Here is a 72089-nt window from a genome sequence, read left to right on the forward strand (position 1 = left end):
ATTGTATAATATACCTATCTACCTAAAAATAAAAATGTTTATTTTAGATTCCTCCTCTTTTAGATCCTTACTCTTGCACTTTAACCCCAGCACAAAATAGGTATGTCTATAAACTCAACATGCTTATTAATAATTTAAGTTTTGGCCATAGGGATTATATTCACATAATAGACACGAATAATTTTATAAAAAAATTTTCACTGACAAAGGATACAATGTACTTGCCCCTTAGTTATAAGAAACAAATAGCTACCTTGGTAGCTTGTAATATACAAGACACAGCTATTTTTAGCTTGAGTTCTTTTGAAAACGGTACATGTTGTACTAATAATATAGACCTAATTAGTAATACTACTAATTCCAGTTTTTTTACGTTGGATACAAACTATTATAATAGTTTGGATACAAATAGTTGCATGGACACTACTGTAAACAGTAATAAGATTTTAAACTAAGTAGTGCGACAACAGATAAGCTATGTAAAATCAATCTTGTACACCAAAATATTCAGGGCTTATCTGGCAAGGAACATGAGATAGAACTATTTATTAAAAAATTTGATATTGACATCTTATGCCTCACTGAGCATTGGCTCAATAGTTATCAATTAATAGTAAATTTAAAACATTATCAATTGTCAAGTGCGTTCTCTAGAAAGAAAGCTATACGCGGAGGGTCTTTAATATTAACCCGCAACAATATCAATTATAAAGAACGGAAAGACATTGTTAATCTTTCATTGGAACGCACTATTGAGCTGTCCTGTGTTGAGCTGGAGCGCTATATTGTCGTCTGCGTGTACCGACCCCCCGCAGGTGACTTTGTTCTGTTTGAGGACGTTATGGAAGAGGCCTTGAGGCGGATATGTAGGTCATCAAAAAAGATATTAGTTTGTGGAGACTTCAATATTGATATTTTGCTTCACACTTCTTTTACTGACAGATTACTCAATTTATTTAAAAGCTTTAATTTACAGAAAATTTTCAATGAACCAACACGGATAACTGCAAATTCAGCCACTTGTATAGATAACATTTTCTGTGACTGTAAGATTGTCGCAAAATCCATCATGACGAATCTAAGATCCGATCACTGTGGACAAATGATATCTGTTCCCAGTGATAATCAAGACATAACAAAGTTAATAAAGTATAGGCCAGTAACCACTAAAAAGGTAAAGCAGTTCAAACTAAAGGTTTTAACTGCTTTACCTAAACTTGACTTTACTCAGGGTGGTCCGGATGAACACTATAATGCTTTTTTTGATCTCATAAACTCTCAATTTAATTCTACCTTTAAAATTGTAGAAAAAAAACTGTTTAAAAATCTTAAATTTAGTGACTGGGCTACTGTTGGCATCTATAAAAGTAGAAATAAGTTGTTCGACTTGTATGCAGAAAAACAATATAACTATACTCCCACATTTGTTGAATATGTAAAAAATTATTCAAAATTATTCAAAAAGGTTTGCATACAAGCAAAGTCACTGTGCATAAAGCAAAAAATTATTAATTCTGATAGTAAAATTAAAGCAGCTTGGGATATCATCACGGATGAAACTGGGAAACAAAAAGTGCATAACAATAAATTGGAGCTAAAAATTAATAACCGTATTATTGACTCCAATATTGAAATTGCAAATACATTTGAGAATTTTTTCCAGAACATTCCAGTCATCACTACTAGTTCCCTTAGCTCTTCACCAACAGAAGCCTATGATCTTCTCAGGGCCAATGTCACTGAATGCGGTGTGTTGTTTAGGTTTGAATACGTTACTCCATATGACATTGTTAAAGTGTTCAAATCTTTACAAAGCAAAAAAACCGGAGATCTGTGGGGAATATCAGTAAAAATAATTAACAATATTATTGATATTATTGCGCCATATCTAGCCTTAATTTTTAATGAGTCTGTGGATACAGGCGCTTTTCCAGATCTCATGAAATGTAGTAAATTGATACCTCTTTTTAAATCGGGTAGCAAAAGTGACCCAAACAATTACAGGCCAATTTCAATTTTGCCAACACTGAGCAAGATATTTGAGAAAATCATGCTCAACCAACTGCTTCAGCATTTCAATTTAAATAAGCTACTCCATTCTGAACAGTATGGCTTCACTAAAGGTCGATCAACAACCGACGCGGCCGCAATGCTGTTAAAGCATATATTCAATGCGTGGGAGGGGTCACAGAATGCCATTGGTATTTTCTGTGATTTATCCAAGGCATTTGATTGCGTTGAGCACGAGACTCTTTTAGTTAAATTGAGCCACTATGGAATCAAAGACACTGCGCTTGGTCTCATTGCGTCCTATCTTAGTGATCGTATTCAAACAGTATGTGTGAATGATGTGAAGTCATCCGGATCAGCCTCACTAATGGGTGTTCCTCAAGGCTCTATTCTAGGTCCTTTCATGTTCTTAGTATACATAAACGATTTACCATATGTAGTCCAAAATATTTGCGATATCGTACTATTTGCTGACGATACGTCTTTGATTTTTAAAGTCGATAGAAATAAGGACAATTTTGACGATATAAATGGTGCCATATCTCAGGTAACTCACTGGTTTACTGTAAATAATCTACTTTTAAATGCAAAAAAAACTAAGTGTATTGAATTCGCACTGCCCAATACCAAGAACACAAGTAACATTAATTTAATGATAAATAATGATATTTTGAAAATAGAAGAGACTACTACTTTTTTGGGGATAACCTTAGATGCGAAGCTGCAATGGGGCACCCATATATCAACTCTTGCTGGCAAACTAAGCTCTGCTGCTTACGCGGTTAGAAAGATTCGACAATTAACTGACGTGGAGACCGCAAAGATAGTATATTTTGCTTATTTTCATAGTATTATGTCTTATGGAATCTTAATATGGGGTAGAGCGGCAGATATTGGGAGAATTTTTGTATTACAAAAAAGGGCAATACGCGCAATTTATAACTTAAAACCACGCGATTCACTTCGAGAAAAATTTAAGGAAATAGGTATCCTTACCGTAGCCTCTCAATATATTTACAACAACATAATTTTTGTAAGACAAAATATTCTTAGTTACAAGAGGGTTGGTGATCTACACAACAGGCTGACTAGACACCGTAACAGGCTTGCGACTCCTACGCTCCGTCTCAGGAAGGTCCAAAAGTCATTTGTGGGAATGGGTATAATCTTCTATAACAAAATTCCTCAGTCAATTTTGGACTTGCCTTTACACAGGTTCAAAAAATCTATTAAAAATATGCTCTTGAGAAAAGCATATTATACTATCGAAGATTATGTAAATGATAAAAAAGCGTGGATTTGAACTTCGATTCGCTCCAGCAATGCGCAGGACTTCAATTGCTTTTATACATGGCATAATATTGTATATCAAATCTTTGAAAAGAGCAACCGCCGAGTTTCTTGCTGGTTCTTCTCGGTAGGAAAGGCATTCCGAACCAGTGGTAGATGCTTTTGACGATTCGAAAGAACTTGTAAAAGTCTAATTGAATAAAAACATTTTGAATTTGAATTTGAATAAGTAATTATGTTGACGGAATTCTTAACGAATCGGATCAGATAGCATTCGTTATATTATTATGACCGTATTAAAAGTACAAATTATCCGATCAATCTTGATTTTGATTATAATTATTATTAAGTAGGCACAGGTGTGATGATAAAAGTATGCAATCTACATAACTGGTTATTTTACTTTTACGCGTGTCTACATACCTACATATTTTAATGCATGTTACAATTTTAAACACTTATTGAAGAAGTCATCACATTTACTTTATAAGCTCATAGCTTTTGTTTTGTACCTACGCTAACGTTTTTAACCCCCGACCCAAAAAGAGGGGTGTTATAAGTTTGACGTGTGTATCTGTGTATCTGTGTGTCTGTGTATCTGTGTATCTGTGTATCTGTGTAACTGTCTGTGGCATCGTAGCGCCTAAACGAATGAACCGATTTTAATTTAGTTTTTTTGTTTTAAAGGTGCTTGATCGAGAGTGTTCTTAGCTATAATCCAAAAAAATTGGTTCAGCCGTTTAAAAGTTATCAGCTATTTTCTAGTTTTCTTGTAGAAAAGAAGGTTAGATAACCCTTAGGTTCATAATATTCAAGTGTCAATTGACAAATGTCAAGTTGTCAAGATGGACGTTGCCTAGATATACATAATTATTTATTTGAAAATGATTTGTCGGGGGTGTTGAAAATTTTTAATTTACACTTTAACGTAAAATAAAAATGTGAGGGAGTCTTATAACTTACTATTCATCCACTTCTACTACATATATATAATTTTCTATTTTTAAAACTGGTGTAGGTAACTAAGATGACAAATGATAATTGATATCATGATGGAGGTGGACAGAAGCCGTGAAAACTCCTCCATGCGTATTGCGTAACTATGGGTCTCATAATATTACGAGTATAACAAAGCTCAGAGACTCAGCAGTTTAGAGAGCTATGCTTGGAGTTTCACTACGTGATCAAATCTGAATCGAGAAGACCAGAAAGAGAACCAGAGTAATCGACATAGCTCAGCGTGTGGCGAAGCTGAAGTGGCAATGCGCAGGGCACATAATTCGAAAAACCGATAGACCTTGGGGTCCCAAGAATGACGACCTTGCACTGAAAAGCAGAGCGTTGAAAGACATCCTTTTAGGTGGGCAAACAACATCAAACGAGTCGCAGGGAGCCGCTGGATTCAGGCGGCGCAAGACCGTGGCGTATGAAAGTCCCTAAAGATACCTATTTCCAGCAGTGGACGTCTATCAGTTGACGACAAAGGTGATGATGATGATGATTACTATAATATTAAGTCTCCATAGACAGGCATAGTTATTATTAAGATCCAAATATGACCATGTAGGTACTTTCTATGAATCTACAATGTAGCCAACTGTAGACAGTTCCCATAAGTCAAACTGATAAAGCAGACGTATCAAATACACTTAGAAACTGAACAATTAACTATAAATTACAGAGATACTTCTAATTAGGCACTTATTTCGTGGCAGTGACCAGGTTTTGAGAGTTTGAGGCACTGCAAGATGTACGGTCCACTGCGTTTTAATAAAGGCACGTAACCACTGCGTCCGACCCGATCATTCTTAAAAATTCATCGCTCGTTGTCTTTTTGTTTACACGTATGAACTCAAAAGGTGATGTGTTTCTATGTACTTATCGAACTGAAGTTTTGGAATTCAGTTCGATAAGTATGATCAGGCTGATTGAGAGTAAATTTTTAACTAACCACCATTGAAGCATGCATCAGAATATATCTTAGCTTATATTATGAACAAGAATACACTTTTTCCTTGAAAATATGCAAATTATTAGCTATGATAAAAGTTATTTCTTGTAATATTCTAATTGTGTAGTAACATCATGTCACGCTCGTAAACACAATATTCCTAACATTTGAGGAAATCAAATTTTATTAATTTGCTTATTAATTCAGTAATGTACTAGTATTATTTTGTTAGCAGGTACTTATTTATTTAAGATGCATGTATGATAAGATTTAATTTTATAAACTACCCCTTCAATTTAAGCCCTAAAGCTTTAAGCTTCCAATCCCTAATTTTAAGTAGTTGTTCACTTTATTCTCCCTAATTTTAATTCTCAATTCCACGTAAAGCTTCCGTATATGCCATTTTCTCCACGAAGGTTCAACGAGTAATCGTGCCAGCTAAAAAAGATTTAATCGCTTATAGTGTGCTCGTGGCTTAGACCACTAATTAACGCGTCGCCATAAGAACACCTTAACGAACGGCACCTTACAATCTCACAAATAATAGCAATAAAGACTAATTTATTATTTTACTGCAGCTTTTTACAATGAGAGCTGTTGCAAAGTTTCTGATTGTTGGTGGCCCTTTTAATTCAAGTTTTTCATACAAATTAATTCAGTTGTAATTTTTAGGGTTCCGTTCCTCAAAAGAAAAAAGGGAACCCCTTTCACTTCATAGTCCGTCTGTCGTGTCTGTCAAGACCGGTAAAGGGAATCAAATCCTATAGAGTAAGTACATTTTCGTTGACCGAGAATCATGAACGTCAGGTAGCAATGAGAGTTGAACAGCTCACCTAAGCTTAGCTTACCAGCGAAATCTTATTAGAACAAATATAGGTATCTATTATATAATAAAACATTAAATTCTCCCGAACTAAAACTAAATCTAACGAACAAAAGTAGTCAAAAGCTAACTAAACTAAGCAGATACTAAGAATAAGGCACTAAATTACTAAGTAGATACAAAAACTGGCACATTCTATACTTAAAATAGATAGAAAAAACTTAAAAACATCACCCAAATTTCTACACATTACGGCCATAATAGTTGATGTTAATCAGAAGCACAGATAAGATCGTAAGTATTAATGGCAGATATTTCATACACGCTCCGTAGCTTATGCACCTAAAAAAGTCTTCAAAATTTCGGCATCAGATACAAACAAAACTGTATCTTAAATCCTAATTATAGACTAGACCGAGTTATGCTTTTTATCATCATAACTTTTAACTGTCCGAATTATGTGAAACTGTTAATAGAAACTCCAAATTTTGGTAGCTACCAAAAAAACGCATAGAATGTTATAATTTTTAGGGTACCGTATTTCCTGGAAAAAAAGATATTCTTATAGGACCACTTCGGTGTCTATCGGGCGGGAGTGAAAATCGAACTCTCTGGATTCGGCCGAAGTCTAAACCACTAGGCTATCCTCGATTTAGGGCCAGTAGGCAACCATTACCTATAATACCTATAATACCTGTATCATTACCTATAATACCTATTTTCTCAAAGAAAAAGTCGCCCCGTCACGGAGTCGCAGTGGGCCGTTTTTGCGGGTTGCGTTGCGTGAGGGTAACCTGCGACGGGCTACACTTTCGTTATTATCACAACCACTACCTAATATGGAACCTATGCGTTTCGATTCAGCGACTCGTTTTTCTACTAGCCAGAGAGCAGGTGGGAAACTACAGAGGAGTAAGTACTTCGTCACAGAAAAAAAAAACATTATATATCTTATTATATACAACAGTTACGTGGGGTAATACAATTTTATTATGCAGATACCATTAATGCATATGTAATAAAAATTAAATAGTTGAGTGTACACCCAACTCTTTAATTTATTTACATTAGAATTCATCCGCGTGGATTTAGGTTTTGAAAAACAAGTGAGAACTTTTTGATTTTCCTGACCCAAAAAAGCTTATAAGTTAATTATTATAAAATTCTAGCAAACATTTTGCGTGCATTAAGAAAACACAATACAGAATCAACTCTATTGCATTGCATCCTATTCCTTCTTTTATGTATAAGTACTACTGGCTAGATTTTAATTTAGACTAGGGGATGCCCGCGGCTTCGCCCGCTTGGATTTCGATTTTTTTAGATCCCATGGGAACTCTTTGATTTTCCGGGATAAAAAGTAGCCTATGTCCTTCCCCAGAATATATTCCAAGTCTGTACCAAATTTCATTAAAATCGGTTCAGCGGTTGGGCCGTGAAAACGTAGCAGACAGACGGACAGACAGACAGACAGACAGACAGACAGACAGACAGACAGACACACTTTCGCATTTATAATATTAGTATGGATTTAGAATGCACTATATTGTAGCTATATAGAGAGGCATATTCGCCAAGCGAATAATCTCTTAAAATAAAGATTTAAAAAAAACCTGCCACTGTGTGTGTGTTTTATTTCATTTCATTTTCCAGCTAAGATATATCTTTGCGCTTCTGTTGTCATTTGTTCAGCAGGTGTATCCCTTTCACTCTACTGTAAATTGAAAATGATATGTTTATGTATTAAATTGTATTCCACAATAACATAATGTTTAATTTAGTCGTATATTTCTGGGGAAAAAATAGTTTTATTTATTTTGCTACGCTTTTACTCTGGCTATCAGGGAAGGGTCTTTTATAAAGTAGGTATAATATCTACAAAATGTTTCGCCAGCTCTTCTACTAGTACGTTGGTCTCAGGCATTGTTTGCTTTGTACTGCACATGAAACATGAAATGTTAAGGTGAGTGCACAACAATTAAAAGCATCGCATCGCGGAAAATTACCGCCCATTTCGTAAAACTGAACTCTGATTTAGCACTAAAACATGTTTAGTGAAACAGATAGCTATGGATGTGTAAAAAATACATAATGGCAGATGTTTAGTTTTTATTTGCGCAAACGCACATTTTGTGAAACTTTTTAAAGCTTCGATATTAATTCTATAGTTTTTAAGATTTATATATTTATCCGTACAATAAATTGTACTTTTTTATGGGATCAATTTAAATTTAAGAATTTTTGTATTTGATTAATCGTAAATAGAAGTCAAGCAGAGTATAAATAAATACAGATTTATAACTCTTTTTTATTTATTTAAGTACCTATACCTACTGTTCACAAACTGCTATACCCCTTCCAGGTTAACCCTCTTCCATGTTAGACTGCTTCATGACTTACCAGCAGGTCAGATTGTAGCCAAGGGTCAACTTGTACCGGAAAAAAAAAGCCTACTGGCTAAGACATCCGCCTCCTATTCGAAAGATCGGGGGTTCCATCCCCGCCACGCACCTCTAACTTTCGTAGTTAAGGGCTTTTTAATTAATTGAATATCACTTGTTTTAACGATTAAGGAAAACATCGTGAGGTAACCTGCATGCCTCAAGTTTTCTATATACTAAGATAAAGGGTCTGCCAATCCGTACCTGCTTGGTCAGGTGGCGCACCATGATCTAAGCTCTTCTCATTCTGATAGGAGATCCGTCCTCAGTAGTGGACCAGTGACGGGTTGATAATTATGATGGTGATACTCTATACCGTACAACCATTGGATTCAAAACAAGAATGGATAAAATCTAATGACTTTTAGTCAAAGTCAAAGTCATATTTTATTCAAATTGGGTACTATGGTACACTTTCTGATTGTCAAACAATGATACGTACTGGTGATAATAATTAATCAGGGGGCACGGCAGTGCCCCCGCCAAGACGAGCCAAACGGCGGCCGGGGCGCTACGTACCTTTTTCTCGAAGTGTTTCGCCGTATTTTCGACCCGTCATAACTTCGGTCTGGATGACGCTAGAAAGCTGAAATTTTCAGTATAAGGTGTCCTCAGCAAATTTACCAAATATACCAAGTATCAAATATCTAGCTTTTATGGTTACAGATTTATTGATACCTAAAATACGCCGATTTCGTCCCTCACTGATGATCATCAAAACCTCTACTCAAAACCTCGAAGGTACTTCCCGAAGTCCTAGAAGACTGAAATTTGGTATGTAGACTAGAAATTGACTACAAACTACAGGAAAATTAAGAAATTGGAAATGCCCCCCCTCTACGCCTCTTATGGGTGAAGCCAATCTGTAAATTCTGTCGCTAGAATGCTGATATTTTCAGGATAAGATGTCCTGGGCAGATTTATTAAACGCATTGAGTATCAATTGTCTAGCTTTTATAGTTTCAGATTTATTGACAGTCAAAACTTCTAGTCTGTAATTCTAGGGTACTTCCCGAAGTCCTAGAAGACTGAAATTTGGTACGTACACTAGAAATTGCATACAAACTACAGGAAAATTAAGAAATTCAAAATTTTCCCCCTCTTCTCCCACGTATGGGGGAAGCAAATTATTTGTAAAGTCTATCGCTAGAATGCTGATATTTTCAGGATAATATGTCCTTAACAGACTTATCAAACGTACCAAGTATCAATTGTCTACCTGTTATGGTTTTAGATTTATTGCCATTCAAAACCCCTCTAGTCAAAAGTTCTAAAGTACTTCCCTAAGTCCTAGAAGACTGAAATTTGGTATGTAGGCTAGGGATTTCATTCAAACAACAGGAAAATAAACTTTTCCTAGTCTGTACATTTAAAAAATGTGTTTCCTAAAGTCCTAAAAGACTGAAATTTGATATATCTGCTTTAAAATTGAGTTGCAAGATTCCACCCAAACAAACATAGTTACATACATTGGAAGTGGAATAAAAGCTTTTAAAAAAAGAGGTAACGATAGAGAGCGGGCCATGAAAATGATGTAGGTACCTACAAAAAATAGATCCAAAAAAAAAATCTAGGGCACCTGCCAAAAAGAAATGAAATCCCACCAAAACATTTCATGTAAAATGTGGCCAAGACTCACAAGTTCATAATGCTTTCACTGTTAAAAAGTTATGAGATCTCTAGTAGAGCCAAGCCCCTAGCTAGCTTAGAATTGCGCTGCCCATGGGACCTATCCCAAGTCCAAAGTATATATCTCTTAAATGCTCTTGAGTATATCACATTTATAACAATAAAGAACAAATAACTCTACTTACAAGCTCTGATTTTACAAACCCTAAATCTTGGTTAAAAAAGTACGGCTTGGCCGTTTAATGTTCGTGAAACTATTACATGACATAACATATTATATTAAGGTCAAAGGAATAGTTTGTTCGACAATTACTAATTTTTATTATACTTCATGATTGTCGCACAAGCTATTCCGGGCTTAAATGTCATATCAGATAAAAGTACCACGAACATTAAACGGCCAAGCCGTCCTTTTTTAACCAAGATTTAGGGTTTGTAAAATCAGAGCTTGTAAGTAGAGTTATTTGTTCTTTATTGTTATAAATGTGATATACTCAAGAGCATTTAAGAGATATATACTTTGGACTTGGGATAGGTCCCATGGGCAGCGCAATTCTAAGCTAGCTAGGGGCTTGGCTCTACTAGAGATCTCATAACTTTTTAACAGTGAAAGCATTATGAACTTGTGAGTCTTGGCCACATTTTACATGAAATGTTTTGGTGGGTTATATTTACTCTTAAAACTAAAGCTGCGAGAGTTTCATACTCGCCCAAGTCTGAGAAAAAATTAATGTTTCATAATAATATAATTTAAGCTTTTACTTTGGCACTTCAAGAAGCGGGTTTATTAAAAGACAAATTAATAATCATGGACATTTTCCAGTAAAATCTAAACACGCCTTTAAGATGCACTTGATAGCGAATACCTTGACGATTGATCGATCAACCGTGAGACGTTTAGCAAAAATAAACGAAGAATTTAATAGAAACAACATATTTTCTAACACTTAACTAATATTATAGAAGTTGATGTTTTTTGCACTGAAACCAGCGATTGGTAAGGAATTTCAGACTTATTATAAGTAAGTATATTGTTCCAACCTTTAATAATCCCTGCTATTAAAACTGTATGTTCGTTTTTCCTTGTTTGTGCGTACGGACACGCAAAAACAATTGGACTGATTAGAGGGATAGTTTTCCTGTTACAAAGCCCATTAAAATTATTATAAAGTAACGTATTAAAAACTGCTTTAACTAAAACTAAGCATCCATCATCATCACCGTAATAATAATATATCAAACCATCGCCGCCTCACTACTGAACACTGGTCTCCTATCCTATCAAAATGAGAACGGTTTGACCTTAAGGCTTAGCCCGTCACGCTGGTCAATTGCGGATTGGCAGACTTCACACACCTTTGAGAACATTACGAAGAACTCTCAGGCATGCAGGTTTCCTCACGATGTTTTCCTTCACTTATAAGTGAAATCGTTCATGTAAAAATCTCATCAATCCATTTTGTTTCGTTGCGGCGTGACTGAAGGATAAACCAACAAACAAGCACTCTTTCACATTTATAATATGGGTAGGGTAGTGAAGTATGAGGAGTTCAAACCAATTCATTTGTGAATTTAAAAATTGATTTTTTTCAGATTTGAACTCCTGCACTTCAGAAGCAGAGAAGAATTATGACCCCTGCGCAATAGGGTCGCTAAGAATGAAATTAGTGGCTCTGTGGTTGCCACTACAGTGTAACGAATATGTAACCGCTCAAATATGTCCGCCGATTGTGTCCAAATCCATCGCTTCATTGTGCCACATTAGTCGAGACTTGACTTGGTGACAGGTCTTATACTGCTCACAGACGATCCAACTTGGCTGCCACCAACTGCCAACATATATTATCTGCTGCTTAGGGCGAATTGGGCCAACTAGGGTGGGTATTAGTAGTGTGTGTTATCAGTATAATTTGGTAGTATAGTTCCGTGGCGTTACTCGGATTAGGCTGCTGGCTGAAAATCAGCGATGTATGCTGTTGTGTATGTCTTTAACGAGTATGTCCTACCTGTGATGGCGTATTGCGCTGGAACGTGGGCATTGACAGTTGGCTTTGTCCACAAGTTTAAAAGTGTTATGGAGCGTGCTATGTTGGATGTCCCTCTGAGGGAGAAAATTCGTAGAAGAACCAAATAAACAAACCAGTAGTTCGTGTTCTGGGGAGGAGACCACGAGTGAACCAGCAAGTGCAGAGTGAGACGATCTCGCACCCCCTAACGACCTTAAGAAGTTGACAGGAAGTGGGTGGATGAGAAAGGTGAAGGACTATGTGTGGTGGCGCGCTGTCGGAAAAGCCCATGTTCAAATAGGCTGATTGATTAGCGTCTGAATGCGGAGCTTTACTTCCACGCAGTATTTTCTTTTGGAAATATATCAACTGAGTAGCCAGTTTTATGCTCCTCTGTAAGCTGTAATGAGCATAAAAGTTTGTTGCCAATCTACGTTGGGTTTGGCGGTCGGATAGTGTGTAGAGGCAGCACGTGGAAGGCTCGCTGTGACGTCAGCAGGATGGGAGGTCGTTCACATCGAAGCAGATTGATGGGCGCGACGTGCCTCAGTCTCCTACTTGGCAACGCGCAGCGACGCTCTGTCGCCTCCGACTTTCAATACAACCCATTGTCTCTTTAACTCGACCATATATTGTATTGAATGCTGTGGCTGTTTCTAATACTTTAGGAGATACTAACAAAATGGTTTATTTCAAATTACTTAGGTTAACAGTAACACAAAGAGGTTGGAGCCTTCTTTGAGGAGTAGGAGAACTACTCCTGTGTCAGAAGGTTTCGCTTTTCCATAACCATATTATCAGCATCCTGAGCATGCATATATATATGTGTGGGTGTTTTTGTTCGTGTGCGTATGTGTGTGTCTTACAAAGTATGAGCGTCACTCGGAATGATGTTAAGGATTTTAATGATACCCCTCAGGTACATCCGAATCTGTTCGGATGTAGAGATATTTTTGGGCTGTTGTCTAAAAATTACCTAGAACACAGCATAGCTTGCTAAGATATTGCCACTTCTAGATTTTAATACAGTCTGTGCCCTTTGGAGCTAGTAACCTGCAGTGTTTAGCCATAACCTAACTGCTAACTGCATGAATTTTTGACTAATACGTCCTTTTACCTATACCTCAATTTATTTGCTTTATCGCAACTAACCAAATATTTATATCCAATACTGAATACTACAATTACTTGTACAGCTAGCACGTGTTAATTGACTATAATTACAAGTTCTTATGCACCACGAGATTGGCGTTTAATGGCCGATTAGCCTTTAATTACACTTCGCATAATTGTCGCCGACACTTGCGTTCGTCTTGGCGCGGCTTTCTAAACATGTTCGTGAATTCATGATATCTCATATCTTGGGACAGCTTGGAAGATTTATTTCGCAGTTTACAAAGCTCGCAAAAGGTTAAATTACTATGATATTGGCTATTCAATTTAATATCAACGATTAATTTATCAAACAGTGCGGGGAGTCGCTGGATTCTAAGGATTTGAATGATAAAACCTGAGGGAAATCAGGGATAAAAATTAGCCTACGTCCGCCTTCAATATGCTAACTATCTTTGTACCTTTGTCTAAATCTATTTAACGTATATAAGCCGTGAAAACGTATTAAAACATCATACTTTCCGATTCATAATATTAGTATGAATTTAGAATAGAATAGAATAGATTTTTATTCAAATAGACTTTTACAAGTGCTTTTGAATCGTCAAATAATTTGTCACTGGTTCGGAATGCCGTTCCTACCGAGAAGAACCAGCAAGAAACTCGGCGGTTGCTCCTTTCAATTCTTCAATTTACAATAACATTCCATACTATACACATACATATTTATTTTTGGACGGTATAGAACCCCCGACCTCCTGAAAAGCAGCAGCAAAATTAGTTTAAAAATGTGCGTACCGATCTTATAACAATATGTTCATTTTCATGGAAAAATACCACACTATGTAAAACTATGTTGTAATACAGTAATCATCAGATTGAAGGAGCTCTCGATTCTTCATGGAGAGGTGAAATGTAAGATGTCTTGACTCGGGTGACCCTGATGTTCATCTCACTTACTTCCGAGATACACCTACATGTCAGTGAACTCACTACACTGAAGAACCTCCAAGCGATTATAGCCTCCAAATACTTGTATATAAAGCTGTTTATTGAGCAACGATAATGTGTTTAAAACATAACTTTTGTGGTGGATGGTAAATTATAATTTTTTAGGACGCTTTGAGCTGTCATTTTTTATTAAAATTACTGTGAAGTGAATACTTTATTTAATGGTGACTGATATGATGTGTTTAGAGAGTATCACAATGCTAATTTATTATGTTAATTAAACATAATAATTGTTTAATTTTATGGAAACGATTTTGTGAGGGCCATGCTTACCTACGCATAAAATCTTTCAAGTGCGAGTCCAACTCACACATGAAGGGTTCCGTACAATAAATAACACGTTTTAATTTTTTAAATTTTATGGCGACCATTTTGAATTTTTATTACTCGGTGTTATAGCGGCAATAGAAATACACATTCTGTGGAAATTTCAACTCTCTACTCATTACGGTTCACGAGATACAGCCTGCTGTCAGACAGACGGACGGACGGACAGCGGGGGTTGCCATTAGCCGTTGGCATCCTTCATGTATGGAACCCTAAAAATGAAAAGTTTCTATTTTATGTACTGTAGAAAGTCCACATACATATTTTAAACGACATGGTTTCACAAATTTTAATGAATCTTTATTTGATCGCATATGCGATAACCAAATTAAGGCTTTTCTTTAAAAATACTTACTGACTTTTTTCTACTCATATCGGTTCATCATTATTCATCAAAATTTGAGTTTTTTATTCAGTAATTAACAAGATTTTTCATAGCTGTAATCTAAATCCAAATACAATAAAATTAGAAAAGCTAATTAACTGACTGACTGATCAGAAATTTGGCATGCAGATAGTCATTATGACTAGACATCAGAGAAGAAAGCAATTTTGAAAATTCAGAGGTAAAATAGGGGTTTGAAAGTGTGAGTCTACGCGTAAAAAGTCGCGGGTTTAAGCTAGTTTTGCATAAAACAAAACTACGTTTAATAATCGCCGGTAACACTATACCTAAGGTAAGAAGATAAATACCTAAGTGCGAAACATGCTAATAAACAAATAACTGTAATCACATAACGCAATTAAAATCAATTCAACAAAACAATGAACATTCATTCAATATGCGCATAATCGACTTTGTACTGAATACATTACGTTTTACTTAACAATAATTTTTGTTGTGTTTATAGAAAAGCAGCAATGAATATGATCCTGCATCAAGTTTGCTAGTGTTATAATCTTGCAAGGGTACGCCCGCAATGATTATTATCATATAAATGGCAATTATTGTATAGATTTGAGACTCGTGTTTGAAATTCTATTATCATGCGATCGTTAAGAAATCTCTATAATATTTATGGAATTAAATGTTTGTTTATATCGAGATATTAAATAATCAACAGACCTTTATCTAATTTTAACTATTAGTATTTTCAAAGAGTCCAGAAAATTATGAAATATTTTAACACGTAATATGCTAAACTTTTTAACACTTCATAATATGTTGGAGTCCCAAAGTGCTAGAATGATGGCCCCGTGACCAAGATCGTGGTGTTTCGAAGCCCCTACAAGAGACCTATTAATATCCTATGACGTCTATCGGTTGACAATAATTATGACGATGATGAATATGCTAAACATGTCACTAAGACTTCACCATCATCATGATCGCCGGCTCACTATCGAGCACGCGCCGAGTGAGGGAACTCTCGAGGGAGGGAATTGGCAGACTTCACACACCTTAGAGAACACTATGGAGAACTCTCAGGCATGCAGGTTTCCTCACGATGTTTTTCTTCACCGTCAAAGCAAGTGATATTCGAAAAGTTAGAGTGCGTGCCCGGGATCGAACCCCCAACCCCTCCAAATAGAAGGCTGCAGTCTTAACTACTAGACTATCATCGCTTCAGCTATAAGAACCTTTGTGGAATTAAGATACACAATACTTATATTAGATATTTCACTTTGAGCGTAGCCGGACCAAATGCTCCTGTAAAAGAGTTCAACGGGATACTTAACAGATTTTAGGTCCTTTATCGTTTCAGTTATAAGTTGTGGTGTAATAGTTTGTTGTGGGCTCTTCTCAAACCTGGCGCGTTTGGAACCCTCGTAGCTTTAATTTTGTGTTTTTTATCACCATTAGGTACACATATTATCTGACAAATCCAATGATTGACATCAAAAAGTGTAGGTAGGTACTATGGTAGGTATATGTACTTACCTATTTTGAATTGAATAAATGATTAGACTTTGATACGACTGCATTCGTTAATCAAGTCTGATGATAACTGTAGTGGTGACGTAAACTGTATTGGTGGTAAGTGTGGGCTTACGAGGTCTCAGATTCCATTCCTAGCGGAGGAAATTTGTAAATTCACATTTTCTAGATTATCTCTTGTTATTTTCTAATGGGACGTTTTTAATCAACAAATCATAATGGTTCGTCATACATGTTTTGTAGTAAGAAACCCAAACTCAGGTAACTATAGAATAAAATTATTAAAATCTTCCTACACATTTTTAAAGCAAATGGAAGCGAGCTGGTGGTAAAATTTAACTAGATATTTAGTTTTAAAAAACGAGAGTTTTTTCTCGTTCGCAGATTCTTTTCCTACCGATAAAAAATGCCGATTTATTTATAGATCATAATTTTAATTTTCGTGGTGTGGAATATTTATACTACTATGAGGCCACATAATGAAAATATGTTTGAACTATACATACTAGGTAACTACTTGTTAATAAAATTAGGCGTTAGGGCTCAGTTGATGTGGTTCCTTGCGAAAGTTACGCAACGGTTCGCAGCGGGCCGCATTCCCGAAGCTCGCGAACACAGCGTCAAGGCGACCCACTAACTACTCCATAAACTATCTTGTAAACATCGACATCTGGTCTCTTCTCACTGACTAGCTCGCTTAACAAACAGCCTGTTTATTTTGATAACCTTCTGTACGCTGGAGTCTTTCTATATCGCTCCTTGCAAAAATTACGCAACGGTTCGCAGTCGGCCGCATATTCGAGCACAGCACTAAGGCTATCGACATCTAGTCTCTTCGCGTTGACTAACTCACTAAAAAAACAGCCTCTTTATTTTCATAGACTTATGTTGGCTGGAATCTTTCTTGCAACGATTACGCAACGGTTCGCAGTGGGCCGCATTAGCTCGCAAACATAGCGTCAAAGCAACCACTCTATAAACTATCTCATAAACATTGACATTTGGTCTCTTCGCACTGACTAGCTCACTGAATAAACATCATAAATAAACATTTCACGGACTCATACGAAGCGATTTGCTTCCTCGTTTCCTATATGCTCTGTTAGATATGGAATGTTCTTCCAGATTCCCACTAGCTGTAATATTGGGACCTTCACAAGAAGAGTTAATATGCATCTTCTAGGCAAGCGCGCTCCATCTTAGGCTGCATCATCACTTGCCAGCAGATTTGATTCCAGCCAAGTGCTAGTCTATGAATAAATTAAAAATCTTTTACCAAATACAATGATCTGACAACTCGACACAACTAAGGGCCCTGATTGACTTGAATGAGAAAATGTAAGTATTACTTTTAGATGCTGATTTATGTGAAACGTCCTCCGATCCGATCGGATCAGCTACCAACAGTGGTCGCTAATGGAAATCCCTGACTCCTAAATAACCACAACAAACATCTAGTTTATTTGATCGCTCGATACATTCATTCTAACACGCTGTATATAAACTCATAAAGTACAGGATGATTTGTATGTATCTCTTACTAATATACAGTATAGACATGGAACTGAGAAAAATCAACCCATAGAAAAACAGTCTTACTTTCCAGGCTTCCGTACCCGAAGTTCGCCAACGGGATCCTATTACTAAACCTACGCTGTCAGCCCTGTCCGTCTGTATGTATCTCATGAACCATTACAGGCAGAGTTTTCTACTACCGCTATAATAACAAATAATAAAAAATCAAAATGGCCGCCATGAAAGTAAAAAAAAAAAGGTTTAGTTCTTGTACGATGAATGCTGATACAGAACCCTTGTATTCATGATTATTTGGTTAAGTGAGTCTGGAAGATAATATGTGTGGTGTTGTGTGCTCGTGGTGTGGATTGCTTGCTTTTCCTGTTTCTTTAGCAGTGGGAGGGTGGGCTAGTTTATAAATTTAAAAAAATGTATATTATCATGGGATTCCGCTAAGTAATGCCTGCTTCTATCCAAAATTTAAAACACACTGTACATTAACGTAGCACAGAATTGACACCTTGTTTTATGATCCTAACGTTGCCTCGTTGGCTGATCGCATTGAAATGTCTCAACTTGTGGATTATATTGTCTGATTGCTTATAGAACTGCCTGATTGACGGCGCACTGATAAGAATTATGTTTTGATATTCGAATAATCATAAACCAACCAAATGGTACCTACACTTTTGAAGTAAAAACCTACTATGGTAAACTCTATCGACGCTAAAATTAAATAACCTACTTCAAAATAGAGCTGGAAATTAACTTTCACAAATTGATGTATTTTTTTTAATTAAAAAATACAAATTTTAAATTAAATTATTGATTAAAAAAAACTATACTTTCATAACTAAATCAGAGTAGTGGATAATGGAACACAAAGTTTTTAGACAGCATTGTTTAAGGCCAGCAGCAAAATTGCACCTTAACAGGTTGTGTTAAGGAACAAAGCTAATAAGGTAACTGACGCGACCTTGAAGTTTTTACTCGCCCAAAAATCGCGCAACGCGCCTAAAAAAGTTTTCAATTCCAAAACAAAATATAGGCTTCGATAGCGAACTCAACGACGAGCACAGCGATGAGCATATCAAAAATAACAATTATTTGTTATACATATAATATTAAGTAGTAGTTTAATAAACAATTTAATTTTTGTAATAATTGTTTAGTAGATAGTTTATAGATAAGATAGCTTAGAGTACACTGTCGCATTAAGACTCTCTGTAAGGACAACAGCTACTCGTGTGTACGGTCGGCTCAGAATTCGAGTAGTAATTCTGCGAAACTATTGCATCCATCGATGATTGCATCAAAAGCCTGTCGCACTTAATATTTATGAACTTTTTCTATAAACACGCCACACACACACACCTAACGCTTGTGCATGACCGTGCCACACGAATATGATCATTAAAGTGCTACACGACTTACAGCCTTTGACTGTACATCCGTCACCTACTGTAGTTCTTATCAACCAATCCAATTTTAGTTATTGCATATCCTACGACGTGCGTATGAGACTTGGGAGACGGTGATTTATTGTCATCTTACATCCGACTCGATTGTCATGATTCGAGCTGAGATTACATCCAAGACACATAGCTACAATCCGCGGAAGCAATGCCACTATGCCATTATGGCTCAGCGATTTCAATACAGCTTCTCTAATAAAAGATCACAGATTCTATTCGATATTGGCCGAAGAAAATTTTTTTTTTCGTTTTTTTTAAAGGCAACTTTAAAGATCACTTTAGTGATAAACTGCCTTTGCACCCTAGGACAATATTGATTTCCTTCTTTTTTTTATTTTTAAACATGTACGTGTACCTACCTACTGTGTTTCAGTAAAGTGTCGCAATAACTATTTTCGTATTTATTTATTTGTTTATTGCCTTAATCTAAATATTCACTTGACTTCACGTAACCGTCTGACAGCTGACCTGCATGAAGAAGCTGCAGTGGTGGAGAAAACCCAGGCACCTCCTGCTACTGTCCTCTTACAACGTTTGCATGACCAGATGCCTACACAGCAAATTTACTGTATTAACATAATTCTTACAACTATTTACATTATATTCTTAGCGCCCTTAAGTCTTGGCGACTTGTCTGGGCGCTGCACATTCCTCTAAATATTAATTATATGAAATACGGGTGAGACTACACAGAACACTCACAATATTATGTCGGTATAAAATATGTATATTATGCAAGGTAGGGTATAGGGGGGTAGGGGTAAGTAGGAAAATTACGGTCTATTTTGATACTGTGGAGTCAATAAACTAAGTAAATAAGTAGATAATTATTGACTGTGACTTTGACATCAACAAAAAATTTACAAGCTCGGTGTACTTCAAGTTACTAGTCGTTTAATATTGATTATACCTATAGATTATATTATTAATATGGATTATCTAGTTCACTTTCAGATACCTAGTGTAGTTGTCACAATATAATTTAATATAACATATAACATAGTATTTTTATATCCCTATCAATCTTACTCAGCTATTGACATGTCGGCAGCTGCTGTGCGTATTAGACGCTCGTTAGATCTTAATCTACGCCTCGCATGACGCCACTTCTGCAGTCGCCACCAGGCCTTATATGGCGTTCCTGGTACTACTCTGCAAGCAAACACTCATTTTGCATTCATATTTTTATATTTACAGCAATAAAACGCGAAATCAGAATATTTATATAGCAATACTAGCGACCACCCGCGTATTCGAACGGTGAAAATGTTAATTCTCTCTCTCTATCCCGTGGGAATTTTGAAAAATACGGCCTTATTCTTAAAGAGAAACTCTGTGCAAAATATTAAGTTTTTTCTTAAGGTTTGGGCTGAATGTTAATGAGTCGGAGTTTCTCTCCATGATTATATCAAACATGAGAAAATCCTGAGAAGAACCACGGTAACCAATATAACTCCATGGGTTATGAAGCCGAAGCGTCAATGGGCCTCCGCTCGTGACGCTTCATATTCACCCATAGTTCGAACAATCGATAAATATTGGGGAACCAAGGAATGGCGACCTCACACCTCGTAAATTTTGAGCATTTTGAACGTTTAAATATCACTTACTTTAAGGGTGAAGTAAAACAAGGTGAGGAAAGCTTCATGCCTGAGAGTTTTTCATGACATCATGAAGCCTCACACACTTTTGAGAACATTCTCAGAGGTGTTTGAAATCTACCAATCCGTACTTTATCAACGTTATAAACTGTAGCCAACCCTGTAAACTTTTCCTTTGAGAAGACACCTCAGACTCAGCAGCTAGCCGGCGATGGGTTGATGATGATAATGAAATAAGACGGGTCTACAAGACTGTGTTTACCAACAAAGCAAGCATTGATTAACAAATTACTTACCTAACACGAAATAAGGGCAATAGACACAACAATAAGTGCAAGTATGCAGGCTAAGCAAGACTCGCGGCACAAGTAGGTATAAGGTACACCTTTCTAAGGACGGCCTTGAGCAATCATCGCGGATTAACGCGACTCGCGACCGCAGATTATATCTCCACTACGGATATATAAACCTGTTTGTTATAGATGGGATAACGGACTAAAAGTGCAAAATGTGTGGGTTTTTATTTAGATTTAGATGGACTATTTCACAGAGCCTACTAAGAGAGAAAGACACTATGTGCCTCATAAGAAACTCTGCTTCGAATTTCTTTCCGTCATCAAATAAGGGATGACGAGATCCGTAGGAGCATCAGACTAACCGACATAGCTCAACGGGTTGCGAACCTGAAGTGGCAGTGGGCAGAGGTATCAATGTTTCGAGGGCCTAAGGTCGCAAGGGTCCAGCAGTTGCCTACAACTTCTTTGATGTCATCGATCCAGCTTATGGGAGATCTGCCAACGCAACGCTTAATGGCATTCTGCTGGAATGGCTCCTCGCACTGGAAAGCGTAACTTCCACCAGAAAACGTAACCTTCCTTGAATCGAAACTTGAGCATAATTTCAACCAGTGAACATTGGATTCCCAAGGTGCCGAAGTTTTACATATTCACTTAGAAATGTTTTATATTGCCGCTCTATCATTTAAATCTCTTACATTTCGACTCTCAGCCTACTCGCGCCTACTTGTCCTCGCCGACCAAAACAACAGGTGTGGCGCGCACTAAAACACTAAATATATTAATTTACTATTTAGTAAATAACCTAAATAAATAACAGGCTTTCAATGTTCTATAAACCTTGATAGCCTAGTGGTTACGCCACTCCGATCTCCTATTCGGAAGGTCGAGGTTCAATCCCGGGCACGTATCAATAGTACGCGACAGGTCGAGATGGCAACCGAGGTGGGGACGCCCAGCACACCCGCATAGTCCCCGCTCTATCCCGGTGCGGGATGACGTACGGGTATGTGGGTGTCCCTCTCGCTTCATACCCTGGTCGCGATTTTAAGCAATTACCGGAGTTATGTGCGTTTTTTAGCAATTCTGGTTTAAGACATTTATTGTTCCATAAAGGAATTTCCACTTAAATGGAACTTACAGGCTATGTTACAAAGTACAAAATTACATCTTAGAGCGATCGCACAATAGATACGTCATGTTAGTTAATATATCACTTGCTTTAATGTTGAAGGAAATCATCTTGAGGAAACCCACATACCCTAGAGTCCCCCATAATGTTCACAAAGGTATATGAAGTCTGCCAGTTCCATCGATGGCCAGTTCGCACTTGGCTAGCGTGCTAGACCATGACCAATCCCTTCTTATTCTGAGAGAAGACCCGTGCTCTGTAGTGAGCCGGCGATGGGTTGATCATGATGATGATGTAGTAGGTAGTAGTTATTCGTGTTTAATAGAAAAAAGTTGCCTGCACTTACCCTTTCACAAATTATCGCATTCTAGCGTCATCGCTCTTTGTACGCCTTTCAAATAATAAATCAAAATTTGACAGATTGAGCTGTCAATGTTTTAACATCTCCGATGCACTACTTGTACCACATGTACATCCAAAAAGCAATTTGACCTTTCCCCTCGAAAAAGATGTTATACTCAACGTTTTTGTACTGCCAAAATATCGGACCACTAGGTCGAAATAGTAAAGTGCAAGCGTCATGGCATCATGCATCAATTCTTGTTGCTTTGTTCGCAAATTTTTGTTGCACCATAGCAACGGATTAATTTTTTAAGCTTTTTTATGGTATACAGATACACATCTCGACCATAAAGCTTTATTCGGACTCTATATTTTAAAACTTGCTTGCTTCTAATGTACCTAAATAAAGAACTTACCCACTCACAAGTTTTTCGAGCTTGTGTTTTACTCACTAATTATAAAAACAAAAATCAAAATTATAATTTGTTTATTTCACGAGAGACAAGTAGTGTATCTTATGCTACGTAAATAAAAACTTTTTATCTCTACGTCTGGTCTCTGACTCTACCATCGGTTCAAAATTCAGATTCCACTGAGAAGAGCCAGCAAGAAACTATAAAAAGTTACAATATGTAACAAGCACTACATCATCTTGTGCGCAACTGAAAGCTCATTTGGTTGCTTCCACGTAACTGTGTTACTAAGAAATGCATCAATTGTATTGTATTATTATGAATAGCCCTGATTTGAAAAGTGTTTTTTACACAATGTTTAAATTAGTGTAATAACAAATCTGAAAAATATTTCGGAATCACATTATAAAAGCAAATACCTACACCAAAATTCTTTTCTCGTCACCCGACGAGAGCGCTACGTCTCCTCGTAGGCATGTAACTTATCGACCCGCAGCCAAAGTGCGGTGAATGAAATATCACATTAAATTATCTACTTAGCCCGCGGCAAGGTAGTGTTTAATGGAGGAATATCAATACGCACTCAATAATTAATAATTTCAATTACGTCAGTTATAAGTCATTAAAAAGGCAATAAAAATATTTGGATTTAATCACTAGTGTGGTTTAGGCGATCGCAAATTGCAACAGTGACCCTCATTCGTAACTGGATGGGAAACAGCACTTTGAAGGTCCAAAAAGCTTGATTTCAATGTCATATTATTTATTTATCGTTCTTATGTAAGTTTACTACTATATAGGCTAAGGCCGTCCGCCGCTGTCCGACCGCCGACGATTAGAGAGAAAGTACTTAGTCGAAACGAGTTGGCGAGCTACGAAAATCGAATGTGTTGTTGGGATGTTTTGTCGCTGGGCTATGAGCGATTGCGACTTAGCTAATTCCTCCAGTGCTGTAGGTATGTTCACGAGCATAATCAGGAAGGAATAAGAAAGAGGGGGTCAGAAAAAAACAAATATTTACAGATAATAAATAACTTCTTCTTCAATATTTGGTGTCAATATTTTATGTTACCACCCACTTTCCCTAATCTTCATTAGACATATTCACAAGTAGGTGATTCCATAATTTTGCTGACACAAATTGTGCATGTTTGTTGCTCCTTCGTGCCAAAGCCAAATTTTGCCCTACTGGACGAATTTGGCTGAAATTCAGAATGGACATAATTTATAGCCTGACTTAAAATATAGGCTACTTTTTATCCTGGAAAATTAAAGAATTCCCACGGGATCCTATACCCATGCGGACAAAGTTGCGGTATTATCTAGTATAATATAGAGTAAGTGTAATATTTTGTTGGGCATCAGTGTGCCACGCGGTGGGTTGGCGGTGGGCTGATGGTGGTGATCAGACCTGATCGATCACTATTGTGACAGGCGGGATTCTACGCATTGTTGGGGTTACGGAGGGTTACATATCTCGTGAAAGTGGAGCTACGAAACTAGTATATACCTACAAAATTTTAATTTACTAATAAGTAAGTATAGTAAGTACAAGTAACATTTGGCAATTTAGTCAAATTGACAATAATTTACCAGCACCAATGTTTACTGCAGAAAAACGCAATTTAAATGATAAAGTTTAGTGCTCGCGATTTTCCGGGATAAAAGTAGCCTATTGCACTCTCCAGATCTTTAACTGTCTTCATGCAAAAAATCACGTCGATCCGTTGCTCTATTGTGGCCGGATTTTCACGCTGTGTGAAAATTTCGATTCCTAACCTATTACGGTTCATGAGATACAGCCCGCAGACAGACAGACGGACGGATAGACAGACTGACAGACGGACAGCAAGATGGACGGGCAGGCGGATTGACAGCGGAGGCTTAGTAATAAGGTCACGTTGGCACCCTTCTGTGCTTCAGGTACGGAACCCTAAAAAAGAAGGGCATTTTCAAATTTAGAATTAATTCATCGCGACTTATTTGATACAACTCTTAAAGTGTAGCTGAAAATGGAATAAAAACTTCGCATTAATTAGATTAGAATAGATAAATGTTTAATTAATAATTTCACTGCCGTATCTAATGGGCAACAACACACTATATTTAATTCATAAGATATAATATATAACACATTAAGTAAACAATAAAATATCCATAAAACAATAAAAAATATAAACAATCGCTTAACTGTGAATGTCTCGTAAAGAATATGATTTATGTTTATGCTACATTAGCGTAATACATGCAAATGGCCGTCATATTACCATGAAGCACCACTTTCATACTTTACGACGACGATACTAGAAAACTAGATACGTTATACAACATCTGAAAGTATAATCACTAAAGTAGGCTAATCAAATGTCAGTATAAATTAGGAGCCTTTGCACACGATTCCCCTCAAAGATCGCCATGCGAAGGGCAAAATTGTTTTCTGACAAGTATCCATATTAATATTATAAACTAGCTGATGCCAGCAACTTCGTCCGCCTGGATATAGTTTTTTCTGTTCCCTTTCCCGCTCCCTTTCTCAGCATATAAACCTAATTTTAAGGAAGTTTGCTATGGCATACTATAGCTATAGCTCATATCCATGTGAATTACAGTTTTTTCAAAATCCCGCGGGAATCATGGAGTTTTAGGGGATAAAAGAAGCCTATGTGTTAATCCAAGGTACAATCAATCTCCATTACAAATTTGAGTCAAATCCGTTTTCAGTAGTTTTTGCGTGAAAGAGTAACAAACATAGTGTAGATACAAACTTTCGCCTTAACAGTATTAGGTGTGATATGATGTGATGCAAAAGTACTATGTCTCTCTGTTTGTGGCCTTCACGGCCCATCCGCTTAGCCAATTTTGGCGCTACAGAGACAGCTTGCATCCCGGAGACGGATATTATTATTGCTACTTTAATTTATTTTGGCTTTATTAAGCCAAAACTCACCATGAGATTTTTGAAAACCCTAAAACCAAAATTGTAATCGTCATCATCATCTAGTGAATATATTTCTACTATCAGGATAAAAAATAGCGATAATATATCTACATTTTTTTAGAATATCATTAACATGGTAAGTACTTGACTCTTGAATCATCACATGATATCAGCAGGGCACTAATCGTTGATTAATCGCTATTTAAATCATTGAATTAAGCTAATACATGTATGATGAATAGGTTTTACATGCGTTAACACCTAATTGTTGACAGAAATAGGCATAATCTCCTTAATTAGTATGTTTTACGTTAAAATGCTTTGACTCGAGCCTTTTAAGTTAGTTTTATCACTTTATGAATAGGGTTCTTAGTCATCAGTTTGTCATATTAACTATATTGTAGGCAAATATAAATTATTGTAGTCAGACTTATTTACCGACTCTTTGGGATTCCAAATACTTTCCGAATCGTAAATTTCATCCTTAAATAAATAATTGATAAAGATCATTAGGTAAGGTAGCGATAAGGCCGCCAAATTGTAACTTTATAATTTTTCCTTTGCTTTGTGTTTTTCCGTCATAATTTTGTGGTATACAATAAAAGTAAGTACATAATACACATATTCATTCATCCCTAAAAATTATGTTAGTACTTAATGTTAAAAGTGTTCTCCAGGCTGAATTCGACTCACAGCTTTTTATGGAGACTAGCCAACAGCGCGGGATATGTTATTAATGTTATTATAGTGTATTAGATGATGCCCGCAACTTTGTACTGGATTTAGTTTTTAGAATCCCGTATGAACTCTTTGATTTTCCGGGACAGAAAGTAGGTTATGTCCTTTATTAATTTTTGGATCAAATAAAAAAGTACCTTATCCACGTGTCGTTACTCTGTAGCGCGCGTCCACGCGTGGTGCCGCGAAGCAAAGCCGCGCGATCCGCTATTGTGTCGCGCGACAGTGGCGCGATGGATGGTCGCGGATTACCGACACAATGCGATTATATCGATACACCTTATTTAATTTTGATCGTTGGACGCCCTGTATTACTGCGAGTATGTAGGGTTGACACTTTTTAAATTGCTAACTTCAAATATTTAAAATCTAGTCTCTGACTTTGCTAAGATTTACTTGAAAAAACATTAAAAGATACAAATTCATGTCTCTGACACAAATCTGTCTCATTTTCCCTCTGTCAATATATCTCAGCCTAGGAGTCCTGATGCCCTACTGATTGAAACCACTGGCTCCGTGTCAAAGAATCCATAAATATCACCAGATTTTGAATAAAACCCTGTATAAAATTTTTATTTACTATCTGACCCACCCTGGGTCTGCTCGGATTGTGTTTCTAAAAATATTTTCTTTTATACATTATCTTTTTATCATTTGCTTTACCGTAATTAAATCATCATAAGGAAATATCGGATTTATTTGAAAATACAACCATTAAACCAATTTACTCCGAGAGACTACTTATTACTAACAGCAACTGATTACTTTTAATCAAAATTAAATTTTTAAGGTGTGAAAATTGTTTTATTTTATATCTTTGTAGCAGCCCTTACAGAATGCGGCCAAAGGGTCGACGTATGGATGATGTATGACCGTATTGATGACACTGGGCTGTCCTTATTGAAGCAATAATTAATATAATATCATTTTTAAATAGTAATAGTATAGTTTAAAAAAATTATAAAGATTAAATTAAATAATTAATTAATCACTTATTTAAAATTTATCTTCTGCATAAATACTAATGATATACAAATGCGAGAGTCTGTTTGTCTGTTTATTATCTTTTCACAACTAAATCGCAAAATCAATCTTGACAAAAGTTGGCAGAGAATATGACACTTTTTATCCTGAGAAATAAATAAAAAATAAAATAATTAACGTATTTTAACTTATCAGGATCATATTATTAGAAGTGTTTCCACTAAATAAATAAAAACAAAATTCACGTAAACGAAGAGTTTTTTTAAAGAATTTAACATGAAATCTCTTGTTCAGCAAACTTTTGAGCCAACTGCAGCTGTTGTAAAACTTAACGGACGTCTTCCTTTTCAAGCCTGATGCAGCCGGGAATCGAACCCGGAACCTGTCACCTATAAGCCACAGCACTAAAGAGGTCTTTGGTAGGAATATCGTGGAACGGAAGCGATAAGGCTGCAGTCGTCAAACTTGACGGGCGAGTTTTGTCTTTATTGCAATTACGTAGGTGTATCGCTAATTACTAGTTAATTATCTCTACAATTTATTGGCACAAAGTTATATTTTATGTACGTACGTCTGTCTGACGAAGGATTAGATGTCTACACCGGTGTTTATAGCAATTAAAGAATTAGGTATAGGTTACTAAGTACTACCTTACTACCTTTGTACGTTTTTTTGTATTACAAGATTGGCATACACTTGACGACAATCATGATTTAAAGAAGGCAGTTATAAGCTCTAAGTTGGAGAGCACCTGCCTAGAAGATGCTTATTTACTCTTACCTTGAAGGTACTTAAGTTATAAAATGTGGCAGGAAACGTGGACGCCGGAAGGGTGCGGCGTTCCAGACCTTAGCGGTTCATATCAGAAACGTTGAGCAAAACGTTTCGTGTGAGTAGATTGGATGTCGACCACATTAGAATGCCAACGTTCACGGTTTCTCGCTGTTCTGTTCTGTTCGGTACGAGAACTTCACCTGGTAGATTGGGATCCCAAGGTGCCATTTTAGAATTTCGAGACCCTAACATCTACCTATCGTTTTTGCCCTGCCCGTTGCCACTTCAGCTTCATAACTCGTTTAGCTATATCCGTTACAGATGGTTCTCGTCATTCCTAATTTGATCACATCAATCAATAATTCCTAGTACTTTACTTAGGTACTTAGTTTATACATTACTGGATTTATCGGTAAGCAACTTTTTCTAACGTCCGATCTAACATCCACATACAATAAGGTTTACTTAATTAGCGTCTAAAAAACCGGATAATAACACGGAAGGCCCGTATAAACGGCTTTTCCTGTCATTCGTACCAATGCCACGCGCTGCAACTCTACACTCTTATGTTGTAAACAACAAGGTTGAAAATTGAAGGGGACTTTGTAATCTTTACTCTTTAGTAGATACTCGTATGTAAAGGAAACACCTTGTGTGACGTCAGAGCCTCAGATATACGCAAGGACACGCTATGTATAGCAAAATGCAGATTATGCGCGTTTTAAGGCATTTGAGTCAATTAATTAGAAATGTGAATTAACATATAAATGGCTCTATGTGGCTGTTTGATATGACGACTATGCTATAAATCTTCAGGTAACAAGTTGCAGAATTTAATTTTTATTTAACGCCAAAAGTCACGGATGTTACCTACTCCAATTTACAATACTTACATATTTATTTTTCGTTTAAGTTGGTATTGTTTTAAGTACTTATTACTTGTTATAAATTGTAAGGTTATATAATTAAGTAGGCAGGACGCAGGTATAGTACGGGGCAGGTTGAAATGGCGATCAGGTTGTAGTACAAGGCAAGGGGACGCCCCGCACACCCGCAGCGGGTTAGCCGCCAAAAGCGTTACGGTACGATGCCATGTAGAAAGTAGAAACCAAAGGGGTATGTATGGGTTTAAAAAAAACTGCCATATCCCTTCCAGGTTAGCCCGCTTCCATCTTAGACTGCATCATCACTTCCCATCAGGTGAGATTGCGGTCAAGGGCTAACTTGTAAGTAAGAATTGTTTGAAAGAGCACTAGGTATGTAGGTACAGGACATTGTCTTGATGTCTTCAAACGCACTAGTTATTTCCTTCCCGCTGTCTTCCGCTTCCTGCCGGCCTCGCGATGCAGGGCATTGGTCAGCCAGGATGTGAATGTTGTTACCCATCATGTTATATCGCCATGCGCTTCATTAAAGTCAAAGTCAAAATCATTTATTCAAAGTAGGTAATATTGTACTCCTTTTGATGGTCGAAATTGTTTTTGTACGATATAGTGGTGATAATTAATTACGTAACTTAAAAGTAAAGCTACGAGCATTGCTCACCTATATAACGAGTATTTACCACAAACAGACAACCAAAAAATACCCGGCTCATTGGGGTTGTGGTGGAGTTCTTCTCTACCCGAGTAGATATCTATCTACGTTTGCAATCCGTTTGCATTTAGTTCGTAGCGTTTTAACGTTGACAATACTTTATCATCATCATAATAAAATAACTATAGTAATTTTCAAACAAATATTATATATCAAGTTATCCTCTGCATTTTCTGGCCTAACACATAGCGTTGCACAATGTCTGCCGGGTTCCCAGTGAAATACCGCCATTTCGAAGTATCGGTAACTTATCGGTTGAAAGAGATAGTTAATCCGCGCTGGTCCAACAAACTACACCTGGTTAAGCCTGCGTAGATTTCCTTTATCGTCAAAGCAAGTAACATTTAATTGCATAAAATGTGTATAACTTTGAAAACTTCTTGAAAAGTTAGAAGTGCCCGGTATCGAACCCCCGAACATCAAATATCGACGTCTTAACCATTATGCTATAACCGCTATTCTTGACAAAGGTCAGCAGTCACCAAAGACGTCAAAACAAAAGGTTTATTTACATAGGAAACTTTTCACAAAAAATATCTCTCAGTGTTATCTCTCGGGTCGTTTAACATCGCCGCAGTCGTATGTCCGTCTGTGAGGTCATTACTACTGAACGGCACGTGGGAAACGATATCAAAACAATAGGCCGATCGGTGCGATAGCGCGATGTAAGTACGCTCATATTTTAGGTGGATATTTCGAAATCATGAAGTTGTTCAAAAAATTATGTTGATTTATTGTGATAGAGGTAAGATAATTAAGTTTAATTAATTAGTGTCTTTGTATGTTTTTTAGGTAGGAAGGAATAAGCCAAGTGCAACGGCCTAACAATTTGTTTTGTTATTATTAGTGCCAGGTACAGCTAGTGGCATCGGGTAGGTACCTACTTACTTACTTACACGTATAGGACTCGAAATTTTTTTTGCATATTATGCTAAGTAGGTATAATAAGTCACGGCTCTAGAAAATTAGCATTAAATAGCGAAGGCTTTGTCGCTCAGGTTTGGCCGTAGCCGTTGGCCAAGTGCGGATTAGCAGGCTTCACACACCTTTGAGAGCATTATAGAGAACTCTCAGGCATGCAGGTTTCCTCACTATATTTTCCTTCACCGTTAAACCAAGCGATATTTAATTGCTTAAAACGCACATAACTCTGAATTAGAGGTGCATGCCCGGAATGGAACTCCCAACCCCACGAACATGAGGAGTTTGAACCACTAAGTTTATTACTAAATAGTATTATATTATTTAGTTACTAACCGCTTGCACATCATCTACTTTAAAAGGTAGGAAGAATTATTATTATCAGTAGACTCTAGTACCGTTGTTGGCCGCTAAACTTTTAATTGCCATAATGATGTAAAGAGGCTCATAGTGACGCTAGTATGGGTTCCGTACATACAGCCTCCATTGTCCCCCTGTCTCACGGTTCGGGGCATGTCTCTGGTTATCTAGATCTCGCCGACCTTCGCGGGTGACCTTTGTTTTTGTTCATTCATACTTCATTTTGGCTTCCGAGTCACAACTAACAGGTGCTAATGCAACTTCCGTATTTGGACAGTCAAAAAATATTAATTAATGTTTCTGCTAAGATGATTGATTGGTAGAAATGTAACACCTTTATGATATGTGTTGATTAAATAGATAATGTTGTTGTAAATAAGCTTTAACGACCTGTATAAGTACTAGGTATGTACCACACCAGTCTTACTGCTTACATACCTACCTACAACATAATATGTTATTAAATATTAACCACTGGTTGACCCACCCCGAGGGTAGTAGGGTAGCTCTTATTTATTCCATAGACAATGGTATTTAAAAAAATGGTGTTAAAAAATGATAGCCCAATAGTTAAGACGTCCAGTCCTATTCGGGTAGTTGGGGCTTCGATCCCGGGCACGCACTTCTTACTATTCGGAGTTGTGTGCGTTTGAAGCTATTAATTAATATCATTAGCTTTAACAGTGAAGGAACACAACGTAAGGAAACCTGCATGCCTGAGAGTTCGCCAAAATATTTCTGCCAATCCTCATTGGTCCAGCGTAGCAGACTCTGACCTTACACCCTTTTCATTCTGAGAGGAGACCGTTCTCAGTAGTGGGCCGACGATGGGTTGATCATGATGATAATGATGATGATTGTTATAATAAGGTTTGACCAACGTCCTCTACGTACACGTACGTACACTACACGTAGTACAATCACCAACAAAGCCGCAAATACAAGCGACAATGGGCGGATGGTAACCTACACCTAGCTAGGTGACCTAGCTTTAGGTTGTTGCTGACTATAACTATGCTACTACATAGGTAGGACTACTTTTGAGCTCTTGTTCCACTCGATGGTATCTTTATTGATTGACGAACGAACACCACAAATACACCATGACATGTCAAGAATAGAGTCCTATCATCCGTGTCGTATGTCGCATGCTAAATCCTCTCAACCAAATCTGTAATCTCAGCATCCACAACAACAGCGTATTTACAGAACATTGTCAGCCGAGATCTGTGCGATAGACATTGTCGATCTCGCGGTGGTAGGTACCACATAGAGATCGTCGTTCGAGTTACATGCGCCTTATCACATCTACCATAATCGGATCTAACAACTAAGATGCGTTCTCATTGCAACAGCCCGTTTGTTTTCCCGGGCCGTCTTTATTAGAATAAAATCGAATATTCTCGCTCGAATTTTATTATTTATTATTTATCAAACCCGTTAAAAATAGATCGGAAGATGTACTGAGAAGAACCAACAAGCAACCAATCATCTATCATTTTTTTATTTTCTTGGGCTACAGTTCGTTCATATTCATATTGTGTCAACAAGAAACTCCTTATGAGCTTTTAAACACTGACTTTAAAGAAGCAATTTACAAATGGCCCTTGGTGCAGAAAGGAAATTTTTGAAGAAATATTTATCATTGTAAAATGCTGATTAGAAGCCTATAACTTAGTATGTAAACAAACTTAAGCGCTGACCAGCCTTGGAACAATTTCAGTATTTTATTCTCAACAAGTTTTCTGACGGATCATCGTAGTTTGTGCCAGTAGCCGTCTTAACACAATGCTGTAATGGAAACGTATTCAAATACAATTTTGAACGTCACGCGGTTTAAGCTAATTCAAAACTTATTCATATGTAGTTTAAGGTGTATGTTACAGAATTAGGGTTATTCGTGTAACTGTGACACAAGGATTAGTCTGCAGCCTCCAGAAATAAACCAGATGCTGATTGTGTTACACAAGTTGACTGTTCAAAAGTTGTGTTAAGTCATCATGATAACATCTAACATTAAGTTCAAGCTGTTAAAGCCTGCTACTCTTCCAGTTCTGGGCAAAACTGCGGGACAAGATATCTAGAAAAAGAAGAAAGTAGGTGATGTGGTCTTACAAATAAGAGGTTCTGGGTTCGATTCCCGGCTGGGGATATTTGGAGATGTAATTTCTAAATAGGATATGGTCTCGTCGCGTGGGAGGCTTTGATCGTGGCTAGTTACCACCCCGCCGGAAAACACTGCCCAGCAGCGGTCTATAAATGACCGTATGATGTGGTGTAGAAATAGAAATCAATAAAGAGTAGGTATGGATTTAACAAAACTGCTGGATCCTTTCCAAGTTTGCTAACTTCCATGTTAGACTAAATCATCACTTACCACCAGGTGAGAGCCTAGTTATTAGTGGTTAAGAGTTAAGACGTTATTCGGGGCTGAATTCCGGGCACGCACCTTAAATTTTTGGAGTTATGAGTGTTTTTAGAAATTAAATAGTACCCAATTACTTTAACGGTGAAAAAAACATCGTGAGGAAAGCTGCTTACCTGAGAGTGAGATATTCAATTAATCATCCATTTATTTGCTGTTAAGCTGTGTGAAGTCTGTCAATCCGCACTTGACTGGACGTGGTGGACTATGTCCTAAACCCTTCTTATTCTGAGATGAGAGCCGTTCCTAGAAGTGGGTTGGATGATGATGATGATAATAACTTTAAGTTATGAAAATTGAGCCTAGATGCACCGAAAATTACTATGATCTAATCGTAAGAGATTCATAGATATTAATGTAATAGAACTGCTATATAACTCTAAATGGCCAGCTAGATTGTGCTATGAGATAAATTATGTGTTATTTGTGAAATTCGCGTTCGGCCTCGATACAGTTTCGCCGTGTCCAAGTGTCCAGCCTACGACATAGCTCCCAAACTAGACCGTTGAGCAACGTACAAGTCATCCGAACAGGTTGGAGCCTTGGCGATGTTTGTGAAACTTCTTCATTGTGATACAGATCGCCTAAATGTCAACCGGCTAAAATTGGTGCGAGGAATTTTAGTTTTCAACACCAAATTTTTGTGTTTTCGCTACTTGTCATAACAAAGCCCATATATTTTAAAAGTTAAAACACATTTAGCTTTTACTTACATAATACGATTGACGATGCCTTGCGGTACAATAGTTGATAGGTGACGGAGGAATCAGAGCAAAAAGTTCTTAGGCATTCCGAATTATGTACTTTGAATACCCGTAATATAGACTGAAAACTTTGCGCCGATGTTCTAAACTTTAAACAGCGCTTATAGTATACTAGCCGATGCCCGCGACTTCGCCCGCGTGGATTTAGGTTTTTCGAAATCCCGTGGGAACTCTTTGATTTTCCGGGATAAAAAGTAGCCTATGTGCTTATCCAGGATATTATCTATCTCCATTCTAATTTTCAGCCAAATCCGTCCAGTAGTTTTTGCGTGAAGGAGTAACAAACATACACACACACACACACACACACACATATACAAACTTTCGCCTTTATAATATTAGTGTGATAAATAGTTTATTTAGTATAGCTTATAAATAGTTTATCGTCCTCCAACACTTTCAGCATTTGTTTTGGCAGTTCCTTCATTATATTGCTCGACCACAATAGTAATAATCTCCACAAAGTCTTCGGCTATAATGTTCAGTGTCATATTGTGGAGATTATTGTGGTTGATTAGTAGTGCCTTTAATACAGGTAAATCTATAACGGTTTCGCACACTACATACCTAACTACTTTTTATGACGACCTTTCATCTAACTGCATCACGCAAAAAAGCTCCGTCCCACAACATGTCAAATAACATCATAAGGGTAGATTATAAAGTCCTCCCCCCTCTCCCCCTCCCCGGCGCTACAAAAGGAAGGATATGCGTACGTGCCGCACAAAGCCGGTGATGATATTACCCCGGCTTTTTTACTTTATGCCTCACGCCGCCGCGCCGCTTCGCTACGTGGGGATTTATATTGGAACAAAGATTGTCCCATGCTCCTGTTGTGTTTTATAATCAAGATAGGTGCGAACGGATTCCGCTCTGTAGTGTTGATAATTTCACTGAGTTGCTTATATGGGTTGCAGATCTTTACAAGCGGTGTTATGCCGGCAAAGCCAAAATGGCCTTTTTCTGTTGAACGCCTCAAGTATTCACAGCATACTCTACTTCGGCGGTCAAGTCGTAAACCTATAAAATAATACCGAAACAGACAGACAGCGCACAACCTAGAAATTCGTTTGGAGGACATATTATTCCTTCAGTAGGTAGTAGGTACCCTAATGATGCATCAAAAAATGATTTTGAGAAATTCCGAGTTTTGTATAAACCTAAATACATATGGATGAAGTCATGGGAATAAGCTCGAGTAAGATATCGAAACGTTTCAAACTTTGCCACTACTGCCACTTCAGCTGGCAATTCAAAGCAAGCCGCTGACCTATGTCGGTTATTCTGGTTCTCTTCATTTCTGATTTGAGAAACTCCAAGCAAATCTCTTTTCATCGCCCGCTGAGTGACTTTGAGCTTTCACATGGGGCCCATAGCTAGCGACCCAACACCACCCCACAACAACCCCACCACTGGTGGCAACACCCACTGTTCGAAGACTTTGGTCTTTAAGCACTAAGGTATTACTTATGGCTGCTCATTGTGACAGTAGGACTGTTACTTGGTTTAGTAAAAAAGTTAAATTAACTCTTCTAACAAAACAACCCACCACTGTGTGTTTCATAAAAAATACAAACGTGACAGCGTACCTGCAACACAACAACGTATTATTTCACAATAGTCAACTGAGCAGGAAGAAACTAAAAAAACAATGCATATAAAACTACACTTAAGCCCATCATAGCTCGTGAGTGGAATCGAGATTCACGTCACATCTTCAATGAATGCCTGCGTGTCCATGTGTGTGTGTGTGTGTGTGTCACGCGTGTGACGTCACAGACGCCATTCATGCCTCGCGTCCTGTTCTAGCGGGGTTTAATTAAATCTCATACTGGCCTTTTTAATGCCTCTTTGATCAATTGATCATAGACATGTCATTGCTTATTGACATAGTAAATGAATAGAAATGGGTAAATAGGTTCTTTTATGGATCGATTCAGATCCGATGCTATTGTATAATTTTGATAAGTACCTACTTAGACTATTTTTTGTCTAATTGTTAAAAGATTATCGATTTAATGAATTAAACTAGTTTTTATTTTAAAAATTTGTCTTGGTCATAGTAGACAGATTTTAGAATTTATTTAAGTCTTACGTAAAGGTCTGATTACATCACACTAATATTATAAAGGCGAAAGTTTGTATGTGTGTGTGTGTGTGTGTGTGTGTGTGTATGTTTGTTACTCCTTCACGCAAAAACTACTGGACGGATTTGGCTGAAATTCAGAATGGAGATAGATAATATCCTGGATTAGCACATAGGCTACTTTTTATCCCGGAAAACCAAAGAGTTCCCACGGGATTTCGAAAAACCTAAATCCACGCGGACGAAGTCGCGGGCGTCAGCTAGTATAGATCTATTTATTTACTTTGGAAGTACGATAACTTTTTTATTTGAACGTTTCTGAATTTTTTGATAAGAAATACTTAAGTAGGACTTGCCTATATCTAAAAATATACTAACAAAAACTTCGTCAAACATATAATTCGACCAGTAGGTAACTAGGTACCAGCTTATTAACATAATAGGTGTGCAATAGAAAAAACAGTTTTAGCGTTATATGTAAAAAAATGATCCGTGTTCTGTATAATTGATTAAAATTTACATAAGCAATAAATAGCTGTGTATGTAGGAAGGAAAAAGAGACAATAAAAAATTGAGTTTACGCACAACTTTATATCAATAAAAAACTGTTAAGTGTTAACAGCTAGTTATATTTGTCTTGCTCAATAATTATAAGATTAATTTTATGAATTATTTTATTCACTTATTCAAATATTATGTGCTCATAAATATAATTGTATATAATTAAAATAATATTAGAACCGCGTGCGTGCGTGGAGTATCTAAGTAATAAGTAAGTGTAACTAAGTAAGTACCTAAGTATAAGTGTGTAGTAACTCATAAGTAAGGTATTAGATCCAATGGCTGCCTACTTAAAGTATCATAGCCAGCTAATAGCGTGTACAAAAAATATTACCATTGATAAGCTAATTGCGAACAACAAAACTTACAAACAGATAGAATGGAGATAGAATCGACGGTTTCACACCCGACAAGAGATTTTTATATCACACGATACGCTTGCGATACAAAGCTACTTGAAAACCCATCTCATAAAACAAATAATCACACTATTAATCTGTGTCGCCTTTCGGCCAAAATAATTATTTAATCTCTGTGTAATCCATACCTATACTTATATTACTAATGTGAAAGTGTCAGTCGCGTATCAGGCACCGTTTAATGACTTGTCTGCTTTACTTAATGACTCAAAATTAAAAAAAAAAAACTCAGTACACAGTGCTGAAATAATAGATTATTTGGTTTTCTTCCTCCTTTACGTGAGATTGATAGAGTTCAGCTATGATAAATTATTATTCAAGGTGTTAGATTCTATCATAATGTAACATGCTGGTAAGCCGAGGTAGGAACCGATGCGTCAGATGTACCAAAAAAAAGCATGAGCTTCGGAGCGTGATACCCGTGAGAATGCAAGGACTCATATAAAATTTGTTAAATACTCCAATATGACAACTTTGTAAACAGCTAATCGTAGATATGACCTCGTAAAAACCTCTGTGAACTCAAAGAACCGTTTGAACGGTTGTCAAGTAGCAGACAATGAAATAATCTATAACACTAACTACTTTGTTGCTACTCACTTGTATAATATGATTTATCAAACACGCTGTATGTACGTACCTTAATAGAATTCAAATAATGATAAATTACCTACACGCCTCTTTAATAACTTTAATTGAAATAAAGAGGGGTAAAAACTAATGTATAAATTCAAAGATGATATCGGCAACAGTTTTGCTATTATAACAGCTTTAATGCAGTTTAACGCAGCCTTAAGTTATTAGCGAAGGTGTCGTGTCGTGCGATGTGAGCGGCTCCACTAACGAGCGATATCAGCGATCTATTCAAATCGCTGTATAAATATTAATATCGAGCATTGAGCTGCATTACGTATTCACGAATTTGTTTAATGGCAACACTCAATTGTTGTCTTGTTTTTATTGTTCGAGAGTGAATCGCCGTGCGATTTGCCTCGGGTCATGTGGGTTACACAGGGTGTGCGGAAAAACTTTGCCATCAGTTTCCTTCAACAAAAATTTTGCTTCTATTTTTATGTAGTAGTAGGTAATATACACAAGTCGTCATAAAAAAATTTAAAACCAAACTAAAAAGTAAAATTTTTAATTAATGAAAATGGCACCATATCGCTGCGCTATTGATTTGTTTTTTCAAAAAAATTGTAGCCAGTGTCACTTAAGAAAGGATTCTAACATTCATACATTTTCTCAGGCTTTGTTCAGGCATTTAGAAGTTGTAGTGGAATAAAGAAACTCATAGACATATTATATACCAACAATCAACATGGACCCTGAAAAATGTTACACTCTGTTTTTTGGGCAATCGTCTATAAGGGGTTATTTTGGGGGCTGCAACTCGATTTGTCCAGTGTCATACTAATTTTAACAGAACACGATTTTTGTTACAAATATCCTAGAAATATTATCTCTTCTTTTCATAGATATTAATTTAGTTTATATGCTCATCCATAACTCCCAAAATATTTATTCGATTTGGAGTAAAGTGTCATTAGTTTCGTATGACTATCACGTGTCATTCATTCATGGCTTATAATGAACACACAAAAAAGCTAATATTTTTAAGTGCAAATATCCAAATTAGCTATTAGCCAATTTGGATATTTACAGTTAAAAATATGAATTTGTTTTTTCGGATATCAATCTATTTACCTACTTTTTATATTATTTGCATAAATGTGGCAGAATAACAAGCCTTAGGCGAATGATGTCATACTTTGTCTTTGCTTAGCTTCATAAACAGGTAGTGATACTACCTGTTCTTTATATTAAACACGAAATTGATAACACAAAGGAATTCGTTTATCCGTCCAAGGCTACAATCTAAAATGTCACAACATTTAATTTTTATTTTATTAAATAAGTACACAACACAATTAGATGATTGAAATGTTTTACTAACTTTACTTGGAAAACCAACCTACTGCCAAAGATCACTGATTTCTATACAAAACATAAATCAAAAAGTACTCATGTGATTTCTGCAAACCACGCGGATGAAATCGCGTACATCAGCTAGTTTATAAATATAACAAGCATGGATTAGTATGGATAGTGTGTGAAACGTATAGGAAGGTGCTAATAATATTGCGTAACACGATTTCAATGGAGTGGAGGCATTGTTTAGGTATCCCGATAGCGTGACGCAACGCGGCGGCGCGGCGCGGCGAGGGACGCGTGGGCGCAGCCGCCGCACCGGCTCACCTTGGACGTTTTATTTAGCTCCAATCCTATCGATGGAAAAACTCATATTCAATACCTAACACTACTAGGTAGGTACTACCTTCGATGAGTACAATTCTTTAAAAAAAAAAGGTTAAGGGTCGGAAACGGAGCAGCCTGTGGTACTACGCTTACGAGTATTTGTTTTAGTAATGAACATTCCGAGTTTTAAATAATAAAATTTATTCATAAGCCGGCACTTACCATATTTGAGTGCGCGAGCCGTCCATATGTATGAGCTCTAAGATATTCTTATTTATGGTTGTATGTCAAGGCCGCGGCTAAGTGCGGTATCATCGCTTTGCATAATATCAAATTACTTATTCGCCGCTCGCTAAAACTGTCTGGCGTGTGTTCAATTTGTAATTCAAATAAATTCTTGGCATTATTCCTCTCGTCATAATTGTAACGTGCGAGATTTTTTACCGATTTGAATAGAGCCTCCGGCGAGTTGTGTGTGTCTACAACTCTGCAGTCTGTCATGGCCGCCACGCGCCTTGCGAACTCGTTATTCAGTGTCCGCTACTTCCGAAAACGATTGCATCTTCCTCTGTTTACATTTTACTGCGAAATAACAAAGTTATCACATAATGTGTTTCATACATTTTTCTACGGTACCCCAATATTGCAAGATAGAGATAGATGCCCATGGGACGCGGCTGAAGCGACTAACGCACGCGGCGGATGCGACATTTTGCAGCAAGGACATGGACTACTTTTGGTCCTGGAGAATCAAAGAGTTCCCACGGGATTTTTGAAAAACCTAAATCCACGCGGACGAAGTAGCACGAGACCTTACACGGGACCAAGTTGTTTTGTTATAGGTAAGGTAGGTAGCTATAGAATCTTAAGCATCGTTAGATCCTTGTTAAAACCTCAAAATAATTATAAACAAAACAGCCCTGAACGTCTTCCGTCTATGATAACGACTAAACTTAACTTTACTAATAATAACTTAATAGTTTCATTATTTGTTTGTGCTAATTAACTTTTAATTACGGAGTACAGTTTTATCTAGCCGAGTTCCTTGCAAAAAGATGCTCGTTGGAAAAAAATTAAACTCACAAATGTGTTTAAATTAAATGATAAGTTTGTTTTGGCTGATATATAGCAATTAAGTTAGGTAGTTTTGTATGCTTATTAAGTAGTATTTTATAAATCTTCTAGCGGATACGCGTGTGCTACTACGCTAACGAATGCATTGTTTTAGTGGTCTAAACCCATCTTCGCATTATTGCTTTTCTAATGAAACTGGATTGGGGCACATCAATTGGATTGTTTCAAAGTCTCTAACAGACATAGGTAGAAACATTTTGGTGGTTATACCTATGAGGATTTTTTTTTTTTGTATCTACCTAGCTAATAATTATAATTATTCTAGAAAGAAACATTCTCTCCTTGCGTCTATTGTTGAAATTTTTCCTTAGCATGGTAGAGTTATAGACCATGGGGCATTAAATAATGCCTGCGACTTTATAAATTTTGACCAAATTTAATACAGACAAAAGTTCAATATCGTCGATGGACATACTCGTAGACTACTTTTTATCCCGAAAAACCAAAGACTTCCCTCGAGATTTATAAAAACCTATATCCACGCGGACAAAAGTTAATCTCCAATTTATTTATTTTAATTTGGCGTTAAAGAAATTGTAGACAAGAGATAGTATTGCAATATACCGTAAAAGGAGCTAGCAGAGGTCAATGGAAGCATATTTTACAGAAGCGTTCCGACATATCGTGTGAAGCCTAAAGGTCACCCGCACTCAGCCAGGCGTGGTTCCGGGGGGCAGAGCTGCGCGCAAAAACTAGTATCCAACACCGAGTCCACGAACCTTGATGTCTTGGCCTTATAACTGAGGAGGTTAGGAACAAAAAGTGATAATTCGCTATTTTTCCATTATTTTTTTTTATTTTTATCCTACATCTACACCTTGATTTCTATCCACCCTTGGTTTTATTTCGTACCAAAACGTGCTAAAATGCTAGTAAAAACTTTTCTACAATATCAAGTTTGCTACAAAAAGTGATAATTTTTAATATTTTCTACAAATTCTATCTTTTAATCCTACCTTCGGTTCAAAAAGTGTTTAAATTTAAAAGAAACAGCAAGGAAACTGTACTTGTTTGTGTCAAATAGTGATAAATTAGTTGTAATTTCATTTAATATGTAATTCTATGATTTCGAATGATTGTGCAGCCCAAAAAGCTAGTATCCAGGGGGTCTATCGGCTAAAAATATATCAATCATTAAAGGACAGCATCAATGTCAAAACATGGTTTTTGGCCAATCCCATTGGCTAAATAGTAAATACCATGTTTTGACATTGATGCTGTCCTTTAATGATTGATACATTTTTAGCCGATCGCCCTGCGGGCTAACTAAAAAAAAGTGAGTTAGATGACAGATTTACAGTGTTCTGTCAGTGGCGGTATTTAGTTTGTGGTGCTATTTATCTATATTTTTGATTTTCGTTGTCTGTGTTATGCTTACTTATGTCAGATGTCTTTTTCGTAGTGTTTTCGGATCGTTATTGTATCGTGTTAATTTATTGTTGTTTGTTATTGCTATTTACGTGTTTTGCTTCACTAGTATGGAAGAATTACCAGTTCGGGTGGAACAAATAAACACTGGCACTCGAAAAAAACATAAAAAGTAAGAATCAAACAGTGACAATAAGCAGTTGTATGGGTCAAAAGGTGATAATTTGTTTTTTTTTATAATAAATAACTTCTAACCTGTAAATAGTTTTTATTTTTTATTTTTGCAGTATTGTTCATTATCCAAATTCCTAAAAATATAAATAAAAATTTAAAAAGTTTGATATAATATACTTACCTTCAAAAGTATTTCTCATTTTTCTTTAAAAAAGTAAACATATAATTTATCACTTTTTGTTCCTAACCTCCTCAACTCATTTCAGCACCTGTATTAACCCCAGTAGCTCAAAGATTAGATTGGTTACTACTATAAGTAAGAAGTTAAGAATTTGATTCCCTTGAAGGGTGATAAAGTGAATTTGCATACAAAATCTAATTTTTAGGCCTAGCGGTTTTTACAGTACCTCATCAGTCAGTCCTGTTCTCCCTTTATAGCATACTAGATGATGCTCACGACTTCGTCCGCGTGGATTCAGTTTTGAGATAGGAAACTCCTTGATGAACCGGGATAAAAAGTTCGCTATGTCAATTTCCGAGACGAAAGCTACTTATAAACCAAAATTCATATAAATCGGTTAAACGAATGGGTCTTTAAGAATCCTGTGGGAACTCTTTGATTTTGCGGGATAAAAGTAGCCTATGTCCTTCCGATGTAAGCTAACTCCATACCAAATTTCATCAAAATCGGTTTAACTGTTGGGCCGTGAAAAGCTAACAGACAGACAGACACACTTTTGCATTTATTATATTTGTATAGATAGTATGGCTCTAGAGTCTAGATATCTAACAGCTACATTCCATATGGACATTACTAGCTCACGAAGAACGCATAGAACAAATTAAAGACGTATTTTCCCGTTGCTGAGCTGCCATCGCAATATGCGCGGGCCTTTAACCTCGAACATTATCCCAAATTGTGTCAAACGAGTTGCCGATTGCCATAAATCGTTTGATAGTTTCTTTTCAACGGTTAACGTGTTTCACTATTGAGACCATCACTATTATAATACTACACACGGGACCAACTTCCACTACAACTATGTATGGCCACTAAATACGATACGTTTGCTTCACTGGCATAACAGGCGGTTAGAGTTAAGTAAGAACTCAAGTTCAAATTGTAGTTCAAACTCAAAAAATATTATCGTACAAAAAGCTCATGTTAGTCACTAATTAACTAAATCTACACGTAGCCCCACATACTAACAGGATTGAATGTCTCATCCCTGCGAAGATGACAGGTCATGCAGACGTCCTAATTTGTCGTTAAACTTTAATCGTCAATACCGTTTATTCGTTAACTTGAAAATCCATTGCACAAGTCAGGAATGTAACTTCATAATGGTTGCAATAAGTACTTATCGCTAATTTAGCAATGTCATATTAAGTTATTTGGCTAAATTGGTACTTAAATTAGGCTCACTATGGGATGTAGAGTACTACACAGAAAGCTACTGCTGCTGATATTGGGATCGATCTAATTTAGCGCTGACTGAATTGTTTGTACTATCAAGGTTGGAACTTTTTCACATGCAAGTTGTATCCGTGTGTAGATCCTGTATCGACGGAATGTTTCTGTAACTGGCAATATATGCAAAATGGGTAATAAGCTCAATCGACGGTCAATATGGTCACTTTCTCGTCTGGTCATTTTTTGTATGAAAAAAATATCATCTCGAACTAATCAAACTACTTCTAAGATGAGATTGGTTTGGCATGTTATTTGATCTGCTGATTATATAAGTAAGCACTATCACTCCTTTATAAGTATAAATAACGATCATTATATTGTCATGGGCAATGGCATTTATAAAAATAGCCCTTTCACTCTTTTATTCTTATCTACTCATTATTATTAGGTATTTGATGTTCTAGGGCTTTCGTGTACTATAGGTATGGACGTTTTTAATATACCCTATAGTCAACAAAATAGTGGTAGTAGATTTAAACATAATATTGTCTTCTGAAATTTACACGTCTAGTGTCCTTACTTTTTAAAGGAATCCTCGTTTAGGCTGAACTTTTAACTTCATCTTCGTCTTAAATTACTAAATGCAATCCCTAATTCATCAAAGATGAAGGCAAAGATTATGATGAATCCCTTAAAATATTACTAACTAGTGATCGACGGTGACTTCGCTCAGCTATTTATCTACATCCTTTTAATAATATAAACGCGAAAGTTTGTATCGATGGATAGATGTTTGTTACTCTTTCACACAAAAACTACTTGACGGATTTGTCTGAAAAGAATGGAAATAGATTATACCGTGGATTAAGACTTTTTATCCCGGAAAATCAATGAGTTCCCACGGGGTTTTTAAAAACCTATATCCACGGGAACGAAGTCGCGGACATCAGCTAGTCCCGTTAGGACGTTTTTTACATGTTTTGTTTCCTAAAAAAATTCTTGATGTAATAGAATTTAATTTAGAAAGTCTTGTATAGAGTACGTTCCTGTGTCTTAGAACGGACGCATGTCTGTTATCTGCGGCGCGGGCGCAGGTCGCGGGGCGGTTATCGGCGCGGTCGTAAAGAAGGCTTTTCATGGGCGTCCCGGAGTCGTGTAATTATGTCGCGCCCGCTCTTTCATAATACGGACGTGTTTACGGGAAATGTGCAGCCGAGCGGGTTGACCGCTGCTGTTAGCCGCGTTTATTATATTGCTACCTGATGCCCACGATTTCGTCCGTGGATCCAGGTTTTCAAGAATCCCGTGAGAACTGAAACTATAGCCATGCAAAAAATCACATCAACTTGTTGCTCCGTTGTGACGTGATTGAAAGATAAACCAATAAACCAACAAACAAACCCATTTTCATGATGAGCAAGCTAAATAAAGCTTTAAGCAAGCTTTATTTAGCTTCAAGCTTTATCAAGCACAAAAGATCTTAAGTAATCATCATCTTGATAAAGGTTTTTTTACTTAAGGATTATTTTCGCGGGTTTGAAACTTAGGCTTACTCCGACTAACCACGCAAATATATTTATAATGGCTATCACTCACAATAGATTAAACGTTGTACTTAATATGTCGTTAACCTATGAAATTAGCCTAAAATCATTAAAAGCAACAGACGTTTAAAAGCCGCGTCAAAACGCTCGTAAACGTTGTACTTAATATGTCGTTAACCTATGAAATTAGCCTAAAATCATTAAAAGCAACAGACGTTTAAAAGCCGCGTCAAAACGCTCGTCTGCATCACCCGAGTAGATACCGTTGCGTCCAGTGCGTAGGACCATCAGGCGCGATAGGCCGATGTATTTATTGGCTTCAATAAACCCACGAACATACAAACATACACACAGGTATGTCGCTCCAACGCACCTGTGATCATGTTACCATCAGATCGAGATAACTGGCCGCTCCGTGAGAAATGTTTATAAAAATCTATTTACTTCTTATTCTTACGAGCACTTAGCTAAAGATTAACCTTTAAGTTTACGTCGTAATTGAATAATATTGGATTTAGTTGGAGGAAAAAGGGAGATTTCATTTACATTCAATAACATAGCTGCCTACCTCTCCTACATTTCTTTTCAGTCCATCTTGAAATCTGAAAATTTTGCTAGATCACCGATACAAAATTGTTTTTTATAATAAAATCTTAACTTTCTTTCTATATTTTTCTTTCAAAATTTGTTTTAGTAGTGCTACTCGTATTTCAAAATGTCCGCAACTTCGTGCACGTGAATTAAATTTTTTGAAATCTCGTGGTCTCGTAATACTTTGATGTTTGAGTTTTGTCGATCCCCGGAAGGCAAACTATCTGTGTACCATATTTCTTGTTTCTACAGGTCGTTAGGTAAGTACGGTCGGCCTCAAAATTCGAGAAGCAATTCCGCAAAACTATTGCATCAAAAACCTGTCGCACTTATGACTTTTATCTATAGACAAGCCACACGCATCGCATGTGCATAACCGTGCCACGCGAATATGATCATCAAGGTGCTAAACGACTTACGGCCTTTGACTGTACTTACATCAAGTATTGACATAATTAAGCGTAGAAGTCGTCATAGTAAATGTTAATGGGGCCTCAGTTTTTGTGCTGACGGTCGCGTGCGCGGTCGCGGTGCGCCTCAATATCATAATGTCGGTAGTTTGTGGCCAATCGTCGGATAAACGCAACCAAATCGGTAAACACGCCCCGCGGCACAACTCACAAGTTCCCAGCGGCTAGAGCTCCGTATGCTGGGTTTATGTTTTCGATGCAAAAGTTTTGCGTAATAATTGCTACTCTAATTCTGAGGCCGACCGTACAATTAGGCAGTTACAATCCATTTTTCTTTAACACACAGAAAAATTGAACTCTATACCTATTACGGTTCATGCGATACAGCCATCAATATCATACAAATGGATGGACAGCAGAGGGTTAGACCCTAAAAGACCCTAATTTTTTTTAAATTTTTAATCAGGTAAATCGCTTATCGCTTGCACCCGAAGCGCGTAGCGTGACGTCCATATTGTTTTTGCATTCGCAGTAATTATTGTTGTTCGATCGATATTTATTTGTTATTCCTTGAAAATCTATCAGGTATTTGAAATTATTGCCTCTACAGTTATCGATAACAACTTAACCGAGAAAAGATTTTTATACTTACATTTTTGCTATCGCTTGCTGTAATCAAAACGAGTTTAATATTAACACAAAAAATAAGAACATTTAAGAAACAGGTAGGTACTTGTCAATGAGGACCATACCCTGGAGTTCCCTTACAAGGAAGCTGACGTCTTAACCATTAGGTATGCTATCACTGCTTTTCAGCACAGTCATCGTACTGAACAAAAAATCTTAATTATTGAAACCTAGGTAAAGTTGCGCTAAAAAAAAATAGCTTAGCAATATCCTGCAGAAAATCGATTGAAGAAAAATCCGATTCCTTGTAGGATACAAAAAAAAACCGATCAAATGCACACGAAAGGTTCCGTACGTAACAATTTTTATTTTTTCTGCGAGGTATTATAACTTCATAAGTTCATGGATTCTCGGATTTTTCCTTTATAGTAGATAGCTGCCTTTCATGAGGTTTATCATTTCTAGGTCAATGGAAAGTAGTAGAGTTTAGATTCCTTTGACGGGTCTTGATAGACAGACATACATACAGACGGACAACGAAGTACTCCTGTAAGGGTTCCTTTTTCTCTTGAGTTACGGAACCTTAAAAATATAGAAGGCAAGGTAATCAATAGCTGAGCCAGTGATTAATGCGTAGGGCTGTACATAATCATAATCTGTAGCAGGCGCCGCATGCGACCTTATATGGCGATGGCGATACTAGGCTGGACCATATCAGTTATTTATGACTACCCAAAGCAACGCCACCCCTTCCAGAGAGGGAGACGTTATACGCGTTACCTTTTATGAAAGTGCAAGACCACTGGGTCAACAGTGTGGTCAACTGGCCACAGTGACGTAGTCCTAGTCCTAGCTTAGGAAATTAGAGAACACAATTTCTCAAACTTTTCTGTTCTATGATAAACATACCTAAACTACCCTTTTATTACAGCTACACTATTACCCACAATATCATGACTAAGCCATCGCTGGCCCACTCATTCTGAGTGCTCAGTAGTGGGCTGGACGTAGGTTTATGCTGAAATATTTATACATCAATCATAGATAGAGAGTTTTGTACTGAATTAAAACACTTTTGTCCTTCTTTTATTTAATTTATAGACTAGCGCTTGGCTGTAACTTTCCGAAATATATTCTGTAGAATACCGAAACTTTGCGCCGACATACCAAACTTTGACGCTTAGATTGTCCTCTCCTAGAGGTGTAGCTTATTTTTTGCAGTTTTCGCGGCGTTTCCCAGCGCTGGAGTCGGGCGTGCGTCCAGCCGTCCGGAACGCGCAAAAACCGCCATCGCATCACGGTCAAATGAAGATATGTAATTAGCTGTTTTTTGTCCACTATCACCGTTTTTTAACACCATATACGGATGGCAATGAGCCAACACCCGTTTACGTTGACTGGACTTCAAAACAACGTGAAATTATCCAACAAAGCCAAGGCAGTCTTTTTTTTAATCAACTTACTTGTGTTGTGGCGTTTAACCGATACATTAAAAGTAATATTTATTACACTAGGCTAGTATTTTTCATAATTAGTTAATGATTCAAGATAAAGCCTTCTTTAAATTGGCAAAAAGCTAACTAGTCAATTGAAAATCTGATACAATGTACGATCTCAACAATACTTACAATATTTTTCAGGGTTCCGTAGTGTCTCCAGAAAAAAAGCAACCCTTATAGGGTCTATGCGTCTATCCGTCTGTCTGTCAAGACCCGTCAAAGAATCGAAACCTACAGAACAGAGTAAGGATGATATAATCCCGTTGATCTAGAATCATGAAATTTGGCAGGCATCAATGTCTTATTTTTTCGACTTTTTGCACGATAAATCAAAAACTATTATGCATAAAAATAAATAAAAATCTGTTTTAGAATACACGGGTAAAGTCCTTTCATATGATACCGCACTTGGTATAGTTATCTTACATTGAGAATTGAATATACTCATTATTTGTTCATGAACACATTTTTTATTTTTCGTGATATAACCACAAATTCACGGTTTACGGATTTTTTCCTTTACTTTTGCTGACATGCCTACCTGCCAAATTTCATGATTCTAGGACAACGGGAGGTAAGTACCCTATAGGTTTTCTTGACAGACATGACGGACGGACAGACAGACGAAGTGATCCTGTAATGGTTCCTTTTTCTTTTTGAGGTACAGAACCTTAAAAATGGAAGGTAAGTGCAATCTCCGGTATTAAAACCGCACATATTTACGACACCCGCGGCATCTTGAGCGTGAAATTAATCCACATCATCTCGCCGATGCAAATTAAAAGCTATTATATGCCATCCGTTCACGGTTAAAGTAACAGAGTCATTTGATGGAAAAATTCAAGACAATCCTTTATCGTGGATATTATTCATCCTTGCACTTAATCAAACCTTTGCCTTTTGAACACAGAAAATCTGCTGAGATTCTTGTCGGTTTTTCTCAGTCGAATCTACTTTCTAGAGTCCTGGCATATCATAAATATTATTACAAGATGATTAAACCAACAATGATTTAATTTTTATTCAATTTTGTAAAACTAACTGAATAACGACTTAGGGGGCATAAAATATGTTCAAATACTACTACTATGTTTAATTATTCATTGTAAACATTTTGACTAAGTTACACTAAAAAAGAATATTAGTGAACTTTAACATCGTCCCTTTTAACCATTTAAAATATCTACTTTTTGCAACCAAGAAGTTTTTGTTTCTAGAATATGTCTGCAAAATTTCATGGACTTTGGTTGCTTAATATTCAAATGAAATTGAAACTACGTTTGTATGAAGCGAGTGACGGAGAGAGCCCTGTTAAAACTAATTATTTAAATAAACTAACTAAATAACTTTGAAATCATCTGAAGTTGTCGGAAATACCTTGTTTGCGCTACACAAGCGGCGGCCACTAAATATAATAGAAACGTCATAAAAAATAATCATAACCTTGTTTACAAAACACAAAAGAATAAAACAGATGGGAATCTGAAAATTCCGCTTTGCAATTTAATAAATAATAAAATATTTTCGTGTTCGTTTTATACCGGATAAACATATTATAATATACGGAAAAAAGTACAGGGCAGCGCAGCTTGCCGACAAGACGATCTTGTCTACTGTGTTTTGCCAAATTTTAATGCAGGTGATTCAAAAACGCAAACGATTAATGTTCTTATTAAAGTTCAAATCAGTTCAACAAAAAAAAATCTGTAAAAACTGTTTTTATGTACCAGTTCAATATTTTTAATCAATCAAGCTAAACATAATAATATCTTCAAAATAAAAACAAAAATTTACATTAGATACATTATTTCAGGCCTAATCTGCTGCTAACAGAGTCAAATTATTTATTAGATCTAAACCAATATACCTAAGTCATTATCACTATGTTATCATAAATGTGGAAGTGTTTGTTTGTTGGTCACGTTGCAATGGATCAACGGATCAACGTGATTTTTTGCATAGACCTGGAGAGTGACATAAGTTATACCTATGTATTTCTATCTCGCAAAAGTAAAGAGTTCCCACGGGGTTTTCACAAACCGAAATCCATATGGACGAAGTTATCTCGCAAAAGTAAAGAGTTCCCACGGGATTTTCACAAATCGAACAACCGTACCGGAAATTAAAACTGACACGTTGTGTCAAATAGTCTTCGTGTGGACACTATAATATTGTCAAAATTTAGTTCCAATAACGTTCACATAACGTAATTGCTGCTATCAGTGCCAAAATGGCGTAAATCAAGTCAATAATCGCAGCTTCAGCGTACCTACTTATTTTACACTACTTATACATGTATTAATTGATAGAGGTCAGCTTATGAAATTGCATAATATGCCATGCTTCAAAGATTCAATATTCAAAATATAATAATATATTATATCTCACTCTATTTTTTTAACGGTCACACAGGGGATAGTTGTTTCCGTCAACATAGCATATAAAAAGCTATCAGCTGTTATTATGCACATAGATAACCGTAAATAGAGAGAAATTAAGTCGACTCTATCAAAAAATTGTCATCAAAGTGCATCATCGCTTCTGTGAAGTTTATCTGCCCGGGTGTGGTAGCCTGCTACATTCCGAATGAAGCCCTTCTCGCCCGTTGATGTCCTACAAAGGACATCAACGGGCGAGTAGCACAGTCACAACGCAAGAGATCGTTGCGTTCACGCATGCACTGTATGTGCAGATCTAACTACCCACGGCATAATGATGATTGTCTACGCTCATGTAATATCAAGCAGCACCAGGTTTGTTTGTTTGTTATTTAAATCCGATGAATTCATTTACACGACCACCGCTCGCCGTGCGAATAAATCTGTATATTTTATTTTATTTTAATACTTAACTACCAGTTTTAAATGTAATTTAAGACTGTTATTATCATTAGAAGTGTGAATTGAGCATTGATTTATGTTTTAATAGAGTTAAGTAGCTGTTAATGGTGAAAATATTGGTTCTGTTGTTGAAAGATTTACATTTAACTGCATTCTTTATTGGTTGTATGTAAATGATGCGTTTAATGATGCTAACGTAGTAGAAGTGGTATGACCGTTACAATTAAACATATTGTACTTTTTGTTTTTCCTTACATGTAACATTCAGCTATTGGTTCATGCATAGATAAAATAAAGAAGGGTTCACCTCTTGACCTATGTTTAGCTTTAGTTACCTGTATATTGTTTTCTCTTTTTTGTTGTTATGATAATATGCCAAAATTCCTATTGTTTGTTTCAATGCACTACCTTATTTTGTAAAAATTGTACTTTTTTTAACAAGTACCTATAGCTCTACACATTCTTCATTATGTTTGTAATCGAACCGCGGACCCTCCGACCTCCGACTGTAGAACCGACGTTTGACCACTAGGTTATGATTTACTTGCTACATTTTAAATTATTCTACCATGCAATCCTGTGGTACCCATACCCCAATGTCGTATTATGTTGATCTAGCGTAAATGAAGCGGTAAGTACACATTGCGTCGAACATATTATTTGTTTATATTTAATACCATGCTTTAGAAAAAACTTAAGTTGGCACGCGTCGGGCGCACGTCGGATCAAAAGTTATAATCCTTACGACTACGCCTTGACAAACACACCGACACTAAAACTAAAGCTAACTTAGTGAATGGTTAGACAACATTCGTACAAACATACGGAATCTTAAGGCTGCAACACACCCAACGCGTGGCGATCGCGCGTCGGCCTTGACGGTAGCATTACTAATCCTTTAAAGAAAATTAGCTGACCAGCTTCAACTTCACTCGAGAGGAATTTTGAAAAATTGGTGAGGGAGTGGAATTTCCAAGAATCCCGGAACACGTACTTCTTCATTTTTGCCCGAAAGCTCGAATATCAATTTTCATTGCCATAACTTGAAAAATTATGGCCTTCATAGGCTTTCATAAAAACTCTCATCCACTTTTTAACTCTCTTGAGGGTGGCATTTTTAAAAATCTTAAAATATGTATTTCTTTATTTTTAATTAGAAGTCCTAATATCAATTTTTTCATAAATATATTTTGAAAAATGATGGACTATGGTACAAACTTTCATCCCCTATATGAGCTCCCTTAGGGGTGGACTTTCCGAAAACTTATTTTGTTAGTGAGCGCATACGTCATAAAAGGAAGCAACTGTCAAAATTTCAAGTTTCTAACCTCAGAAGATTACGCTTTGCGTTGATAGATCCGGAAACCGAACACAAGCTGTTCCACTTCTGCAACCACAGCGCTCATCTAATTTTGACGTCCACCGTACAATCTCCGCCACGTGTTCTGTTTGTATCAACCTTTACACATAGTGAACCTTCAAATTCGTTTACATTTACATACCAACGGTTTTAAAATTAAGAACGCTAGCTAATCTAGATTACAATCATAGTTTAACGACGTCTAATTATGATTTATGAAAGCGTGCCTATATTGTAATTTGGAAGTTTGTAAACTGAAACGAAACTTAAAATTAGGATAATTTCTTAAAATAAATGAAATGAATTTATTTGTTTAGGCTGTGCCACTTACGATAATATTATGTCAAGGCTCTACTATAATTACTAAACTACTCTCAACAGGGAACTCTCCGACACACGCTCCATCAAATGTAGTTTGTAGTTCTTGCAAAAAAAAACTAATTGACCTAGTCCGAACCGCAGGATCTCACACAAAGGACACCAGGGGGGTCGTCGAATTACTAAATACTATCTCTAAAACAATGAATAATTAAAGAGAACCGCATGTCGATAATAATAGCCAGCTAGGTGCGCGGGCGCAGGCTCTCAGGGTGCCTATAAATATAAAATGGCCTGGAACGAAGTGGAAATGAGTGGAGCGGCTCCATTAGCCACGTAACGCGGGAGCCGCCGGCCGCCATTTGCATAGCTCGCCGGCCGCCCACTACTGGTTCTCGATACTGGACCGCTGCTCGCTCGATACTTGATTATTGCCTATTTGCCGCTAATTTGCATTGTTACCGCTTTCCACTATTTTGATAAAGTGATTTGTGACTATAGGTTTTCATCATCATCGCCATGATCAACCCATTGCAAGCCCACTACCCCCACTACTGAGCACAGTCATTATGAAAAAGTGGATTGCCAGACTTTACACACTTACGTTTGAGAACATAAGGAGAACTCTCAGGCATGTATAGTAACCTACGCGTCAGATCGTGATGTCAATCGGGGTATGAGGTAAGATCGAACCCCCAACCGCCCGAATAGGAGGCGGACATCTTAACCACTAAGCTATTACAGCTCTCGAATACATAGGCATAAGTAAGTAAGTAGGTAAGTATTAAAACTTGAATGATATCGATAAGTCGATAGTAACACTAAATAGCATACCTAGGTAATACAGAATGATTGCATCGCTCAGATCGCGGCGCGGGCGCAGACACTGCGTGGGGCTGCGCATGCGCAGTGCGCGTAATTTGTCACCGCGCCCGTTGTAATGGCGTCGTAGGCGAAACGATCGTGTAATATCGGACTACGAGCTAGGACGTAATAGCATTTCGACGGATAGAACAACTTGATTGCAAATAATCTACTAAAACTGGTAGGTATCGACAAGGTGAGCTGGATGAAAGAAAGGCGGAGCGAGTCTTTTGGCGTCATTCATCTAAAAAAAGAATCGGCCAAGGGGCGGGTTCCGTGGTAGCGTATTTAGAGCTACTTAGAGCGCAAACAGAACAAGGATCCCTAAAACTCGCCGGCAATGGACTATAATTTGAAACGTAAACATAATTCACTCATAAAAGACTTAGAGTAGAGATAAATGATAGACTGAGTGCTCAACTGGAGCCGTATAGAATTATCTTCGTCTCCAACCAGCAAATTACAGCAGCATGGAAAAACTATACTCTGAATTCATCTCATGCATGCCTAGTTCTCCATAATGTTCTCGAAACTGTCTAAAGCCTGCCAATCCACAATAGGGTAACGTGGTGGACTAAGACCTTAATTTTTCTCATTCTGAGTGAGAGTGAGAGAGAGTGACAGATTCGTGCTTAGCGATGGGCTGGATAGAATGGTTGAGATGATGAGAAAGCAAGACTTTCTAGATTTGACTTTTGAAAGTACTTATGTTTCAAAGTAGTTAAAGTAATATACGTAGGTCGTAGATATTTTTTTAATATCTAAAATTGAATTAAAAGTTGAATTGAAAGAAGAAATTAGAAGAGTGAAGTAAATTAGATTAGAAGCATTTATTATTATAAGAACGAAGAGATGTGTGCAATATTTCTTGACATCATTTTCCCAGCAGAATGCTAAAAAAAATTGTTCTATTACCTAAAGCTTTTTCCACATAAATTTTTGTAGCACCCCGAGATTTATCTATCCTTTTCTGTAGTCCAGGGCAAAATCTGAAACCGCAAAATGCACCAATAACTGGTTAGGCATGAGCACACTGCGCGTTCAATTATGCGCCTTTAACACTTATGTGCCGTCGCATTAACATGTCATGAATATTATTTAACTTTTTCATCATCGCGCGGTAGTAGCGCCCCGGTGTGTTACTTACTCCAGAATTAAATCTACGGCAAAAACCATTTAGCGGATCTTTACCAGAAATTAGCATTTATTTTCATACTAATTCGTCATTGATATGAAAATCAAAGATAGGTACTTGAAACAATAATTGCTCGTACTTATGACCTACAAATACCCGAAAGGTCGAGATGGCAATCAGGGTGTGAGGCATAGACAATACAATCCATCGATTATGGTGGCTAAGTTACGTTATATTACAAGTCAGTAAATCGATGAAGGTCCGTTGGAAGTCCAAAGTTGACCCTTTACCTTTCTTGTGTATCTCGAAGAACATGCTAGTTGACATCAGTTGAGTTTATTTTCAGTCAAATCAAACCTAGATAATATCTTGTACATTATTAAAAACATGACTGCTTTGTCATATTGAATTTTTTTCTAAAAAAAATTAAGCTTATAGTGAATTAAGCTTTTGGTTCTTTGTATATAATGGACTTCCGGAAAGTATGGAGTGATTACAGCCTATGGGATTTATGGTGTGTATGTAGTTAAAGACAAAAATTTCCTAGACTTAGCGGTGTAGGTTTTACGTTGCTGTCAGTCTGTCAACTTCTCTTTATAGATAGATTCGGCGCGTGCCCGCTGCAAGCTGCAAGCGCGGAGAAATTGAGATGACAGCTCGACATTCTAATGAGCTACATTTGAATAGTGATACCTCACCATAAATAACACATTTGAACGCTCTGACGCACAGGCGGTATGTTTTGGAAAACATTATACGCCGAGAGACGGCTGTCGACAAGTAGGCTGGAAAAATACATTGTTTTTGTACACCATAAAGTACTGAGACCAGGCATCATCATCATCATCAACAGATTGCTTGACATAGGTCTCTTTTTTTTTGGAAAACAAACAGCTATACATTTTACATAATTTTAATCCTAATCTAGATAATTCCAATAAGTCAGTAAGGTTTTCACAATAAAGTAGATTCATAATTTACTAGTACGTTTCCCCATCGGGTAGATATATAGTTATTTAATTCTCTTGTAGAGACTTCTGGCGCCGCCTGAATCCAGCGGCTCCCTGCGACTCGTTTGATGTCGTCTGCCCACCTATTGACGGAGTTTTCCAACAGAGCGCTTTTCGATGCGAGGTTGCCATACTAGCACCTTGGAACCCTAGCTTCCCGAACATAGTATGCTGACAATTTATTAATTGTTGTTTATATAGTTAGAAAATTGCAGCTGGCTCTGGGTTTATGAAGAAAGTTTTAAATGAAAACTAAGTTTGTACGGTTGCTTAAATTCGTCGTCAACGGCCCATAAAAATTTCCAAGTTTTTAAAACTTATTTTTAATTTGCTTATTGGCCGTTATGTTAGCGCTAGAACCGGCTTTGTCTTGTATTGTGCCAACGGAGTACCTCGAGTACTTAACGGTTTACCTATCATACAGTTTGGCGAAATCATAATTTATGTTTATATGTTGTCAAACCATGTTACATGTGTAAGTGCCAACGCCATGCTTTTACATAATTTTGTAGGACGTTTTGAAGCTTTCACATATCAGTTAGATTTCTCTAAAGTCTCTTGATCTAGTAACAGTTTAGAGTCTAAATTGTAACTACAAGAGAATTTCAAAATAAAATTGTGCTTCTAATTTCAAACAATATTAAATCTTTTGATGTAGGATATCCAATTTATCAGGCCATCTTTTTTTTAAAGTACAAGTGGAGAAACTCATCTGCTAATAAAAACATAGGCACTAAATACCAAAAGTTTTCCTATATCCTCTGACGGTAAGTACCTACATGGGTAGGACATGATACTACGCCTATTATTATATTATTAATGCTAAAATTATTAAACTTTTACATTACCTGTAGGCTGCTGAATGCAAAACCGATTGCTTCCATGCAATATTTTATGAAACTTTTTATACGATGATTTATTTGGTTGGTCCGCAACTGTGGGGTAGCTAGGCTGTGGTAACACCGGTGTCGACACGGCTTCCTAGCGCGGTAGGCGTGAGAGGCTCTCCTTGGCTGCGCAAATATTAGGCCGCGACTCTCTGCCACTTCACTACACGTGTGACATTGACCCTCTGGTCTAACCAGCCTCCGCCACTACAAGAGCGATGTTACCTAACATTCTGTAAATCTTCTCTCTTCGATTAACTTAAGAAGATCGTGCGCACCACAAATCACCACGTAGGCCCTACGTATCTATACTAATAAATAAAATTGGAGTGTCTGTCTGTAATTTTGAAATAACTACCGCATATTAAGGTCATATGGTTATTTGAACAATACTATAACTGAATCACACGTTTTTAAAATTTTTGTCTGTCTGTCTGTCTGTCTGTTTGAAAAGGCTAATCTTGGGAACGGCTGAACCGATTTTGACGGGATTTTCACAGACATTTAGAAAATTGACCAGGGAGTAACATAGGCTACTTTTTTAACCGACTTTCAAAAAGGGAGTTATGATTTTCCACCTATGTACACCGAAATCTCCGAGATTTCTGAACCGATTTGCGTCATTTCTTTTTTAATCGATAGAGAAACTTTGCGACATTGTTTTATAAAAAATTTGGGGTCCAACTCCTCAATCCTAATGCTGCAGAGGATCTGACCAATCCACGCGGGCGAAGCTGCGGGCATCAGCTAGTTTATTATAAATGCGAATGTGTGATTGTTTGTTAGTTTGTTCTTCAATCACGCCACAACGGAGCAACTGATCGACATGATTAAATATGTAGGGGTATTTAAAAACCTGGTGTGATATTGGCTACTTTTTATCCCGTAAAACTAAAGAGTTCCCGCGGGGTTTTAAAAAAATCTAAAAAAGTCGATGGCATTTGCTAATAAGATAACCGTGGAAGGAGCTTTAATTTACAGACTTGCTGCAACAACACACTGTCTGATTGACAATTTTCTTTTTTTAAAGAAACCCATGCTTATCATGACTAATATCCCCTTTCCCCTCCAATTAAGCGTAAAGCTTGTGCTAAGATTAGGTACGATAATAGTGCAACAGTGGGGTTTGAACCGCCGACCCTTTGGAATTCAGTGTGCTCCTCAAGTGTTGAGTTATCGAGGCTCTGAGTTTGTCTGCAATCAGGAGTCAATCTGCTGGCAAGTGATGACGCAGCCTAAGATGGAGCGCGCTTGCCTAGAAGATGCCTATTCACTCTTGGCTTGAAGGTGCCCCAATATTAAAATTGGAGGGGAGAACTGCCACGTGAGCGAGTCCTGCGTATCTCGCCGATGGTTGGGCGCCGGCGTCCGTCCATCGTTTAATTTAATGCGGTCATACATTATTTACAGCGCAATTAAATATTTATAGCGCTTAATCGTGTTTGTAATGCGATGAATGATGCAGGCGATGTGATTGTGATCTTGAATGTACTCATTTGCAGTTTTCAGTCGTTATACTTCGTGTTTTCGGGCACGATGCATACAGAGTATCAGCTCATTTAATGACAGTTTGTGGTCTAAAAACAAATTAATGACCCTCTAATCCACATTCCATACTAATATTATAATTAATGCCAACCAGTAAGTATCTATTTATTTTGTGTCTGCTTGACTTTTAATTTTCATGGTCTTTCCATCCATTTGGATTTGGATGTATGACAATTCATTAGAATTCTCATAACATCCTGAGTGACACTGGCTATAAGTTTTTTGAAAAAGATTCAATATGGCGGCTGTATGGCACTATTTTCAAGTGGAGCACGACTTGTTTATAATTACATTATTTCAAGAGACCTACTGCATTTTTTTTATTAGTTAATTACTTACCTATTTCAATACATACCACTCTACTAATATTTTTATAACTAAAAAATTATTGGTGCGTGAACAAACGGTATGTGCGGAACACGAGTTTTTTTATGGTTACGACAAACGTCGATATAATCAATAAGCAATCTGTCCACAAAATCGATTCGGTCAATAAATCATCGAGACAAAAAACCAACGCACTGATTAGTGAATAGAAAGTTTTGTCGATTCCAACATGTTTAAACACACTCGTTCCGAAATCGATAGCGACGTGCGACTGCGGGGCCACGACTTTGTCTAAGCAACCGTTGGTTTGCAGTGTGTGTAATAGAGGCGGCAAATATTACCTAATGAAGAGAGGAGAGCGCTTTTAGAGAATAGGTGCAATTGTGCTGAGAAAAGTGTGATATTATATACACAGTTGAAGATTATGTACTTTAATGACGTCGATTCTTGGGGTAACCTACGGTTCTTTAACACAGTAGCAATGGAGACCTAACTCAGCTGCCGCTTATGCAAGCAAGTCATGGCCCGCAGTGAGTGGCGAACTTGTGGCGGCGCAGTCAAGTAGAATGAAGCTCAGTGACAATGTCATTCCGCAACTTCCTACAGCCTTTCCGATGGCTTTACTGCCATTGCTTCCCAAAGTGTTGACACAAGGAGCAAGCTTAATTTACTAAAGTAGAAAACCAGAAAAGTATGAACCGTGATAGCTCAGTGGTTAAGCCGTTCGGCTTCTATTTGGCTGGCCGGGGATCGATCCCAGGCACCTCTTACTTTCCGGAACTATGTGCGTTTTAAGCAATTGATAAATATTACACTTTAACGGTGAAAGGTTCAAACATAGTTAGGTAACCTGCATGCCTGAGGGTTCTCAAAGGTTTGTGAAGCACTAGGCAAGTGTGGTGGATGATGGCCAAAACCACTCGATTCTGAGAGGAAACCTGTAGTATACCAGGACGAGTTGATCATTATGATAAATAAATTATCTGTACGGTACCACGTGTAGTATGCATCCGTCCACCTACGATGTTGACGATTGGATTAGACGGGTAATTTTTGAAAAATTCCCAAAGGATGATTTATGCTAGACCGTGACGGGCCCGAGCCGTGCCACATTCGAGGCACATCCGACGCGCCGACTATCAACGGATTTCAATTTTGTACTTATATAGAAACAACACGGACGAGGCTCGGAAGACTCGGACATGGCACGGTGTGTTGTGACCTCATTCATTTTCCAATTTGTGTGTCTCGGATGCGGCACGGCTCAGGCACGGTCTAACATAAATCATCCCTAAGTCATCGATTTGAAAGTTTGGCAGCCTCTGGTCAAGATGGACCAATTATTCGATACAAGCAGACAGATAGGAGGTTCTCATGTTACTTTTTATGCTTCCTTGCAAAAAGCCGTTAGCTTCCTCCGATGCTAATCTCATCTGTTAACAAAGTTGTACTGATAGGTAAATATAAGGTATCAATGGTACGTCGCCGTGCGGTGACATCTTGTGGTATCGATTACCGCTCTATCATCGATCTAGAGGCCTCGGGTTATGTGCATGTTAACACCGATATACTTATGTTTTATATTTGTATGTATAGTTAGTGATAGCCTAATGGTTAAGATATCCGCCTAGTATTCGAGACGTCAGGGGTTTGGTGTCAGGCAATTCTTTTCAATCTTCTTACTTTTCAGAGTTATGTGCGTTTTAAGCAATTAAATATCACTTGCTTTAACGGTAAAGGATAATATCCTGAGGAAACCTTCATGCCTGAGAGTACTCCATAATGTTCTCAAAGGTATGTGAAGTCTGCAATCCGCACTTGGCCAGCGTGGTAAACTCTAGCCAAACCACTCTCATTGGAGAAGAGACTCGTGCTCGGTAGTGAGCCGGCATGATGATGACTTCAATAAGTACCTACTTACTGATCTTTAGCCCTCTGCTTCACCCGTTGAAATTCGTTCTAGCTGTACGAAGATCTCCTTAACCGATATTGGTCAAAATACAATATTAAAGTACCTACAACTTAGTGCTTTTGAACTGCTAATAATATTTTGTCAAAAACTGCAGCATCAGAAAGTAGTATGGTATAAAAATAGAATCGCTTCTACTTTATAATATTTACAATAAACAGAGCATAAAAAATAATAAAATAAGTAAGAAATGAGTCATTCAAAATAAGTAGGTAATACATAAATATACATTATTATCAAAACAGCTTAGTTACTTTATCATACACAATTAATATAATTTATAACAAAAGTAACTGATTAATTAAATATTATTATTAGAATATTCTTTATAACTTAATTTATACTATAACAGTACGTACAGTATTTACTACGTTAAAAGACAGTCAAACAAATGATTTACCTATGTACCTACCTATCTACTTATTTTATTTTATAAATCTTGAATTTTCGTTTTAGTTTAATTCTTATAATAATAATAACTAACCAGTAGAGTAATTACTATGTACTTAGTGGTTACAAAAAGATTTATATTATATGAGTCAGCTGTTTACTATTCTATAAACTGTTTTAATCTGGTTTCAACGCAAATTTTATCCATTGAATAAAAAATATTCATATTATGGTAAATACGTTGATTATTTTGTTTTTTGTTAGAATAATTTTCCTTATATAAGCAGTAACGAAATAATACAAAATATAATACACCTTTAGGTACTAAGAATATCTACTACTAAAGTCCCGTTTTTGAATCGTCAACTGAATCTACCACTGCACACGGCATTGATTCGGATCGAGTTATTAGCGCAATATTCTCAACGATATTATTTGGATGTAATAATTCCCGTTTTTTATCTCCCGCCAAGAGCTACACCCGGTTACAATGTACTCAGAGATTTATTGACAGGATAATATTTTTTACATTTATCTCGAACGTTTCCGCGCGCCAAACCCGTTCGCCTATTGCGCTATAAACTCTAATTAAAAAGACAGTACGGACTCGAGTGAAACCACTCGCTATATAAATCTGTACTCTAGTTAGTCGGTCAGAATTAATTAGCCGTCACTACTTCACTCGGGTCGTTAAGCCTCCAAACCATATCGAGAGTCGAGACTCCAAAAAATTTTGATCTGTTTTCCAGCTACGACTCTGTGTCCACCAATACGCATAGCTTTAGGCGGTTTTAGTATGGAAGCGTGTTCACACAGTGTAAAGTGTAATCGTGGTGTGCGGAGGTTGTATGCGCGTGAGCAAAACTTTTGACTTTGAGGAATTAATTGGCGTAACGACGGTTTTTAATTACCCGACGTTTTGGAGCGACGCACTTGTCCGCGACCGAGGCTTTTAGAAACCTGTTGAGATTTTAGATTGCAGGCTTTGGAGACTTGACTAATTAATTTATAAATCGTGGATTCATATAATATATTACATTATAATATCTCTATCGTCATGTTAAAACGCTTCTTAACGTTCGCTTTTTAATAACTTGGCGTGACGCGTGCGCGTACTGTTATACATATTCATTTCATTCACGCATTTCGTATGTTATGATTGAACAGTTTAGTGACGTCGTCATTATCAAGCCATCGCCGGTCTAGAACTGTCGACGGGCCTCCTCTCACAATGAGACGGGTTTGGCCATAGTCCACCACGCTAGCCAAGTGCGAACTGATAGATGTTGCACACCCCTGCCTGAGAACATTATGGAAAACTCTCAGACAAGCAGGCTTCCTCACGTTGTTTTCCTTTGCGTTAGAGCAAGTGGTAGGTATAGAGCAAGTGGTAGTGGTAGGTATGTAGATATATCCGTGGTTAGATGCAATTTATATTAATTCATTTCGCATTTCGCCAAATAGTGAAAACGAAGATAACGTTTATAGCTAATGAAATTTTAAGTTGATAACAATAAAACACAAGCATTCTCTTAAATTTCTATTTTTATTGAACGAATATAGAATATCCAGTTAGTCCGTTAGTTCCACTTAGTGTTTTATGTTTCTAGTATTATCTTCAAATTCCATCTGCTTCTGTCTTTAAACAGAAAATACACGTGAAACCGATTGCATACAGGTTATTGCGGTACGGTAACCCGGTCAAAGTTCCGAAATATATCCTGTAGAATACCGATATACATCTATAAATACGTTCCTCTGTTCATCTTGCCTCCTGTGTACAAATAAGTACGTCACAGATAAAAAACCTAGTGAAATGTCCAGCGTGGTTTAGTGTCGTGCGTCGGTCCCGCAGGCTGCATCGCGTGAAATATGTTATGAGGCAGTGCAGCTCCCGTGCGTGCTACGTCTAATTAATTTGGCTCGAGGCAAGCTGTATCTTAGGCTCTTTCATCGGACGCGGTACGAGGTACCAGCGCGAACAGCGTGAGACCGCTGCCCAGCTATTTTGGTCCTGTACTACAGGATTCCTATGACTTCTGTGATTAATGGACAAGTAGGTATTATTTATTTGTAAACGGTGGATGTTACAATGTATGCAACACGATTTTTACATTTTTTTGTTCGTCAAGTTAGCGGTTGGCTGGGAATTCACATACCTAATCATAATATTATGTGATGCAGTCAAATGGATATGTATGTATGCTGATTGAAAAAAGTACATATGTAGAACGTAGTAAATAAGAAAAAAAAACTGCGAAAAATTAAAGTGGTTTTTCGTATCAAGAATCGGTTGTCGAACACCACTGACCGACGTCAATGAAAATGAAAATGAAAAATCTTTATTTAGAGCTCTTTACATATCCTTAACAGTAAAGTACTTAACAGTAAATAATGACCACATATTAGGACTGAATGACTCATCCAGGAAACTCACACAGTGACAAAGTCTCGCTACCCAAGTGGTGTCATTAGAGAGACCTTGAGCAATGCCTTCCTAGCACATGAACAGCTGCTGTGATACGAGAGTAAACACCCTCGGAGGTCAGGCGGGTGTCCTCCACGCACGTACACTTGTGCACACACGCACGGCTGGTGGCGATGCTTCCGTAACACGACCACGCTGTGTTGACAGTGCGCGCAGATGCCGAGTTTGCGTCGCCTTTTCCTCATTACTGTAATACTTGCCTCGTGTAACGGGATTGTCTGCGTGCAGGAGAGCTACGAGTAGGTATAAGCTACTTATAAGTGAAGGTTAGGTTACTTTAGTTAAACTCAGGCGAATACAGGAAGCTAAAAAGAGCTAATCGCGAATGTATCTATGCGCCTACTCAAAGTTAATTTGATTTTTTTTCCTTTCACAAAAGACAAGCTGGAACCACAGATGCTGATGTAAATAGGATATAACGGTGCAAAAATGCTGTAGTCAATAATAAGAACGAGTGAACGATGAATGGTTAAAGCAAAAGGCAATCTAAATGGCCATGATTGAAGCCTTCATCCAAATAGACCCAATTCAAAGAAAAATCTAAGAAATTGTAGGTAAGGCCTTCTATTTGCACCATCAAAGTCTTCTTCTTCACCTTCTAACCCTAAAATTCTCAACAGAATAATGAGAAAAAAGATAAGAATATTGTTTTCGCGCGGAAATGTTTTCAATGTGATTAGAAAATGTGGTTGACCTTTGATAGCTTTCGTCAAGAGTGGGACCAGGAAGGCCGTCATCATCATGTCATCCCAAGGTCCCCTTCAGCTCATTGTTAGGATAATTTACATTGTAATCTCCTTTCTAGGACACGTGAGAGCATGTTGTGTTACTGCCGCGTTATCATAATTAAATCTTTATTGTCGAACTAATTTTGAGGTCGTAATAGAAAAATGAAGGTATTTTATGTTATGAAATATGATCTCGCTTTTATAATTGTGATTCTCATCTTAACATATGAATTGTATAATATTATGTAATACAACTTACCATAAAGATAGTTATAAACTTTAGTATAGGTAAGTATAATAAGTTAATTATGGTTATAAAGTAGCAATAAAGTTAGTATTTCGAAAGAAACATTTTTAATCTTTCTTAATTAAACTAGCTGATGTTCGCGACTTCATCCACGTGGGTTTAGGTATTTAATCCTGTGCAAAACTGTTAATCCTGGAATAAAGTAGGTACCTTAATATCACTGTCCAAGTCTTTAACTCCACCGATGCAAAAAAACTTTCGGATTTATGGCATGTGTGAAATGAAATATCGGTACCTAATGATTAGGGTAGATAAGGTAGAGATAAGTAAGCTTTTTGAAAAGTTATTATTATTGTTTACTAGCCGATGCCCGCGACTTCGCCCGCGACTTCGCCCGCGTGGATTTAGGTTTTTTGAAATCCCGTGGGAACTCTTTGATTTTCCGGGATAAAAAGTAGCCTATGTGCTAATCCAGGATATTATCTATCTCCATTCCAAATTTCAGCCAAATCCGTCCAGTAGTTTTTGCGTAAAGGTGTAACAAACATACATACACACACACACACACACACACACACACACACACACACACACACACACACACACATACAAACTTTCGCCTTTATAATATTAGTGTGATACTATAACTGGTATGAAATAAGTACCTACTCTTTATACCATGTTCGTTTAAAGCAGTGGTTACTGGTTAGTATTGGTTCACTTTCCTAGATATCTAGGTACACTAAACGCAGATAACTCTAACAAGAGGGGCGCTGTTGGCTGTAAGGAACAAGTTTTAATCAGGCATTCTGAGTATCTCGCTTATATCTATGTTCAAAATAATATACCGACGATTTTGTTTGCTATATACTCTTATTTATGAATACTTTACAGCTGAACATATACAAAAAGCTGCCTGAAACAATTTTAAATATTAATAATTACCAAAAATTTAAACGGACCTTACAAGACTACTTAGTGGACAAGGCGTAGGTACTACACCATTCAGGAATACGCCAATAGATATAAAGCATAATAAGTGTTACGATTCTCTTCCTTTTTCTTTGTAGACATTATAATATTATTTTATTTTTATTATAATTGATTGGAATTGTATTCTATTTGACTTTAAATGTGTAATATATTGCATGCCGTAAGGCTGAATTTGGCTGTACTTATTCTAAGCTTAGATTAAGACCAATGTATATAACCCAAATTTGCAATAAATTGATTGATTGATTGATTGATTGAACATTTTTATTACAACATTTTACTTCATATTCTCGTCGAATATTGAAGTGCCGGTGCCACTTCTTTTTAAGATGGTTCAGTATTTGCGAGCGCCCACTGTGTTTGGTTTCGCCTAAAACGATCGTTTGTGAGTTAATATTGACTGACGACTGCTCGTTAATATGTTTGGTCAATCCGTATACTAGCTCAGTAGTTCTTACACTGAAGGGCATAAAAAGTTATAGTAAGTAGTTACGAAAATCATCTCACTTCCGCAAGTTTCTCCGGTGACACTTTGCTAAGTTTAGCCTAACTACAGAGAAGTGAAAGATTCGATACTCGTGTAGGGGGTTAAACTCAAATATTTTTGCTCAACTTCCCAAAAAAGATAAGTATTGTTTCAAGATTCATGTACCTATGTGAATTCTTTATACCCCCATAATCTCCCCTCCTGCCTAAATACTAAATGCCTGAAAAGATTTAGACGTATGTGGTATCGTTAGAATCCCATCATCATTCTGAGTGACACTGGCTATAAGTTTTTTGATAAAATTTAATATGACGACTGTATGGCAACATTTTCAAACTTGAGAATTTTTTTCTTCAATTATTTGACTTCATAAACACTAGATCTGATGCAGTGTAAACCGCAGTCGGGTTTTCAAAAACTTTTTAAAATATTTGGTGTTGCATTTAATGTGACGGGAAGGTATGTGCATACTTCGTTAGGTAGAGCAATTTGTTCAGAATGTAGATCCATCCATATAAATTGCTCTGTTAGCAGGCTGTTACAGTTCTACGGACAGAAAAAAATCGTCATATTATGATATTTTACGTTAGGCAAACCGCAAAATAATTGACATGACGGGCATGGTTTGTATGCAAAATGATGCCTAGAATACCTACTTGCTGTATATTATGTTGTTCGTAGATGTGCACTGACCAGCCAGGTTGACCCTTTGCTCAAATAACGAGCCAGCCCTCACCACATGAGAGAGTTAAATCATGTTAAATTATAATAATAATTAGCATCAGGTTGTATTCAGGTAACAATGTGAAATATAATTAACCTTTTCTTTTCAAGATGTTTCGCTAAAACTTATTTGAACAGGTGTGTAAAACGTAAATATTAGTTACCTACCAAGTTGAATTTTCTTTTTTAAACAGTACCTATTAGTACCTACCTACTCGTAATTGATATCTTTATTGTAGTTTTTGTTGAAATTTCGCGGATATTTAGGTAGAAGAGATTTAGGTTTTTAAAAATCCCGTGAAAATTCTTCTTTAACTACTTACTTAGGTCTATGCAAAATCCGATCCGTAGCTCCGTTACGGTAGTCTTTGATTTTTTGTGACTTAGTTCTTTCGTAAGGCAATCTCTGTTGATTGATATCTTAATTATTTTAGTTTTGGGTGTAAGTTCGTGGAAATATAAAGTGATAAAAAAGCACGCATTAGGCTGAGCGGCGTCCGTGACAGTGCATCTGTAATTAAGCCACAAATCTCCACTCTCACCAGCTTAACACAAACGGTATTCTGGTAGGTAGGTACGCATTTACCTACGTTTTTAGATATCTACTTGATGACTTCCCTCGCACAGTGATGAGCTGTCTTAATAGTAGGAAGTCCCGGGTTCGATTCCAGGTAGAGACAATTTTGTAATTTCTAAATAGTCTACACCTTAGTCTATGTATTTCGTAGTTTGGGAATTAGGTAAGTATCATTCTTCCAGCAAAGCCGGACCGCCAAGCGATAAAAGTCCTGACTTACCTACTCATTGCGTCACCAATGCCCAGCTCAAAACCTTTGATCTAGAAAGCTGGAATTTTGCACAGAGGTTACCTTTATAATGTAAACAAGAAATAAGACCGCATTTTTTGACTTTTCTATAGAATAAGGAAAGAGCATTTATATTTTCACTGAGCGAAGCCCCGGGCGGTCACTAGTTGCATCTAAAATCTGGGTTACATCATCATTAAGGTCAACCGATAGGCATCCACTGCTGGACATAATATGTCTCTTATAAGGATTCCTACACGCCACGGTCTTGCGCCGCCTGAATGCAGCGGCTCCCTGTGCCTCGTTTGATGTCGTCTGTTCACTACCAACACTATGCCTTTCGTCATTTCAACACCTTGAGGTTCCAACATCTATTATTGTTTATCTATTAACTTTCATGTGCCCTGCCCATTGTCACTTCAGCTTCGCAGCCCGTTGAGCTACGAGTATGTCGGTTATTCTGGTTGTCCTACGGAACTCCTCATTTGTCATTTGATCACGAGAAACTCCTAGCATAACTCGCGCCATGGCCGGGCGGTCCTAAACTAAAACTAAAATCTGGTTAGTTATTTGAAATCAAGGTCCTAATGAAGTGAACTACACCGGGCACTGGGGCCCGCAGTCCGAGGTCGGTGGCCCCTCCAAAACGCACCTTGCGCTGCGCGTGCGCCGGTGTACTGCACAATCTGTTGAACACTGATAGATATTGATAGACATAATATAGCTGAATATACCCACACACACATACAAACTGTTAAACAAATACGGATTCTGAATAATAATTAGACTACGGTTAAATACTTGGGACTTGATAAATAGGCAGAATAAGACACTTAAAGTTATTTGAGAAGGGGTTGCCCATAGTCTACCATGCTGGTCAAGTGTGTAGGCAGAATTCACATACTTTTGAAAACATTATGGAGAACTTTGAGGCATGCATGTTTCCTCACAAGGTTCCCTTCACCGCTAACGCAAGTGATATTTTTAATTAATTACAACTCCGAAAGCTAGAGTTAAGTGCCCGGGATCGAACCCACGACCGAATAGGAAGTCAACATCTTAACCACTAGGCTAGGCTATCATAGCATCTAAGTAATACTTCACAATAATTGCTGAATTTGAATTACAGGCAATATATTATTTTAGTTTATCTGATCTATCTCAATTGTATCGCTAGTCCACAGTTAGCATAAACGATGTAACTAGGAGGAAACATGCGCCGAAGTGATCTTACAAACCAGAGATGGGCCATTTCACAGGTAGCATGTGAAAAATCACGTGCTAAGCCTTTTCAAATGTAACATTTTCTATCTTAAAAATCTAAAGTACATAGCTTGTGTAAAATCATGAAGCAAAATCACACAAAGTTTGAAAAGTGTTACATTTAATAACACCGCTATACTGTTTTTGGTACTGTCAGCGAGCCGAACTAAAGAGCGCGCGACTTAGAACACGCATGACGGCGTGTAAGAAAAAGAAAAACGTCTAGTCTAAAAGCAAATTTTAAAAATAAGAGCGAAAATTTTCTTTCCGTGAAAACCGACATGTGAAATAATATCAGCGTTATAATTGATCTCTATCATAATTCCTAGTTCAATTAATTTAGCGAATATTAGCCCAGTTGTCCAACGCGGAAATGCAGCCAGTATTCTTGGCACCATTCCACACGGTCACGATTTGAATTAGATGAAGCTAGCTTTAAGTTGAATGTAATATTTTCAATTACGAAAAAAGGAACGATCGTTTGTGCGAAAATTTAAAAACCACTTACCTCATAATGAAGTCATCCCTGTGAAATCACAGTGAAGAAAAATAATAATTTCACCAAATGAAAATGATTTAAAATTAGCAATCATGGCAATCGCTACAAACGAATATAACTGCAACGAGTGTATCAAAATCTTTTAAATAAATTAGCATAAATCGTGCGCATGCAAATTGTGAGCAGCCATGACGTCGGGAATTCTAAGTCCACGCCGAGGAATTTGTTGTACCTACTGTGCAAGTGTACCGACTGTTGTTCCTGTATGTTCTGCATTAATCTATTCTACTATTCGTCCTTACATTACAATTTATCACAATATACTTATATTCAAAACGCAAAAAGTTTCTACCAATGGCAGTGACTTCGAAACCATCCAACCGATGTGCCCCAAATCAGTTTCATTAGAAAGGCAATAATGCGAAGATGGTTAATAGCATAGTGGCTCGCACACGGATATCCGTTAGTATAAAAACAATACATTTAAGCTTCCATACATACTTCTATGCCTATTACTAAGCCTCCACTGTACATCAGTCTGTCCGTCCATCTGTCTGTAAGCAGGTTGTGAACTGTAATGTGTGTATTTCTGTTGCTGCTATAACAACAAGAAATAAAAAATCAATCTTAAGTTTTAAGAAACACTGACGCCGCCGGAAAGGCGTTCCAAACCTTAGCGATTCGTATAAGAATCATTGGAAAAAACATGCTAACACTATGCCAACTTTAATAGGGTTCCGTAATAAAACAAAACAGAATAATTTCAAAGGAATTTCGAAAACCCTGCATCCATGCGGAACTTGGTGCGGACGTAGTGGCAGGCAACAGCGGCTAGTGTCAAATATTTTTATTTAGACGGATTAAAATTAAATCCATCCTGTCTTATTCAATCCTATGTGTTGTCACTCACGAGTCAATCCTTTCTTCCTTTCTTCGTGCAATGGGAATGTACCAGTGCAATTGTTTACAAGGAAGCAGTCACCTTGTTTCGCAGTACCTTCCTGCAGACTTTCAAATGAGATAAACCTAGATTTTTTATCACCTACGGATACCTATGTCTAGGCGAGTAGCATTTGTATCCGCTAAAGTGCAGATACGGAGATATTAAAACCGCTATTAGTAACAGATAGGATTAAAATTAATCTAAAGAAGAAAAGGGGATATTTAGCTATGTTTAGCTACTAGTTTGTGTTTTTCTCGGCAGAAAAATTTAAAAATACTCGTTAAAGTTTTATTTAAATAAAAAATATTTCTATTTTATTGTGTCCATAGCCTATTGAACTATCTCTAATCTAGTTGGCTTATGTTTATCAACGTGTAGGCCGCAGTTTCTTTTGTTCTAATTCAGTATAGGTAATGGTTTTGCCTGCAACTTCGTCTGCGTGGTAATTATAATTGATTGCCTACTATAGCAATAGAGGATAAATATCGATCAATAAAATTATTTAAAAAATTGGACCATAAGTTCCGTAGATTACATCCTACATACAAAGTTACAAACTAATAAATTTTACCTCTTTACAATACCAAGTACAAATTGACGGCCATAAATTAGACCAAGACTCTGTAATTTACTTACAGGTTTAGAAAATTAGATGTCTGTGTTGCGACAAAAACTCTTATTTCAACTAAATCGACCAGTCGAAAATAATATCATTTTTACAATATTTCTCAAAGAAATGCTAAGGTCTGTCTGTCACTATTTTTGTTTAGAGATAGATTTGTAGCATCAATGTACCTAAGGTCCGCTCTATCTTTTAATTAATAAACGTCAATGTTTAGATAGGATCTAAGCGTTCTATGCTCCTCAAACAGACTCTTGAGAAGTGATCAGTTCGAATCATAATCATATTTTAATAATATTTCTAATTAGCCACGCTCGGTCGCGTAATCCCATTAAACCGTGCGGTTTTTTATCAACTATCAGAAAAATAAATAATTTCCATCCGATTGAACAACAATTCTCAAACGGTTGTGGCTATATCAATTTATCACGTTTTTTTTTCAAAATAACTAAACATATGGAAGTGGGAAAATGATTAATTTGCCTACTAATAGTGTTTAAAATAGAATTGATAAGTCAATTGGTATAATATATTCGTAGCTCAAACAAATCATTTTTCTACGAAAATCATGCAAGTGAAATATCTGTGTTTACAATAAATTGACTTTATGTTATCTATACAACCTACTTAAGTATGTAGTTTAAACCACCAGGCCTGGAAACTTAACACTATGCATGTAGGTTTCCTATATTACGAAAATCCCGACTAAGAATAGATGTTTAGAAATGGGGCAGGTGAGCACAGAAAAAGTTTTAATGTTTTACTTCATGTTAGATTCATTTGACTATAAAATGATGATCAT

General features: G+C 37.0%; 1 long non-coding RNA gene across 1 annotated transcript; it reads right to left on the minus strand.

Annotated features, from left to right (window-relative positions):
• Nucleotides 1-7626: 7626 nt before the first annotated feature.
• LOC123866600 lies at nucleotides 7627-26431 on the minus strand. The gene is made up of 3 exons (XR_006796229.1): nucleotides 26420-26431; nucleotides 22014-22020; nucleotides 7627-7687 (listed from the first exon to the last, which is right to left on the minus strand). It is a non-coding gene; the product is annotated as an uncharacterized LOC123866600 (long non-coding RNA).
• Nucleotides 26432-72089: the final 45658 nt, after the last annotated feature.

Source organism: Maniola jurtina, chromosome 7, assembly GCF_905333055.1.
Source record: "Maniola jurtina chromosome 7, ilManJurt1.1, whole genome shotgun sequence".
Classification (NCBI taxonomy): domain Eukaryota; kingdom Metazoa; phylum Arthropoda; class Insecta; order Lepidoptera; family Nymphalidae; genus Maniola; species Maniola jurtina.